We start from the raw sequence: 67,108 nt of genomic DNA, 5'->3' as shown, positions 1-67,108 counted from the left end.
TCCACCCACTGGCCACGGGCTGGAGCCTGGGAACCCATCAGGAGGGTGATTTAAAAACCCCCTTAAGCGTCAGAGAGATGCCTCCAATGGTTCTGCTGCTGCCCCAGTGATTGCTCTTCCTCAGTCACAAATCTGTGACTATTTTTGCTGCAGTTTATTTTTAATCGTGCTGGGACTCAGCAGCTGTTACACCGTCGCGGAGCTGCACTAACCAGGCCTTCAGAGCTTCACCACGGCAGTAACAAAAATACCCACTTCAGCTGCCTTTTAAAAGGGCTTTGGGGACATCCGGGGAGCTTTGTCCTGTGCAAATCCCTCCCAGATCCCAGAGCAAAACCACAACATAGTGTCAGTGCATTTTACAAGTGGGCTTTTTGGAGACTGGACTGCAAATGATCAATTCTGTCCCTTGGAGCAATTTCATGCCACCATCTACAGTTTTTGAGGGCTTGCAGTGAGAGCACTGGACAGTGTGGCATGCAGACACTTCAGCTCTGAAATGTTCTTTTTTTTTCAGCTGGTTCTAAGAGGAAGAGAACAAATACACCATATGGTGTTTGCTTGTGAATTGTTGCCTTTGACATTTTGAAAGGCAGAGTTTGATTCTGTACAATATTCGGGTGAATGGAGTCCTCTCAAAGAGCATCTTCACTTTCTGAAGCTGTGCTCATCCCACTATTTTAAACTGCCATCCAGGCACTGGGGAAGCTGGTTTATAACAATCATATTGCTAAATTCAGAGTAGGTTTTTATTTGTTGAAATAAAAAAGATTCTGTCTTAAAAAACACAACCCTTTCACCCATGGTCTTGCCCTGCCTGGTCTTAGGTTGTGGTGGAATAAAGTGTAACAAAAGGATCTCTGAATGGTTGCTTTCATTAACGTTGCAGTGAAAATTAGGTGCTTTAGGATGTTTATATGAATTTTCATGAAGCTTTGGAGAGAATATACCCCAGGCCATCTTTGATAGCCATCTTTGAGAATATACCCAAGGCCATCTGCGCTATTAAAGATGGCCTTGGGTATATTCTCTTCAAAGCTTCATAAAGATTCCTGTTGACATACACAGGAATAACTCTGAAAATCATAATTAATTTTATTAATTAAATTGATATTATTAATTAAAATAATTCCTGTTGACATACACAGGAATTAACTCTGAAAAACAGAGTTAATCCCTGCGTATGTCAATGCTGCATGTAGCGTTTGTGTCCACCAGAGATTTCAAACTCCTGGGACGTTCCTGCTAGTCCATCAGGCATTTCAGGAGGGAAGAGGGGCCAGTGGAACAGCCTGAACGTGGCCAGGCTGTGGCGAGGGGACCCGGGGACCAGCAGCGATGTGGCCGTGAGCAGGGCTGGCGTGGAGCCCGCGGTGCCCTCGCCTGTCCGTGAGCGCAGCCCGCTGCTCCCGGAGTGTTCCTGCCCCGCGGGTGGGGTGAAACGGGGCACAGGACGGCAATTTAGTGCTGAAATACTCCCCTCAAAACTGTGTGTGTGCTGTCTGTCCCCAAACCCTGCCGGAGCCAGCAGGAGCGTCCAGTGAGGAGCGTGCCATCACACCCGTTCCGTGCCTCAGCTCCCGGCGGCTCCCCCGAGAGCATCCAGAGGCAGCCACGTTCCCCAGGGAGCAGTAACATGCAGGGAGGGAGCAAAACGCTTCCAGCCCGGTGTCCTTCCTGTGTTCTGCAAATCCCTGTGCCCAGGAGCAGCTGGACGCTGGGAAGCCACCAGTCATCCAGGCAAGTCCTTCCCTAAAGCACTCGGCGGTTTCGGAGGGGAAAGGGGAGAGGAGACTCGCCGCGTGCACGGCCTGGACCCAGCCAGGCACAGCAGGGCTCACCTCTGTGTGTGTGTGCACATAAACACTCTTGTTTTGTGTGCGCATAAACACACGTGCTTCGTGCGCTGAGCACCTGGCCCACCTGGCCAGCCAGCCCTGGATCAGCACTCCAGACCAGGAAGGTTTGTTTCCAACCTCACAGTTCCATCTTGCCTTCTCGTGACAAAGGCTGGCCACATCTTCTCACCTTCCTTTGCCCGCTGAGGGAATTCCTCCCTTAGGGGAACTTCTCTGTGCTGTTATAGGGGTAAAACTGACAGAGGTCAAGCCTTTCCAGCTTGCTGGAGGTGGTTGGTAGTGGAGTTACTCCATCCCTGAGCAAGTAGCCCACGTTTTTATAGGAGCTGGACGTACGGGATGCGTGTGGATGTGCAGCACAGTGTCCTACCAAGGAACACTCCTCAGTGCCCAGAGCAGTCCCTGCAAGGGCACAGAACAGCCTCACCTGAGGGCGCCTCCTCAGGCTCCAGAGTCAATCCTTGGGCACAGCTGGCTGTGAGGAAGGCAGGGCAAGGCAGGAAGGACGCTTGTACTGCTGCTGTCTGTCCACTGTAGGCACACAGTCCCCAGGGAGGTCCATAAACCAGAGAGAATCCTCCTGGGAACAGTTAAACACGAATTGGAGAGGCCTCCAGATTTTCCTTGTGTGTCCCATGGAAGTGTCCTCTGTGAAAGGAAGGAAGAAGAAAATCCTCTCTCTCCAGAGAAGATGGTGTGCGATGCTTGTTCGTTACAGGCTCAAAAGTCTGTCACTGCAGCAAAACAAGGCCACATATTGGGGTGCTCCTGCCACTAACTCAGCCTGCTCTGTGTCCTCACTGCCTTCCTACAAAAGGATGCAGAGGAATCAGCTTTTCTGCCCAAAATTAGCAGCAGATCAGGGGCTCACACTGCCTCTGCATGGCCCATGCCATTTCTGAGCCACGTCCATCTCATCCCAGAGCTGTGTCCCAGCACCCCCCGAGTGTCCCTAGGGCCTGGGGGAGCTGCCCCACAGCCCTGGCAGCGGGACAGGCCTGCTGGGGACAGGGATGTGGCAGTGGTGTCTGGGTGGCAGTCGCTGTGTCACCCCTTCATCCTCAGACAGGCTGCGCCGTCCCTCAGCCTCTGATGGATAAACTAACGGGGAACCAAAGGCCACGGTGGCAGAAATGCCAGCCTGTGAGCTGCTGAGCAACACGCTGGAATATTTAACCAGGGAGGCACTGGCAGAGGAGCTGAACAGCAGGAGCCCTGGTGTCTTCCTTTGGCTGTGACTCCTGTGTGTCCAGAGGCACTGAGTGACATTTCACACCGACTGAGCCAGACGTGGGCAGACCTGTTTGTCACCTCTGCACCGGGCAAGGGACTGTTCCCGCAGCAGGTCACTCCAAACTGCATCCCTGGAACACAGGAGCTGTCAGTAAAGGCTAAGCTGCTCCCTCCTCTTGCCTGCCACTTTGAGCCACTCCTCCAGGAGCAACAGGGTCTCTCTGTGCTGCTGGACTTTCACAGGAGCATCACTGTGCTCACGCCCAGCTTCTGTCAGCCAGCCCTGGTGCTCCAAACCTGTGATTTGGAGCCAGGCAGAGCTGCCCTGGGGCTTGCTCTGCAGCCTGCTCCTCCCTGAGGTCTGCTGAGCTCTGTCTGCATGTCCTCGATCTCACTTGCAAAATAGGAGGGAGGGGGTGAAAAAAATGCTTTGAGGCTGACTGATGAAAAGAGCGAGGCGTAATCCGGTTTTCTTTCTCAACAGTGAAGCTTTCATAGAACCATGGAGCAGTTCGGGTGGGAAGGTACCTTTAGAGGCCGCCCGGCCCAGGGCAGCGGGTTAGAACAAGCGGCAGCCTGCAGGGAACCCACCTCGCACAGCAGCTGGTCCAGGGGAGGGCAGGCACTGAGCCCACACGTCCCGGCTGCTCCGGCTCACCGCGGGCCGAGGTTCCTCTGGACGCACCGAGCTCCCTGCTCAGCACCGCCGTAGAACAGCCAGGATCTGCTCTCCGAGGACAGAAAAAGAACGAGGGAAGGGAGAAATCCTGAGAGGGGAAGGCATGGCAGAGCAGAGTGGTGGACTCAAGGAGTGCCAGCAGGAGCCTATCTCCAGCTGAGGTGTTGGGGCGCAGAACTGCAGCCAGACAAAGGTCTCCTTTTGGGCGATGCCTCGACCCAGGGCTGGCACTCTGCAAGGCAGCTCTTCCGCTGGCAGGTGGGAATAGCTGTGTTTCCTGCCTAGAACTGTTTGCTTTTTGTTTGATTTTAATTTCAGAGTCGCGCAGCTCTTGGGGCCGCGAGCCGTCTTAGGCAAGGACAGGCCGCCCTCTGCAGGGATATTCATCAAACTTGGGTTCCGGCTTTCCCCACCCACAGCCTGCGTTATCTCCCACAGATCGACCCCATACCGGGGCCACCCCAGGGCCAGAGCCCTGCTCTCACCTCACATCCTCCAGCAGATCTCCGTTTCCAGTGCCTGTGACGCACAGGTTTCCAGGGAGGTGCGCCGGCAGTCCACGGCTTCACACCAAGCTTTTCCCCCTGCTGGGAAAAATAATGGGATCACAGCTGCTGGGATACGTGTGAGCTGCGAGGAGCAGGTGTAGGTCTGGGTTCGCAGGGCTCCCCGCTCCTGTGAAGAAAGCCAGGAGGTGTTGAGTCCTGCTGATTTGTGTCTGGCAGGTTTTCTCCAGCCAAGCGTTGCAGCACAGCATCCCCAGGAAGGCCAGCAAAGTCATTTGAGCCGGCTTTGTTGCCTGCATGCGAGTGGCTGCGCACTGTGCTTGCTGGGGTTGGCATTTTGGCAGCAGATGTTAGAACAGAAAAGGAAATTTTGCTGTTTCTGGAGACCTGAGCCCACACTGGCCAGGCCTCCTGCGTTGTGCCAGCCTGGCTGAAACACAAGAGTTCCCATCCTCAGCTTAGACAGCACGTTCAGTGTCCCCTCTGACAAGGGTGGCAGAGGGATGTGTCACTGTCATATTTTCTGAAAAATCCCTTTGCCAGGATTTTTGTCCCAGGAAGCTGAGAAGCCTCAGAAAAGAATTAAAACAATAATTATCTGATTGCTTTGGAATGTGGTCTGGAGATCATTTAGCAACAGATGCCTCTTTGATTGGTTCCATGTGAATTGTTTTAACTTAATGGCCAATCTCCATCAGCTATTATGGACTCTGAGGAGTCAATCACAAGCTTTCATTACCGTTCTTGTTAAACCTTCTGATGTATCCGTTCTCTTTCTTTAATATAGTTTTAGTATAGCATTCTTTAATATAATATATATCATAAAATAATAAATCAGCCTTCTGAGAACATGGAGTCAGATTCTTATCTCTTCCCTTGTCCTGGGGACCCTCACAAACACCACAGGGATGAACCACCTTCCTCTCCCCAGGCAGCACTGAGCTGATAGGTGTGCCTGCTAAACCATCCTTTAAAACCACTCATCATTTGTAACAATATTCAAAAATTTATGTTGCAAGCTGCTTTCGGTCCCACAGAGAGCAGCATAAGATCTCTCGGAGGAGCTCAAAATGAGAAGTCAGAATCTTTCTGAGCAGTAACGTGGTGCTGTAGCTCTCGGCGCTCTGCATCTCCCCAGATATTTGGGGCAGGGACGACGGGCAGGTCTCATCCACGCGAGTTTGCCAGAAGCTGAAAAAGCACAGTGCCTGCTTGTTTGGCCTCTGTAAGCCCTGTGTGAACGGAATATCCCAAAGGCAGCTGCTGCTCCTGTGGGTGTGCTCTGAGGGCTGCACTGGGGCTGAGGAACAGCAATGGTCTGACCCTCCTGAGCCCAGTCACACTGGAAACACACCCTGACTGCAGTCCTGCTCCAGCCCTGCGAGAATTCACCTGGGGGAACTTTGGAGGGAATTCAAGATGGGACCTCTGAGTTGTTTTTGATGATGTGGTTTATTTTTCTTGTCTTCTACAGGGGCAGGAGGGGTGAGTTCAGCTCACATCTTCACTGCATGGTTCAGAAGGCCACAAGATCCTTAGCTAAAGACCTTTAAAGGATTTATTGACCAATAAAACACTGCCAACAAGGATATTTATGCTTTTGACCTAATCTTTCAATATTTTGTCTTATGGACCCATGTTACAGTATAAGCTTTCTTAGCCAACCATGTTATGACACACAAACCTACAGCACTGCATTCTAAACTCCTTGTTCGCCTCTGTAACCACTTTTATTTCCTCTATATGTTACCTACAACACTGCATTCTAAACTCCTTGTTCGCCTCTGTAACTACTTTTATTTTTTCTATATCTTAAACTCTAAAACTCGAAACTTTCCTCCCCTTAGCTCAACGTGTCTCTGCTTTAAACTATAAATCCACATTCTCGCTTCTAGCACCTCAGTTTGGGAGCCTTTTCCAAGGTCTCAGATCAAAGTGAGGTGTTAGAACATGGGTTGGACTCGATGATCTTGAAGGTCTCTTCCAACCTAGAAATTGGGTGATTCTGTGAAATCCCGTCTTTGATTCTAGGCTTTGGCTTACAGGCCCGAAGTTCTGAGAGTTCCTGCATTTTGGATTCCAGCAGGGCCTGGCCACGCAGGGGGCTCAGGGATGGCCATGGTGGGGGTTGTGGCGGCCCCCACCAGGCTCTGCTGGCAGTGTCCCATAGGGAGCCCAGCCCTGTTTCATCACAGCAGAGATGCCGGGCGCCCCCAGAACCGCCCAGGGACAGCAGGGGTGATCAGCTGAGGGCCTGCAAAGGAGAGGGGGCAGCAAATCTTGCTGGGAGACCCTTTGGGGAACATGAGGGGGTCAGGAGCAGGCTCGGGAGGGTAAGTTGTTCCTAATATTCACTGTTTGGTGGCTTGCTTCCTGCCTTAGACCTCAGAGCAGAGCGGGGACGTGGCTCCTGCAGCTCTTCAATCCTCACGTACCTTTAGGTGTTGATTCCCCTCAGCCTCAGCCCACCTGATCCTTGCAGTGGGGAAAACAAGCTTCAGCCAGGAGGGAAAAGAGAAACAAAACATGTTAGCTAAGTAGGGCTGGATTTCTAAGAGGCTCAAGTTCCCTTGCTCTCAGAAAAGAGAAAAATCCTGTTTGTGAAGCTGTTGAGAATTGGAGACTTCCTTTCACAACATCGTTGATGAACTCTTGGTTGAGTTAGGTTCTCTGTAATTTAAACTACAGAAGGGCTTCTGAGTAAGTGCCAAAGCTCACCTTACAGCAGAGCTTTTTTAACTCTCATATCTCCCTACCCAGCTGCCTCATAACTGAGACATCTGACCCTGTCCCAAACCCAGATTTGTCCCAAACCTGTGCTTTCTGTGAAGTGACAAAATGCACAATTAATGTAAGGGATTTCTGTCCTTTACTCTTAGAGTGAGATGCAAAAACTCACCATGATATACCCTCGATCAGGTATTTTCCTAAAGCCTAAATGTTTCAGTGTTTTAATATCAGCCCTTTCCCATGGGAGAAGCTGGATTTCAAGGTTCAGCTAGCAGCATATGTCCCGTGAGAGCGCGTGTGGGATGAAATGCAGAGGAGCTCAAGCAGGACGCAGAGGGAACACCGTGGGCCAGCAGCTGTACCCCTGCTTCAGCAGAGTCCCACAGGTGGCCAGCAGCCCAGCAGGGGAATGATGACTCAAAGAGAAAAGACATTTCTCCTTACTGCCAGGATGGCACTCTGCCTATCAGCCCTCTCCTCACTTTGTGGGAAATTAAGTCGTTTTGCAGTGGTTGGGATGCCATCCTTCGCTAGACAGAAAAGTCAGGGCTGACTCTATGACACCGTGCTAACAAGTACAGAAAATGCATTTTATAGCGTCCCCAGCCAGTGCAACTTGAGACCCCTGAAGGTTAATGGATCTTTTCTGGCAGGTTTCTCTGTTATTTTCGTCGGTTGCTGCCACATGGAGACAAAAGCAGAGTGTTCTCAGCAGAGGCTGAGCGCCTGGGAGCCCAGGCTCGGTGAGGTGTCCATCAGGTAAGGGCAGAAACAGCTCCTCGAGTTTGCATAGGCTGACGGGACCGATTCTTTCATTCCCAAGCTCATTCTGGCTCTGATCAGTCCCTGGAAGCTCCATCCTCATCCTGCAGCAAGATCCACAGCCTGTGAGGTGAGAGAGACCAAAAAGCTCTGATTCCAAGATCTTAAACCCGAGTGCAGTGTCGCCAGGCCCTGTCGATGGGGTCAGACTCTCCCGAGGTGTCTAAGCTCTTTCCAGCTTAACTGAGGTCAGCGAGCCTTGGGGACTTGCAAACCCGCCGTGAAATTCGCGGTTTCGGTGCTTTTTGAGCGCGCTGCGGTCGGACAAAGGCTGCCAGCCGCGGCTCGGCGTCTCCGGAGCGATCAGAAGAGGGCAGTGCTGGCCCTGTGCTCCGCTCCATGCCCGGGCCGCGAGCGGGCGCCGCCGAGCCGCGTTGCGCGGGTCGGGACGGGAAGGACGCCGCTCCCGTGCCCCCATCAGCCGAGACGGAGCGCACGGAGCCCGGGGAGAGGCGTCAGAGGGGCTGCTGTGGGGTGACTCGCGGAGGAAGGGGCTCGCCGCCATTCCCAGCAGAAAAGCAGCCTTGCTAGGGATGAAAGCACCAAAGCGCTCGCTGTGGTGCCTCCAGGGCCCCGTCACAGCTGGCCCTGAGTGCTCCCAGGGACGGGACATCTGTCTCCTCTCTGGGCAACCCGGGCCAACCTCACCACCTTCATTACAATTTATATCGATAAATTGACCATCTTCACTATAAAGAGCATTGTGCTTCTATCTAGCCCGAAATTCACCTGGTCAGCCCCTCTCAGGATTTCTCACCGTGCCCCTTGCTGTCCAGCAGTTGAGCAGATTAGATCCGACCTGAGATCAGACTGGCCTAAAAAGAGGCTGCAGATCACAAGAAGAGAAAGTAAAACATAAACTTAAAAGCAGCAAAAGACAAACATGTTAACCTACAGTGAGAGTCACTGATAAAGGAACTTGTCACTCAGCACCACTGTGGGCTGTTCCTATGTGAGCTGGCCTCGGGACCCCACACTCTTCTGCACACACTGGAGCCAAAAAAGGCTAAATGAGAAATTTTACACAGAAATGCTTTAAAACACAATGAAATTACCAGTCCGAAACTGAATGCAAAGAATGGAAACAGTGTAAACATACTCAGTTCTGTTGTTACTGTAAAGAAGTAAAAGGGGCAAGGCTGGCGGAGAGCAGTAAATATCTTTCAGTGGAATCGGTGTAATAAAAGACATTATTTTTCTTCACAAACCTTGCCTCGGGGCAGCCATCATCTCTACTGCCTCATGTAAATGTGAAGAGTCAGCAGGGTCATCCATCTGTATCAGGCGTGTCAGAATGAACAATCAACATTGCTTTTTAACAGAAATAAAGGGCAGAAGGCCAAGAGGCCAGCTTTCATCAAACCACAGGAACCTTCTGAGGGATGGCTTGTTCTGCTAGTCCATGCTGCAAAACCTTCTGAGACTGGAGTGAGATAAAAGCCAGTATCACTGCTTAAATAATTATTTGTTCTGTATCAGCTGTTCACACACAGAGCTGCATTATCAGTGAGTTTGTGGGAGTGACAGTGAGGCACCACGGAAGGAATGAAAGGACAGATCTAGGCAACTAGAACAGGGATTATTTTTGTTTAGTTATTTGCATCAAGGATCAGTGACAGGGAAAACAAGAACACAGGGTCCAGTGCTGGTGATGATACTTTAAATGAGATACTTGAAAAACTGAAAATGTTATGGAGGGGAGAGTCAAAACTATGTCAAAGATGGGGAACAAAAGTCTTCTGTGTACTTTATCAGTGACTAAGTGGTTAAAACCACTGTGGTTTGTCACGAAAAAAATGGAGAAAAAAAGGAAATTCTCTTCAGCAAAGAGACAAAAAACAAGCAGAAGGTGACCAGAAGCCTAGGAAGACCACAAAGAGAAATAGAATACAGTTTTAGGATGGTGGAAGTGACTTGAGAAACCACCTTGGTGTGATTTAAGAGAACTACTTTCAAACAGTGATGATTTTTGGGAGTTTTAATTTAGCACAAACCACTTGCTCCCTCTGGAAGGGAACCCCAGTAAAATGCAACGGCCTGTGTGCACACATGAAAGGCGGAGTGATCATGAAACAGCCGTCTGCTGCATTAGGAATTTGTGAATGAATTCCCACCCCTCGTGGAGGCTGCTCCGGCCCAGCCAGGCGGGGTGGCAGCTCCGAGCTGGCTGGATCTACAGAGCCCAGCAGCTCCACGGCTCTTCTCTGGGCGGCGGCAGAGCGGCAGAGCTCCGTGTGCCAGGGGAAACTCCCGAGAGAGCACCAAATACGGTGATAAAAGCCCTGCGGAGGAGGGAGGAGCAGCTGCTCCTCTGGCTCTGAGACTCACGGAGAGAGACACGGAGGGGCTGGGACAGCTGGGAAGGGGCTGGAGCCCCAGGAGAGGCTGAGGGAGCTGGGAAGGGGCTGAGCCTGGAGCGAAGGAGGCTCAGGGGGGCCCTTGTGGCTCTGCACAGCTCCTGACAGGAGGGGACAGCCGGGGGGGCCGGGCTGTGCTCCAGGGAACAGGGACAGGAGCAGAGGGAACGGCCTCAGGCTGGGCCAGGGGAGGGTCAGGGTGGACACCAACAGGAATTTCCCCATGGAAAGGGCTGTCCAGCCCTGGCACAGCTGGTGAGACCCCATCCCTTGGGCCGTGTGGATGTGGCACTTGGGGACAGCTGGTGGCCCTGGCAGTGCTGGGGGAGCAGTGGTTGGACTGAGGGTGTGAGGGCTTCTCCAACCCAAATGGTTCTGTGATTCCACGTCCTGCTGTCCCCGAGGCAGCTGGGGCCGTGCTGGGGCACAGAGCGTGGGCCAGGCCTCCTCTGCACAGTGACCTGTGCCTTGGGAAAGGCTCGGAGCCTGGATTTGGGAGCGAACCAAAGCAGTGCCATGGGGCTGGAAGTGACGGCTCTCCTGCCTCCAGCCCCGCTGCTGGGAGCTCTGGGCAGCCCCTGGGGTGCAGGTTTTCCTCTGCTGTGACTAATCACAGCCCAGCTCTCCAGGCAGCCATCCTCTCACAACAAAGTGCTGCACAGCCTGTTTCAGCAAGGCCCCAGCTGCTCATTAGGTGATCCTGGGGAATATCCTCCACAGGCCTGGAGTGGCACAGGTTTACAGCAGGAGTGATTTATGCAATTTGGGTAGGATGCCAGGCATTTTTAAATGCCTCCAATTTGGGCTATTTTTAGCCTGGGACAAAGGCGTGACCTTGCAGGTTATTTTCGCAATCTCTTTTGTTGATAGGTGCAGAGCAGCATTATTCAGAAACGTTTCAAACCAGCCACAGTCATGCTGATGGGGAGGGGAGAGGGAAAGCAGCTGAATGTGCTCCTCATGACAGGCCTCAAAATCATAATTAGGAGAGGGGGTTTTGATTAAGTAGGTTTACATATCTGATACTGTTACTATAGTGACTCTGCTTCTTTTAACTGCACCGTGCTCCTTTGTACATCAAACTATTTAAATCATGTTCAGTGCCGGTGGCAGAGAATTAAAATTCTTACTTAATAAAAGTTCTTGTTAAAAGAAAAAATTCTCTTTTTAACTGGAAGTGGTGAGCATGAGATGGGGTATTGGGAAGGAGTTGCTGGCTGGGAGGGTGGGCAGGCCCTGGCCCAGGGTGCCCAGAGCAGCTGTGGCTGCCCCTGGATCCCTGGCAGTGTCCCAGGCCAGGCTGGATGGGGCTTGGAGCAGCCTGGGACAGTGGAAGGTGTCCCTGCCCATGGATGAGATTGAAGCTCTTGTCCAACCCAAACCATTCCAGGAGATTCTGTGATTAACAATCTCAAAATCTGCAGCACTGGAAAACATCTGAGTTTGGGCTGGAGAGGAGGCAGACGAAGGCTGGGAAGGGCTGAGCTGCCGTGTTTCACACCCCTGTGCTTTCTCTCTCTAAACTCTGTGGAGGCTGAGCTGGGGATGGGTATCACTTCCACTGACCATTGTGAGGACAAACAGCCCAGTGTTATTGTGAAAAGTAGTGGTTTTGCTCTTTTCTTCTGCAATTTCAGTGCTGACCTGCAGTATTATCTGCCTCGATGACTTCTGCCAAGCCCTCTGTTTGAGTCCAAGGGTATGCCAGCCCTCCAGGCCCCGTGAGGCAGCAGACCAGGCAGGGCTTACCTCAGCGCTGTGGCCCTGCATGTTTTGAGGAGCCCTGTTCCATGCAGGGCATCCAGCACGGTGGCCCTGGCCACTGGGAGCAGCTTCCATGTTGCCACAAGGAACTCTGTGTGGAGTGACCACATTCCCTGCCCCTGCTCTCTGCTCCTTCCTCCTGCTTTGCCTTTCCCCCTCAGCCTCCTCCACAGCAGGATGCCCCTGTGGAGCCACGGTCCCCACTGTCCTGGCTGCCACACGGCACTCATGGGTCTGCTCATGGACCCAGGCTCCTTATGGACCCCAGTTCCTCACAGCCCTGTCCCCTCACGGATCCAGGCTCCTCAGAGCCCTGTCCCCTTACGGACCCCATTCCTCACCTGTCCCGTTATGGACCCCATTCCTCACAGGCCTGTCCCCTTATGGACCCCAGTTCCTCACAGCCCTGTCCCCTTGTGGACCCCAGTTCCTCAGAGCCCTGTCCCGTTATGGACCCCAGTTCCTCACAGGCCTGTCCCCTTACGGACCCCAGTTCCTTACAGGCCTGTCCCGTTATGGACCCCATTCCTCACAGGCCTGTCCCCTTATGGACCCCATTCCTCAGAGCCCTGTCCCCTTGTGGACCCCAGTTCCTCACAGGCCTGTCCCCTTATGGACCCCAGTTCCTCACAATGCTGTCCCCTTATGGACCCCAGTTCCTCACAGGACTGTCCCGTTATGGACCCCATTCCTCACAGGCCTGTCCCCTTATGGACCCCATTCCTCAGAGCCCTGTCCCCTTATGGACCCCATTCCTCACAGGCCTGTCCCCTTATGGACCCCATTCCTCACAGCCCTGTCCCCTTATGGACCCCATTCCTCAGAGCCCTGTCCCCTTATGGACCCCATTCCTCACAGGCCTGTTCCCTTATGGACCCCATTCCTCAGAGCCCTGTCCCCTTATGGACCCCATTCCTCAGAGCCCTGTCCCCTTGTGGACCCCAGTTCCTCACAGGCCTGTCCCGTTATGGACCCCATTCCTCACAGGCCTGTCCCCTTATGGACCCCAGTTCCTCACAGGCCTGTCCCCTTATGGACCCCAGCTCCTCACAGCTCCCAGCCCTTCACAGCCCCATCCCCTCACAGATCTCCATCTTATTATGGCTTCCAACCCCTCATGGATCCTGTCCCTTCATGTTCCCCATTCCCATTTCCCATGCCCTCACGTTCCTCAAGTTCCCCATTCCCCATTGCCATTGCCATTCCTGTCCCCTCATGTTCCTCATTCCCCATTGCCATTGCCATCCCCTCACATTCCCAGTTCCGCATTGCCATTCCCGTCCCCTCACATTCCCCATTGCCAATCCTGTCCCCTCACGTTCCCCATTCCCATTGCCATTCCCGTCCTCTCACGTTCCCCATTCCCCATTGCCAATCCTGTCCTCTCACGTTCCCTGTTCCCCATTCCCATTGCCATTCCCGTCCCCTCACGTTCCCCGTTCCCCATTTCCAATCCTGTCCCCTCACGTTCCCCATTCCCATTGCCATTCCCGTCCCCTCACGTTCCCCGTTCCCCATTGCCATTCCCGTCCCCTCGCGTTCTCCGTTCCCCATTCCCATTCCTGTCCCCTCACGTTCCCCTCACGTTCCCAGTTCCGTCACACTCCCATCCCCAGTCCCGCCCCTCGGCCCGCCCCTCCTCGCTGATTGGCTGTCTGGCCAGTCCAATTAACCTGTGACAGATCCCACCCCGCCGTGCCTGTCCCCCTTTCCCCTCTGCGGAGGCGGGATAAAACGTTCATTGGCCAAACGCCACGGCCGCCGGCCAGCTTCCTTCCCTTCTATTGGTTGCATGAATTGTCAGTCACGGCCAACACCCGCCTCCCGGGGTGTCCCTCCCCGGCGCCTCGGTGTAGGCTCCATTCAGTGGCGGGTTCTGCGGTCGACGCAGCTCCGGCGGGCGGGCGCTGTTCTCGCTCAGTAGGAACAGGTCCTCGGCCGGCATCGCTCAGCGGGCAGCAGCCGCAGGAGGAGGTAGATCCCGTTCTGGTAACAATTATACAACTGCGGCGGCGCACCACAGGCCTCTCTCTCTCTTTATAAACCCGTGTCTACGGGGCGTTCTGAGGGGCTGGAGGCCGCCCGGGCGCGGGGAGGGGATGTAGCCCGCCCGGGATGCTCCGTGTCCCCGGCCCGGCCCCGCGGGGGGTAGTGCCGAAGCAGCAGCACGGCGGTGCGAGGCCCCGCGGCTCGGCCTGCGGCGGAGGCAGCGCCGGGCCCTGCGGCAGGTGCGGAGGTGCCCGCGAGGAGCCGGGGGGAAGCAGCCCCGGCTGCGCCCGTGCGTGTTTACCCCTGTCAGGACGGTGACAAATGGAGCTGCCAGCCCGCCCGCCGGGAGCTGCCCGAGGCCGCGGGGAGCGCCCACCCAGCGGGCCCAGCCGCTCCTGCCGCCCCCCCGCGCCGGGCCCGACCTGCCCTCAACTTCCCCGCGGCCCCGGAGAGTGAAAGTTGGGAAGGAGCGGAGCAGCTGACGCGGCCTTGGAGCAGGAAGCGCCGCCCGGCACTCCGGAGTTGCTGTTTGGGTTTGGCCTCCTGGCTGCTCCTTCAGCCGGGCGGCCGTGGCTGACACGCCGCCGTCGCTGGCTCCGCTAAAAAATACTGACTAACGGGTGTTGTCTGAGCAACCCGGGGTGTTGTGTCATGGCAAGAATCTCATAATTAACAGGAGAAAAACCAAACCAAACTTACAGCACATTGATAAAGGGTCGGTGAAAAAGGACAGTCTTGCAGCCAAGCAAGATCAAAACCACCAAATGTCGGTTATTTGGTGTGTTTGTGTTGGTAATTCCAAGAAGTAGTAAACATCAAAGGGAGGTTTTCTATGTACCTGTAATTTACATATGGACAAATGAAAGAGCTGGGCAGAATGTGCAGCTCTGCAGGTGGCCCGTCTGTGTGCAGCCAGCAGTGTCTAATGCCTTATTAGAGGCTATAACATCTGTAGAAATTTAACCCGAGCCTGTATTTTAGAAGAAACTGTGTGTTACAGTCACAGGAGGGAAGTTCTGATAATCCTGTGCGGTGGCTTGTGAGTCAGCAGCTTGAGTGCAGGCAAGATTTGGAGCTTTTTGCCCCGCAAACTAAGGTAGAGGCTGTCAGAGTTGCGTGGTAGCACGCCGTGGTTGAGTGAGCACTAATTGAACGCTCATCTTTACGAGTGGTGCCAGCACCTTCCCTGCAGCTGGAGCAGCACTGGTAGCCCGTGGTGCATGGATAGGTTCTCAGGTTCTTCTGTAGTTTAGGTGGGGTATTTCTTTTTAAAGCCAGCACACGCTGAGGTTTGTAAGAGGTTGGCAGATGTACACTTCACCTGCGCTGAGCCACCAGCAGCTCGGCTTCTCTGTGCTCTGGGCTGAGCTGCTTTCCCACGAAGAGCTCCCATTTGTAAATGCAGCAGTTGTTGGGAACATCCTTGTCCACCCCTCAACCTGTATCCAAAAAAATAAATCAGTGTTTCTGAGTCGAGCAGCTCCAGCAGAGTGGCGTGCCAGCTCTCCAGAACAGAGCATGAGTACCTTTCTGCTGTTCCTGGAGTATTTCTGAGGGCTTTTAGCGTGAGGTCTTTGTCCTTACCATTACCACCAGTAGCCCTCCTAGTTACACAAATTAAAATAAATCAAGAATTTCAATACACCTTGTCAGACCTGGCCAAAAATACTGCTGCTGCAGTTTCCACAGTAAAAGATAATGGACTTTCTGGTGCTTAAGAATCAGAATATTTAGGTCAGTAAATGTATAAAAATACAGCTCTCTGATGTTGTCTGGAAGGAGCTGCTACCCACCAAGACCCCAATACCAAACAATTCAGCCCTGCTTTCTGCTCGTGCTGCAAGAAGTCTGATAGTACTGTAAATTACAGTAATTGACAAATACTCTTTTTAGGAAAGTTCTGAAATCATTTCCATCCAAGTTCACCTGAGTGTGCTTTGTTTAGTGAATGTTTCCAGCCTGGAGCGGTGAGCTTGCTTACTCTGCCTGAGTGCTCTCCACACCTAACTTTTCTTCCTGTTGAACTGGCCGATAAAAGGGAAGAAAAGCAATTCCAATATGCTAAAGATCTGCTTCCAAAATAACCTGCCTGCCTCTGCCAAACACTTAATTAGTAATTTCTGCCCCTGACTGTTCCTTTTAATCTGCAGATCTCAAGGTGCCTTAGAAATGTCCTCTAAAGTGGTGGCCCAGGACTTTGCTGGAGGGAGCCTGGAGCAGCTTTGCCGCCGCCGTTTCCTGCTGGCTTTGCTCAGCAGTAGCATCTGGGCAGCTCAGGGAGGCCGAGCTGCTGTGCAGAACCGCGTGCTCCTCCCTCCTGGGATGCCCCTGTTCTGGAACAAAAGTGTCTCCTTGTCCTGCTGAAGGGTGGTGGGTGCAGGGAGAGCTGCTCTCTTTAGTGCAAGTCTCGTGGGGAGACACGCTTACAGCCCGTGCTCACCTCGTGTAATAATTTTAGACTGCTTTATCATTGCTGAAGTGATGAAGCCGGCTAGAGCGTGCCTGGTTTGTGTCATGCTTGGGTGGGCCAGGCTGGGCTGTTTATTAATGAAAAAAAAAAAAAAAAAGAAAAGAAAATAGAGTGCATGGTGCATCCACTCCAGACCTGTCTCCCATAGGAGACAATGTCTGTTGGCTTAGAAATGGTTGAGCCCTTAAAGATTGGAAATCCTGTGGGGCCTCCGTGGCCTTGAATTAATGATTTCAGCTTGTCAATAGAGAAAAGCTCCTCAACACAGGTCAGTTTCTGTGCACGAAAGACAGGCTGGAAGAAACCACTGGCACAGGATTTCAGGAGCGCTGGAGATGCATTTGTGTTTCCCGAGCCCTCGAACTGAAGGCAGGCTGCAGAGTCACGCAGCAGGAGCTGCTGTGCAGAGACAGGCGCCCCTTGGCACTGAGGGCAGACCCACGGGTCAGGCAGCCCGGGCACTAATTGAAGCTGGCCTCGCTTTAATTGGCTCTCAGCTTCCCGACTCTCTGGCCAGCCTAATTCTGCCTTTTAAGAGCGTGACGAACCTTTCCCTTAAAAGTAAGTTTTGCCATTTAACAAATCCATAATTGGAGCAGGAGAACATTTGCTCCCAGATAAGGGCGCTTGTGCATATTGGTAATTAGTTTGACCTGGGCAGATGCCTCCTGATAAGGCACAGCAGGGAGCTGTCCTCTGTGTGCTGAAGGATTTAATCCCCTTAATTTGTGACACAGCAACTCAAAAATTCCCAGCTGTGCTGGGCTCAGTCTGGAGGTGCTCCACAGTCTTGTGTAGCTCTCACCATTGCCAGGCACTGAAGGGCGAGCAGAGATCCTGGTTATGCTGACACAGGTTTGGGCAGGAATTTATTCCTCATTCAATTCTGCTGTTTTCCTCCTAATTCCTCCTCACAGGACATTACCCAGCCTCAGTCCTCTCCGTGTGTTTTCACAGCGTGGCAGGTGCTGCTCTTTCCCCCAGTTCTCATCCCTCCCCCACGGAGCTGCTGCCAGGGCTGGAGCCCCTCTGCTCTGGAGCCAGCCTGGCACAGCTGGGGCTGTTGAGCTGCACAAGAGAAGCTCCAGGGACACCTCAGAGCCCCTGCCAGGGCCTCCAGGGGCTCCAGCAGAGCTGCACAGGGACTGGGGACAAGGCCTGCAGGGACAGCACCCAGGCAATGGCTCCCACTGCCAGAGGGCAGGCACAGATTTTGGGCTCTTGGCAATTAGGAATTGCTGGCTGGGAGGGTGGGCAGGCCCTGGCCCAGGGTGCCCAGAGCAGCTGTGGCTGCCCCTGGATCCCTGGCAGTGTCCCAGGCCAGGCTGGATGGGGCTTGGAGCAGCCTGGGACAGTGGAAGGTGTCCCTGCCCATGGCACGGGTGAGACTGGATGAGCTTTGAGGTCTCTTCCCACCCAAACCACTCTGGGATTCTCTGTCAGCCTCTACTGCCAAAATGATCTCTCCTTTTTTTATGGTTTTACTACCACCCTCTCAGGCCTGGCCTCTCTCCTACAAACCCATCACCAACCATGTTAAAGCCTCCCCAGACAGCAGCACAGTCCAGCCCTTCCATCTCCTTGAAACCAGGAGGTGGCCTGGGGCCCTTTTGGGGACCTTTCCCCAGACCTGTTCCTGGGGCTCCCCAGCAGATGCGAGCCGCAGAGCGTGAGGCTTCGTGTCCCTTTGTCCTTGCCCACGGGTGCCAGCAGAGCTGGGCTGGGTCACAGAGGGCCACGGCCCTGCGGCAGAGCTGCTGGCAGCCCTGCGGAGCAATATGGAGCGGCATGGGAGAGGATTTCCTGCTTCGTGGGGTCAGGGCAGGGTGTGTTTGGGAGGCAAGCCCTTGCTAAACCACATTCAAAAGTCTGTGACAAAAGGAGTTGAGGGAAACGTGCAGAATGGGAGAGGAAACAAACAGGGAACAATGGGAAGAGCAGGGGCGGGAGAGCTCGGGGCTGAGTGGCCAGTCAGGTTTTGTGGTGGATATAAATTAACTGGGATCATATCGCTTGGATCTAAACAGAGGGCTCAGTGGAAAATGAAACTTGATTCTCCCCTTTTATGAATCTGAGATACCTCCATCAAGAGAATAATTTTAGGTGCTGGTGTAACACCTCGGAGAGGAGCAAGTCTCCTCTCTCACACGTCAGGAGGAAAACAAGATTTGTATCACCTCTGAAAAGCCTTTCCCCCTCTGCCTCGTTGATTAGAGTTAATTGATCAAGTTCAGGTGAATCTGGGCCACAATCTTGTTTGGTTCTTAATGCTCATTAATTGCACCAAAGTAATTTAAATTTAATTAGAGTTTGGTAGGGTGTGGTGCTTGTCCTACTTTTTAACTGCTTGTTTGAGGTGTTTGCTGGTGGCAGGTTGACGCCACGGTGGCCCCAGGCCGATGGGACTCTGGGTTGGGGTTTTTCTGTGACACTGGAGTCACAGACCCTTTCTGGGCTCCCCTGCCAAAAAGGGGAGATGGACCTGCAGCCCTGGGGGGATGGCGAGTGAGCAACCAGAACTAAAAAACTAAAACCAGCTAAAACTGAACCTGGTGATGCTAAAGGCAGCACGGAATTCATGTGTTTTGCAGCACAGGATTAATTTCCCGAGTCTGATCCTGATTTCCCGAGCGCTCGCTCCACCACCAGCAGGTTTGGGGAGGAACGAGCACGTTCGAGGCCGCATTTGTTGGTGCTGCTGGCAAGGCTCCCTCCCCTGCCTCCTGTCCCACTCCACGCAGCAAATTTATGGTCTTTACCCCAAAACAAAATCAGCACAGGGGGTTTGAGTGGAACTTCTGTCATTCACAGGCCTCAACAAACAAGTGAAGGTTGAGGGGAAGGGCTGCGTCCGGATGCAGAGCAGCTTCCCTCTACGCTTTGTAGTTGGCAGAAGAGAAACTCGGGCATAACTGATGATGAAAAATGTTAAATGTTTGCATGTTTTTTTAATGCTTGGAAAGATATTCAAGAAAATCCTCAGATTGTAACTTGTAAGACCAGTCTGCCATCTTAAAAGCTGATTATGTGCAAATTTGATTAGAGCAGGTCTTCTAAAGTATTCAGGCGATATTTAAGATAATGAAGTTTTGTTCCTTAATTCAATTTTGTCTCCCATCTGGAAGAAATTAAAAATGCAAGCCGTGCATCATTTCATTCCTTAAAAATATCTCATGCCCTGCTTCCCTGTCCCTGCCTGTCTGGGCTGTGAGCGTGGAGCTGGGCCGGGGGGTGTCGGGTCCCCTCTCCTGGTCCCCTGCTGGCCTGGCTGGCGTGTCCCCTCCCTGTGTCACCACACAGACCCTGGTCCTGGTGAGGTCCTGCCCTGCTTCCCGTTGTCTCTCTGGCTCAGTGAAACAATCTTTGGGATTCCAGAGATCCCCACTGCGCGTTCCCTGCTGGACCTGCCTTATACGAGAGTGTGGTAAATGGTAATTTCTTCTCCAAAGAGCTTGTGATCAGTAATGGAGTAAAATGAGTCCAGGAGTTGCTAACACCTGTCAGGATTAGAACTTGAGTTATATTAACAATTTTTAATTTTTTTTAGGGGAGCATCCTTTACTTTAAAGGATATAGACTCTGAAAATAAAGTTTTTTTTTAACTATTTTTAAAGTTTGGAAGTGTAAAAGTCTGAGCCTGGAATCCACAGATCAGTGGAGTTTTTGGCCATTTTAATTCCACATTTTGTTGTAGCAGGGTTTCAGTATGCTGACAGACACAGCTTCTCTCCAGGCCAGCGGAGAATCTCCTGTTGTCCAGGCCAGGAGATTTTGTTGTTGGAGAGCTCAGGAGGATCTCAGTGGGGATTTTGTGGCTGCACCTGCCCAGGCTGTGCTGTCCTGGCCGCCAATTGCACCAGTGCCGGTTCCACGGGTCACCAGGGACAGCAGAAGTCCCTGCTGGCGTTTCTGCTCTGCCGGCAGGATCCCTGCGTTCCCTCCACTCTGTGCTCTCGGCACTCCGAGCGAGCCCTTCCTTCCTTTCCCTCCTCCTGGCTGCCGCAGGGCGGATTTGGGCTGTTGCTTCCTGGTGTTAGAAGGGGTCTCACGCTGCAGGTGCTTCTCTGTGGCACCAGGAGCACACAGTGGGTGTTTCAGGGGCTCTGCTGGCTCCGTGGGTTCCTGAGTGCTGCCTGTGCCCACAGTGGGTGTTTCAGGGGCTCTGTGGGTTCCTGAGTGCTGCCTGTGCCCACAGTGGGTGTTTCAGGGGCTCTCTGGGTGCCTGAGTGCTGCCTGTGCCCACAGTGGGTGTTTCAGGGGCTCTGCTGGCTCTGTGGGTTCCTGAGTGCTGCCTGTGCCCACAGTGGGTGTTTCAGGGGCTCCGTGGGTTCCTGAGTGCTGCCTGTGCCCACAGTGGGTGTGTCGGGGGCTCTGCTGGCTCCGTGGGTTCCTGAGTGCTGCCTGTGCCCACAGTGGGTGTTTCAGGGGCTCTGCTGGCTCCGTGGGTTCCTGAGTGCTGCCTTTGCACACAGTGGGTGTTTCAGGGGCTCCGTGGGTTCCTGAGTGCTGCCTTTGCACACAGTGGGTGTTTCAGGGGCTCCGTGGGTTCCTGAGTGCTGCCTGTGCACACAGTGGGTGTTTCAGGGGCTCCGTGGGTTCCTGAGTGCTGCCTGTGCTCACAGTGGGTGTTTCGGGGGCTCTGTGGGTTCCTGAGTGCTGCCTGTGCCCACAGTGGGTGTTTCAGGGGCTCTGCTGGCTCCGTGGGTTCCTGAGTGCTGCCTTTGCACACAGTGGGTGTTTCAGGGGCTCCGTGGGTTCCTGAGTGCTGCCTGTGCACACAGTGGGTGTTTCAGGGGCTCCGTGGGTTCCTGAGTGCTGCCTGTGCTCACAGTGGGTGTTTCAGGGGCTCTGCTGGCTCTGTGGGTTCCTGAGTGCTGCCTGTGCCCACAGTGGGTGTTTCAGGGGCTCTGTGGGTTCCTGAGTGCTGCCTGTGCCCACAGTGGGTGTTTCAGGGGCTCCGTGGGTTCCTGAGTGCTGCCTGTGCTCACAGTGGGTGTTTCAGGGGCTCCGTGGGTTCCTGAGTGCTGCCTGTGCCCACAGTGGGTGTTTCAGGGGCTCCGTGGGTTCCTGAGTGCTGCCTGTGCTCACAGTGGGTGTTTCGGGGGCTCTGTGGGTTCCTGAGTGCTGCCTGTGCCCACAGTGGGTGTTTCAGGGACTCTGTGGGTTCCTGAGTGCTGCCTGTGCCCACAGTGGGTGTTTCAGGGGCTCTCTGGGTTCCTGAGTGCTGCCTGTGCCCACAGTGGGTGTTTCGGGGGCTCTGTGGGTGCCTGAGTGCTGCCTTTGCCCACAGTGGGTGTTTCAGGGGCTCTCTGGGTGCCTGAGTGCTGCCTTTGCCCACAGTGGGTGTTTCAGGGGCTCTGTGGGTTCCTGAGTGCTGCCTTTGCCCACAGTGGGTGTTTCAGGGGCTCTGTGGGTGCCTGAGTGCTGCCTGTGCCCACAGTGGGTGTTTCAGGGGCTCTGTGGGTTCCTGAGTGCTGCCTTTGCCCACAGTGGGTGTTTCAGGGGCTCTGTGGGTTCCTGAGTGCTGCCTGTGCCCACAGTGGGTGTTTCAGGGGCTCTGTGGGTTCCTGAGTGCTGCCTGTGCCCACAGTGGGTGTGTCGGGGGCTCTGCTGGCTCTGTGGGTTCCTGAGTGCTGCCTGTGCCCACAGTGGGTGTTTCAGGGGCTCTGTGGGTTCCTGAGTGCTGCCTGTGCCCACAGTGGGTGTTTCAGGGGCTCTCTGGGTGCCTGAGTGCTGCCTGTGCCCACAGTGGGTGTTTCAGGGGCTCTGTGGGTGCCTGAGTGCTGCCTGTGCCCACAGTGGGTGTGTCGGGGGCTCTGCTGGCTCTGTGGGTTCCTGAGTGCTGCCTGTGCCCACAGTGGCTGTTTCGGGGTCTCTGTGGGTTCCTGAGTGCTGCCTTTGCCCCGCCAGGTGCTCCGGAGGAGGAGGAGGAGGAGGAGGATGCTGTCCCGACTGCGCGCGGCCGCGGCGCCCTGCGCGATGGCGCGGCGCAGCCTGCACACCAAGGAGAAGGGCAAGCCACTCATGCTCAACCCGCGCACCAACAAGGTGGGTCTGTGTCCTGTCTGTCTGTCTGTCCGACCTGTGTCCTGACACAGCCAGGGCGGGGCGGCGGGGCAGGCAGCAGCTCCTGCCCCGCTGCTCCGGCCAGCCCGGCTCTGTCCTCACTGCCAGTGCTGCCCTGGGCACACGAGGGGCTGCCGGCACTGCTGAGCCCAGGCAGAGCTTTAGCAGGGAGAGGGACTGACCTGAAAGTTTGCAAAAGTTAACTCTGAATCCACTAACCACAGGAAGCGTTAGCCTCTCTGTCCTAGCCCTGGCCCTTTCCTGGGACACTGAGAGCTGGGGCTGAGCCACATCACCTGAGAAATATCCCTCTGCAGAGTCTGAAAGAGCATCTAAAAATAAACCTTGGTGGGAGCTGACTGGGAGGTACAGATATCGTGTTAATTCCATGCTTTGGGGCAGACTCCTGAGAAAGTAGCATTTTGTTCCCTTCACAAAACTGTTCCTGTTTGCACAAGCCCATCCTCAACCTCTTTTGTTTTGCTTTTTTTTCCCCACTGGAGTCATAGTGCCCTTCAGGAATCTTGCAGCTATTAATGTGTAAATTAAAACTGGTAAGAAATCAGATGAGAGCTTTTGGTGGCTGGTCTGAGATGTCTGAAGTGGTCAAGAAAGGCGACAAGTCTGCCAGTCTCTGACATTTGCCCTGTCTCTGCTCAGGGCACTTCCTGAGCAGTGGGGCTGGGTTATTCTACCCTTCCCTTTCTGCCTTGGACAGCAGAGTGCAAGATGCCTCAATCCTGCATGAATCCAGGCTGCCTAGAGAGGGAGAGAGAGCTGTGGAAGGTAGAGACTGGCTGTCTGCAAAACTGAAGCTGAGATTGCTGTGTCAGGGAAAGAGAGAAGAGTAGATTGGTGGGACTTGTCAGGATCAGACTGTCTCGAGACTTTCTGAGTTCTAAAGACTTTGACATGGCCATGGAAATTACTTCAACCCCTGTAAGCTTTTCCAAATGCTGATTATGCAATAGTATTCTGAAACAAGAACAATAAGTCATTTCTTACTGTTTTTCTAGTGGTAATATCCTTCCATTTTTTTTTAACCCTGGAATTCTCAGCTAGACTGAGCACAATTTTTTTTCTTGAGGAGTAGAAGGGAGTAGGGAGCTTCTAGTTAATGGCAATTGATTTTGTGAATATTTCAATGCCTCCAAGAAGTTACACTGTGAGAGGGAACCCCGTTGTGCATTAGTTTGTCTCTGCTGTATCAGCCCGTCCTTCCTGCTGATGCCTGTTGGAATGATCAGAAAGCTCACTGAGTGATACTGCTGGATGCAGTATCTGTATGGAAATGCATTTTGGATATTCAGCAAAGACATAAATGATTCATTAAACAACACACCGAGTACTTTACCCCCTGTGCCTCACTTGTGTATAGATAGATAGATATATTATCTACGTACAGAAACAGATAAAGGGTGTTATTTCTTGCTGTCAGCTTGTTGAGGTTATCATGTTTTGCTTGATTAGATTTAATTTTTACATCCTCTATCAACCCTGCAGAACATTTGGTCTCCCCTAAGGCACGTGTCCCTAAAACAAGAGCTGCAGAAGGACAGCATCAGGGGCAGGAACCAGCCCTCACCCTTGTGCAAACTTATCTGTTGCTCTTTGCCACTGGAGCAGGTTTTTATCTTACAGATAAGAATTGTTTTTCTCTCCTTGCCCACCCTGAGCCGCATGTTGGGCTGTGTGTGTTTCTCTCCTTGCCCATCCTGAGCTGAGTGTGTTTCTTTGTTTGCCCACCCTGAGCTGTGTGTGTTTCTTTGTTTGCCCACCCTGAGCCGCGTGTTGGGCTGTGTGTGTTTCTTTGTTTGCCCACCCTGAGCTGTATGTGTTTCTTTGTTTGCCCACCCTGAGCCGTGTGTTGGGCTGTGTGTGTTTCTCTCCTTGCCCACCCTGAGCCGTGTGTTGGGCTGTGTGTGTTTCTCTCCTTGCCCACCCTGAGCCGTGTGTTGGGCTGTGTGTGTTTCTTTGTTTGCCCACCCTGAGCTGTGTGTGTTTCTCTCCTTGCCCACCCTGAGCCGTGTGTTGCAGGTGGACACACAGCTGCGCCGGCTGGTTCGGGTTTTGGTGTTTGAAGGGCAGATTGGAGGTGTTCTTTGTCAGGGTGGCTCAAGGAGGCAGTGAGCTCTCTGGGCCATCTCAGTGCTGCAGCCAGCAGCTGCTGTGGCACGCTCCTGCCTCAGAGCCCTGTGTGCTGTGTGGCTGCTGCTCCCTGACAGGCCTTCCAGTGCAGTTAATTGGCTGCAGCAGCTCCTGTTCTGCCGGGGGTCCCTGCTGTGCCCAGGCAGCATTTTCAGCTTGCTTAGAGCATTCTGAGGACAATCTCCGTGGTTTAGTGCTGGCAATTAAATCATCACTGATAGGGTGCAGGGCCTGAGATGGGGCAGGGTTTGTTCTTCCAGCACAGAGCAAGCGATGCAGGACAAGATCCCTGACTGGGGATGTCTGCTCTGCCACGTGGAGTGCCGTCAGAGTGTTCTTGTCTCCACTGGAAGTACATGACCTGTAATGTTATCTGCGTGTTTGTTTTCTGCAGCTTGCAGAAAATTTGTCACTGCATAGTTGGCGACACTTCCTGTACTTCAGTTGGTTATTTTAGTTGGTTATTTTGGTGAAGAAGGGTGATGGTATTTTGTGCTGTGGGTTCCATTACCCCGTTTTCCGTGACTCTTCCTCGGGACTGTTATCACAGAATCCCTGGGGTTGGAAAAGCCCTCCCAGCCATCGAGTCCAGCCTGTCACCCGATCCCCACTTTGTCACCCAGCCCAGAGTACTCAGTGCCACATCCAGGCCCTCCTTGGACACCTCCAGGGATGGGCACTCCAACATCTCCCTGGGCAGTTCCAGTTCCTGACCTCCCTTTCCTTGGGGAAATTCCTGCTGATGTCCAAAAACTCCTCCTGCACCGACAGTGCCTCTCAAAATTTTGGCTTCAGCAGGTACCTTTAGGATTTATATATGCACATATTTGTGTGCATGTATCTGCCTGGAATGGCAATAGATACGTGCATGGAAATACGTGATAAATGTTAAAGAAACATTCACTGGTGGCAGGTTAATAATCCCAGACTGATCCTGAGGAATTTTACCAGGGTCTTATCTTTCATGCAGATGGCCATCTTCTCATATGTTATATTTTGCTCACAGTTTCATCTGTCTTCATTCACAGCTTTTTCAGCCCAATTTATTTTCACGCATGATTTCCAGAATACTTCCAGAAACCGCAGAAAGTGTGATAAATTTACTTTTGCATAAAGAGGCAATTTTCTTAGCAAGCTTGTACCTGACCACAAATACCCTAACCATACATTTCCCACTCAGAATAAAAAATAAACAGAAAAAACCCAAACAAAGTCAAAGCTATTTTGACAAAATAAAAGGGACAGCACAAGAGAGTGTAAAGAAAGGGTTGTATGAGCTTGAAGATGTAAAAGTAGATGTTCCCTTGCACTGCCCTTTCTCACCATGCTGGCTTGACACATTTCATTTATTTTAATACGTTTTAGATTCAGGCTTAGCCAGCTGTGTTGAGCAGCCAGGGCATGGAATACACAGTGCCCCTGTGCCTTCCTGGGGAAGCCAGGATAAACAGGATGTGGGGAGGGAATGCGGGTGGTGATCATTGCTAAGAAGTACAGTGCTTGAAACGTTGCTATCAGTTTGTGGTCAGCGAGGAGGAAAGACCCCAGAAGGCAGGAAAATGACAGAAACTGAGCACACACCCCCAGCCCAAAAGTCCCAGGGCAGGTCTGTGTCCTGCCCAAGTGGTTTGGACACGGAGGGGCTCTTGGATGGAGCTGGCATGGCCACGCACCTGCAGGTTTTATCAGCTTCCCTGAGATCTGTGTGCTCTCAGAAGGAGTTACACCTGGGCACACGGAGCTGTTTAATCTGTAACCAGGTGCCAAAGGTGGTGGGAGGGTACCCAGCCTCATTTACCTTGGAGCAGGTGTTGTGCTCAGCGCCTCTGGGCTGGGGGTGGCGGGTGGAGGAAGGGCACTGCCTGGGATTGTGCTCCCCGTGGGATTAATGCCCTTGAGGAGAGCAGGAGCAGCCGCATCCCCAGGGATATGCCACTGCAGTCGTGGTGCTCAGGACTCGCAGTGGGCAGCTCTGCCGTGGTGTCCGTGGAAATGCACCCGGGAGAGGCTGGGCCACTTCCTTGGCAGGGAGTGGAGCCCTTCTGCTCCTGGCTTTCCCCTCTTCTGCAGGGGAGAGCTGCCAGCTGCCCCAGGCAGCTGTGGGTCGCCAGCCAGCCCGCAGTGGTGGCGCTCCACCTTGCAGAGGGGGCCAGGAGCTGGGGGCACCTTTGCCTGGCGAGAGAGGGAGTGTGAGAAGGCTCGGAGCTGCCCTGGGGTCCGGGCTGTGTGCATTGCCCTGCTGCGCCAGCCACACCCGCCGCGGTACGGGCTGCTGCTCTGGGAGAGCAACGGGAGAGAACCCAGCTTAAAAATGAAGGAGGAAAGAAATCAGGAGAGATTTTCTGTTCTCGTAAACTTTTATTCTCTGCTAGAGATAGCAAAGACACCTTTGATTCTTATGAATGAACTTTATTAATTTCCAGTGGAGGCATCTTGTGCAATAGTGAACTTTGTGTTTAGCCCAAGGGAGCAAAGTCAAGGGAAGCAGCCCGCAATCCAACATAAAATCTACTTTGTTTTCAAGATGTTTATGATGCTGCTTCAGAGGCTGTGCTCCCTGCTGAATCTGTTCTAACAATTACTAGGAGTTACGAGGAAAGCATTTTTTAAATCTCATGAGTAACTAATTTTCCAAGCAGTGGCATGTTTGGATATGAACTGTATGTACATCTTTGTCAGGGTCCCTGGATGGGGTTTTTGCTGTCTGCGAGAGCATTTATGGCTGGTTAAAAGGTACACTCTCATAGATGTGGCTGCAAGACTGCGGGCGGGGAAGGCTTACCACCACTACTACTTCTCTGCTTGGAAACCTCTGAGAATTACTTACTTAGTGGTGCTATAAAAATCCTGCTTGCAGCATCCAGGCTGCTCCATGCAAGGCACGCAGCTAGAATTTGTGTGTGCTGGTATTTATAGCAGCACGGGCTTTGTGTGATGGAGCCCAGTTGCTGCGAAGTCCCAGTGCCAGAGTTTGTGGATTGAAGTTCATGGTGGTTCAGCGTGAGCTTGTCTTAACTAAAATAGCATCAGCATTTCACTCCAGTAGCATTTTTCATTCCCCCTTCCCAGCAGAAGGTTGGTTTTGTGGCGGTGAATTTGTCCGTGGAGTGTTAATTAATTAATCTGTGGGCTTTGAGGTGTGCTGGGCTCCCTCCTGGATGCGCTCCCTGCTTTGTCTGTGCTGGCCTGGAGATGACCCCTGCTTGTCCTGAGCTGAGAAAAGGATTAAGGAGGCTGATGGCAGTGAAAGTCAGCACAGAGCACCTGGGGAGAGACACCGGCCTGCAAACAGTGATCCCTGCTGCTTACACCCAGACCGTGGGAGTGCTTAAGGTCTTAATCCCAGGGAAAGCTGGGGTGAGCTTGGGCCTTAGGTGTGGGTTCCTGTGTGCCTTTGAGCAATTGGTGCTGGCTGCGTGGGCTGGGTGATCTCATTGATCCCCTGGGTCTGGCTGTGCCCCCTGATCCCCTGGGTCTGGCTGTGCCCCTGATGCCTGGGTCTGGCTGTGCCCCTGATCCCTGGGTCTGGCTGTACCCCTGATCCCCTGGGTCTGGCTGTGCCCCTGATCCCCTGGGTCTGGCTGTGCTCCTGATCTTTTGGGGCTGGCTGTGCCCCTGATCCCTGGGTCTGGCTGTACCCCTGATGCCTGGGTCTGGCTGTACCCCTGATGCCCTGGGTCTGGCTGTGCCCCCTGATCCCCTGGGTCTGGCTGTGCCCCTGATCCCCTGGGGCTGGCTGTGCTCCTGATCCCTGGGTCTGGCTGTGCCCCTGCTGCCCTGGGTCTGGCTGTGCCCCTGATCCCTGGGTCTGGCTGTGCCCCCTGATCCCTGGGTCTGACTGTGCCCCTGATCTTTTGGGGCTGGCTGTGCCCCTGATCCCTGGGTCTGACTCTGCCCCCTGATCCCTGGGTCTGGCTGTGCCCCCTGATCCCCTGGGTCTGGCTGTGTCCCTGATCCCTGGGTCTGGCTGTGCCCCCTGATCCCCTGGGTCTGGCTGTGCCCCCTGATCCCTGGGTCTGGCTGTGCCCCTGATCCCTGGGTCTGGCTGTGCCCCTGATCTTTTGGGTCTGGCTGTGCCCCCTGATCCCCTGGGTCTGGCTGTGTCCCTGATCCCTGGGTCTGGCTGTGTCCCTGATCCCTGGGTCTGGCTGTGCCCCTGATCCCTGGGTCTGACTCTGTCTCCTGATCCCCTGGGTCTGGCTGTGCCCCTGATCCCTGGGTCTGGCTGTGCCCCTGATCCCTGGGTCTGACTCTGTCTCCTGATCCCCTGGGTCTGGCTGTGCCCCTGATCCCTGGGTCTGGCTGTGCCCCCTGATCCCTGGGTCTGGCTGTGCCCCTGATCCCTGGGTCTGGCTGTGCCCCCTGATCCCTGGGTCTGGCTGTGCCCCTGATCCCTGGGTCTGACTCTGTCTCCTGATCCCCTGGGGCTGGCTGTGCCCCTGATCCCTGGGTCTGGCTGTGCCCCTGATCCCTGGGTCTGACTGTGCCCCTGATCCCTGGGTCTGGCTGTGTCCCCTGATCCCTGGGTCTGGCTGTGCCCCTGATCCCCTGGGTCTGGCTGTGCCCCTGATCCCCTGGGTCTGGCTGTGCCCCTGATCCCTGGGTCTGGCTGTGCCCCTGATCTTTTGGGTCTGGCTGTGCCCCTGATCCCTGGGTCTGGCTGTGCCCCTGATCCCTGGGTCTGGCTGTGCCCCTGATCTTTTGGGTCTGGCTGTGCCCCTGATCCCTGGGTCTGACTGTGCCCCCTGATCTTTTGGGTCTGACTCTGCCCCTGATCCCTGGGTCTGGCTGTGCCCCTGATCCCTGGGTCTGGCTGTGCCCCTGATCCCTGGGTCTGGCTGTGCCCCTGATGCCCTGGGTCTGACTGTGCCCCTGATCCCCTGGGTCTGGCTGTGCCCCTGATCCCTGGGTCTGACTGTGCCCCTGATGCCTGGGTCTGGCTGTGCCCCCTGATCCCTGGGTCTGGCTGTGCCCCCTGATCCCTGGGTCTGGCTGTGCCCCTGATCCCTGGGTCTGACTCTGCCCCTGATCCCTGGGTCTGGCTGTGCCCCCTGATCCCTGGGTCTGGCTGTGCCCCTGATCTTTTGGGGCTGGCTGTGCCCCTGATCTTTTGGGTCTGGCTGTGCCCCTGATCCCTGGGTCTGACTGTGCCCCTGATCTTTTGGGGCTGGCTTGAAGGGTGCTGGGCGTGTGATACTGCAGCTCCATTCTGGGAGATACTGCAGGGCAATCGCAAATCCACATCCAAATCCACATCCAAAACAAGCTCATGGTCATGGACAAAGATACTGCAAGTGTTAGAAGGACTCAGGGGTTTTATCTCACTGCTCTGGACTAAACTTGTTCTGTTCCAGTTGGAGCAAGGACTGAATTTCTGTGTGAAGGCTGATGTCATTCTGATTCCTGATTTAGGCCTAGGCAGAAATTAAAGCCTCTTTGAATACGGTAAGATGCAATTGTCATGTAAATCAACAGCTGAAAGTACTTAGTGTCACTTACAAATCCATCCTGTAACTCCAGAGACACTGAACAGCTAGATTCCCTACAGACAGGAAAGAGTGTGAATAAACTGAATAAAGAAGGGTCTCTGTTCTGCTTGGAGCTAAGCTCGGGGCTCCTGGGCGTTATTGGGGGCCCAGGTGTTTTAAGGACACCGGTTTCACTCTACAGGGAAGTGGGAAAAGCCACGTTCTGGTGTCACGGTAATAGCAGAGATTATGAATTTGGTAGTTGCGGTTTTCACAGGACTTGAGGCTCTCTGGAGGGGAGGATGTAGGTTTTGGTCGTGAGGCGTTTCCCTGGGGTTACAGTGAGATGTCAGTGTAGCCAGTGTGACTCCACTGAGGGGACCCTGGCCTTCCCCAGGCTGCAAACTCCAGTGGCCTCGCTGACCAGAGACTAAACTTCTTCTTCCCTTCCTCTTCTTCTTCCTCCAAACACTGTACGAATTTTGGCACCGTTTGTGTTTCTGTGGTGTCTAGAGTGAAAGTCAGCATGCTACAAATGCTTGCCAGCTGTGCTGGGCCTTGGGGCCTGAGCCACCGGCAGTGCCAGCAGTTTGTGTGGGAAAGGGCTGCTTTTGGGGGGATTGAACTGCTTTTAGAGGTATTAAACTGCTGATGGCAGCAAGCCAGGGGTGTCGAGGGAAAGGGAAGAGGGCTGAGAGGAGTTTATGTGGAGCTTGCATTTCTGCTCGCAGAGAATTCATATTTCTTGTGAAGTATGCAGAAGTGGAACTAATCCTTTGCAACACAGGGAAAACCTCAGAGCACCCAGAGCATGATTCTGTGGGTTCTTCTCTTGTGTCAGTTTCTCTCTGTTTACATGGTTGTGTTCTTCGTGGAACTGTTGGGTTATTCAGATCAGTGTTTGGAAAAAAAATACCACTAAAGTGGCTAAAGTGGGACTGTTACACCCCACCAAAAAAACCCCCAAAACAATTAGAAATCAAAAAACCAGCAGCAATGTTAAAAACTTGAAGAATGAACTGTCATCTGAAATGTATTTGTATTTAGTATTGGAAGAATACTGAAAACTAGCAATTAGACTGGGAAAGAAAAAAAGAAAAGAGTGGTTTGCAGATGACTCCTGACTAGTTGTAGAAAAGCTCTACTGTCCTAGTAGTGAAGGGTTAAATTGAAATCAGTATTTAGTGTCAAATCTGTTACATGAAAGGTTGGCAGACATGAAAATAAATACAGAGATAAACAGATTTATTTTAGGGTAAATACTTGAAATTTTCTGCAAGAGGGCAAAACAGTGAAGTTTTTGGGTTTGTGTTGTTGTTTTTTCTTAGTTTCTGGCTCTTCAAGTATTTTATTGCTGTAGACCATAGTGTAGAATCAGTACAGGAAAGCAGGTGGACTGCTTTAGTCAATGCAGTCAAAACAAGCTGATATTAAATATGACCTAAACAGGAAAGAGAAAAGTAATGTAAATATAGTAATTAGGATTTTTTTCCTCTAAGGAGTATTGTTTAGAAACCATTCAGGTATGATGAATTAAACTTCAACTGGACTTTTTTTAGAAATTTTTGTTAATGGATATGGGTTCTACAGATACCTGTGAAGAGTCTGTTCTCACATAAGCAGAGGTGAAAATATTTGTATTCTAGTATGAATTGATGCCTTTACTGTCAGTGGAAAAGTACTGATTTTTATTTCTAGTCAGTTGAGGAGTTCAACACGGATGATCTTTGTGGGTCCCCTCCACAAGGATCATCTGATTCTCTGACCTTTCTGAGGGCAGGAGGAATTTGGAGTGTAATTACAAGGCATAAGGCAAACCTTAGAAAGCTTTTTCTCTTTTTTTTTTTTTTTTTTTTTTTTTTAGCTTGGCATTTAGAATCTGAAGGTTGAGAAACGTTTCAAATTAGTATTTAAATAACGATAAATTTAAACCCTGTCCACTCTCCATCTCCCAAATGGAGAAGAGGGGGAAATTTTTGCAGTTGAGCTCTTCTAATTTGCTACCAGTGAGGCTTTTTGGTAGCAGACAAACGGGTTAGATCCATCCCTAAGTGAAAATGAAGTATTTGGGTTGGACTGTGATCTTAATAGAAGCATTAGGGCAATTCAGTAACTCGGGCATCAGGCTGTATTACTGAAAAAAGCAGCAAATGGGGCAATCGAGATAAAAATCTGAGGTGCAGCTACTGCCTGTGACTGTGGGGACCAGCCCGGGTGACAGCTGAACAATTGCAAGCTGTTATTTCGCTCTGAACCCCTTTGCAGCAGCACCTCTGTGCTGCCCTCCAGCTCCAGGGAGGACAGGCCAATCTGGCAAGGTCTGGGCGATGTGGGTGGAGAGGAATGCCCCCAGAAGGTGCGGAGGACCCCGGGAGGGGCAGACACCCCCCGCCCTGTGGAGCGCAGGGCGCAGAGTTGCTGGGGCAGGGACTGACGATTGCTGCTCACCTCTCCTTTCCAGGGCATGGCCTTCACCCTCCACGAGCGGCAGATGCTGGGGCTGCAGGGGCTCCTGCCGCCCAAAATAGAGACACAGGACATCCAAGCCTTACGCTTCCACAAGAATTTGGCAAAAATGACCGACCCCTTGGAGAAGTAAGCGCCGCTCCGGCCTTGTCCCCGTGGTGCGAGTGAGCGGGAATATGGGGGCTGGAAATAAATTGGAAATGGGAAAATACTGTGTGGGGGTAACCAAAGTTTCCAGTGCCTCCGCTGGGTTTTTCACTTCTTGGATGTTGCTTTCACTTTGGCACAGAAAACTGCTTTCCTCCATCCCGTAGTCAAATGAGGTTGGGAAGCTTTTTTATCTTTTTCTTTTCCTTTTTCTTATTTTTTTTTTTTTTAATATTCCATGTTCATAAAACAGCAAAAGAGAGCTTGTGAAAATCAGTAACAAAGCTGCAAACCTGCCTGCAACCCGTCACGTGTGTTTCTGTGATGTGTAAGATGGAGTGGCAGGTCGTTAGAGCACAGCAGGTGGCATCCAGCCCAGTCTGTAAAAATGTGTGAAAATGAAGGTAAACTGAGCGTTTGAGATTCCAAAACCAGTGTTTAACAAAGACAGTAGTTCCTGCTAAAAGGGAACTAGAGAGTAGAGAAAGAGGGAGACAGTAGTTCCTGCTAAAAGGGAAAGAGAGTAGAATTTTTAAGTCTCATAATGTGTATTTTTTCATATCTTTTATTACTTAACACACTGGTTTGGTGAGCTGCAAAGGATTTCGCAGTGTTTTATTTTTTGGATGCCATGTTTTTAGCATCCCATTACTGTTTTCACATAATCTTTGTGTATCTCTGCCTGTGAAAATACGCAGTCTCCCACAGGCAGGAGGAGAGCTGGAATGGCTTTTGGGCCACATCAAAGCTCTTTTGTTCTCATCAGAGCTGAAGGATGGCTCTTAAATCCACAGCCTGTCACTTGCTGGTCCAAAGCAGTCCTGTCATCTGTATTGGCCGAGTGCCCAGCTGCTGTAGCCTGAGGCAGATTGCTAATTCATTATCTTTATGCCGTCGGGTCAGCAGGACAGGGTCTGGGTTGATACACAGCAGATTGGTGGGTAACTTTGCAGAAATTCAGATTTAATTTATGCCCCCACGCACATCCTTCAGAATGAGCCTTCTGGTAGGGCTCAGTTTGCTGCGCGCGTGTGTTGGTGCTGGGATTCACAGGACACATCTTCTGGATGGGAAATTATTTCACTGTAATTTTGCTTACAAGGGTTCTGAGACTCCCTGCGGTAAATCCCTGGGCTGTCTTTAGTCACATTTGTCATTATTCCCTTGCCAGCACGCACGGTGTGTCCATCCAGCATTTCCATCTCACTGCTGCTCCCTCCCCAGCTTCCCTTTGGTGCTCCCAGCCTGACTGGGAGGGAGAGGGCGCTTTCCCGAGGGAGCAGCAGGAGTGGGACACAGCCAGGGGTGTTTGTCCTTGTGCTGCTCAATTACAGGTACATCTACATCATGGGCATCCAGGAGAGAAATGAGAAGCTGTTCTACAGGGTGCTGCAGGACGACATTGAGCGGCTGATGCCCATTGTGTACACCCCCACCGTGGGCCTGGCCTGCTCCCAGTACGGACACATCTTCAGGAGACCAAAGTAAGGGCACACGCTCTGCTCTTGTCCTTTCCTCTGCCTCCTCACCCGAGATTTGCAAATGGTTTGTGTCGTTTTCATCCGGGTGCGGCTTGTGCCATGTCAGGGCAGTAGAAGTCTCTTAAGATATATCTCAGGACACAGGGTATATTGAGGAACAAAACGTTTGGAAGCAGAGATGGAAATGGGTCTCGCAGATACCCCAAGCGCAGGGCTTCAGCCCCATTTCCAGCTCTTCCTGGATGCCACACGGATCTGTAATTCCGGGGGGGGGGGGATTTCCTCAGCAATCAGGGTCCCTTCCGTGGCTCTGAGGATCTGTGTCAGGACAGGGCCTCTGGAAGGGAGTGTAGATTGAAAGGGGTTTATGGACATCACCCTCAGCCCTGCTGCTGAGGGCTTCTGCAGGGGTTCCTCAGGCCCATCACTGTGTCACCCTGCAAAAAAGGGGTGTTCAGGGGTTCCTCAGGCCCATCACTGTGTCACCCTGCACAAAAAGGGTGGTTCAGGGGTTCCTCAGGCCCATCACTGTGTCACCCTGCACAAAAGGGGTGTTCAGGGGTTCCTCAGGCCCATCACTGTGTCACCCTGCACAGGAGGGTGGCTCAGGGGTTCCTCAGGCCCATCACTGTGTCACCCTGCACAGGAGGGTGGCTCAGGCGTTCCTCAGGCCCATCACTGTGTCACCCTGCACACGAGGGTGGTTCAGGGGTTCCTCAGGCCCATCACTGTGTCACCCTGCACACGAGGGTGGTTCAGGGGTTCCTCAGGCCCATCACTGTGTCACCCTGCACAAAAGGGGTGTTCAGGGGTTCCTCAGGCCCATCACTGTGTCACCCTGCACAGGAGGGTGGCTCAGGGGTTCCTCAGGCCCATCACTGTGTCACCCTGCACAGGAGGGTGGCTCAGGGGTTCCTCAGGCCCATCACTGTGTCACCCTGCACACGAGGGTGGTTCAGGGGTTCCTCAGGCCCATCACTGTGTCACCCTGCACACGAGGGTGGTTCAGGGGTTCCTCAGGCCCATCACTGTGTCACCCTGCACAAAAGGGGTGTTCAGGGGTTCCTCAGGCCCATCACTGTGTCACCCTGCACACGGGGGCTGGTTCAGGGGTTCCTCAGGCCCATCACTGTGTCACCCTGCACACGAGGGGTGTTCAGGGGTTCCTCAGGCCCATCACTGTGTCACCCTGCACAAAAGGGGTGTTCAGGGGTTCCTCAGGCCCATCACTGTGTCACCCTGCACAGGAGTGTTCAGGGGTTCCTCAGGCCCATCACTGTGTCACCCTGCACACGAGGGTGGTTCAGGGGTTCCTCAGGCCCATCACTGTGTCACCCTGCGCAAAAGGGGTGTTCAGGGTTCCTCAGGCCCATCACTGTGTCACCCTGCACAAAAAGGGTGCTTCAGGGGTTCCTCAGGCCCATCACTGTGTCACCCTGCACAAAAAGGGTGGTTCAGGGGTTCCTCAGGCCCATCACTGTGTCACCCTGCACACGAGGGTGGTTCAGGGTTCCTCAGGCCCATCACTGTGTCACCCTGCACAAAAGGGTGGTTCAGGGGTTCCTCAGGCCCATCACTGTGTCACCCTGCACAAAAGGGGTGTTCAGGGGTTCCTCAGGCCCATCACTGTGTCACCCTGCACACGAGGGCTGCTTCAGGTGGTTCCTCAGGTCTGGGACAGGAACAGATATTGTCCTTTGAGCAATTTATGTCAGCAGCTGTAAGACTTTGAATTTTAAATTGTCCTGTTTGGCATTTAGTTTTATAAAAGCAAGGTCATATTTCTAATTGTCACCCACAAAATTTTTCTGGTTTTTGGTTTGGTTTTTTTTTTCTTTCAGGGGATTATTTATTTCCATCTCAGACAGAGGCCACATTAGGTCCATTGTGAACAACTGGCCAGAGAATGACGTTAAGGTATGGTCATGGTGTGATTTAATTTCTAGTCGTTGTTCCATCCCAGCTGAGTCTTTTGAGATTTACTAGTATTTGATGGAAACATAAATATTAAGTAATGCATTCTTGGCTCATTAGTGATGCTGGCAGAATGCAGCTCATTAAGGTAATGCACATCTTGAAGATCAGTGTTTCACCCTAAATGTGAGGTTTATGGGTTGAGGAAAATATTCCTCGTGATCTGTTCTTTGTTTGACTGTACAAACATACCTCAATTTTCACCTGGGGAAAAAAACACAGCTGCTATTGAGCTAATCGTTATAAATTTCAGTGATCATGTATGATTTGACCTGTTGTTTTTTTGGTGGTTTTTTTTTTTTTTTTCCCATCAGGCTGTTGTCGTCACTGATGGAGAAAGAATATTGGGTCTTGGAGACCTGGGGGTGTATGGGATGGGAATTCCAGTGGGAAAGCTGTGTTTGTACACAGCCTGTGCAGGGATACACCCAGATAAATGCCTGCCTGTGTGCATCGACGTTGGGACTGATAACACAGTGAGTTACCACTATAAAAATGTTTTTGTTTTTTTTTTTTTTTGAAAAACATTCCATACTATAACTGGGGAATGTGGGCAAGCTGTGGTCAAAAGGAATACCCCCAAAAAGTGAGGAGAACCCCATGAGAGGCAAACACAGCCCAACCCTGCCTGGAGAAAAGGGTGCAGTGGAAGAGTTCCTAGAAAAGGGAGTTATAGGATTCTAGGGTTTTTCTCTTTTTTTTTTTTTTTTTGAGCACTGTTATTTAAGATAAAGCCGAATATTTTATGCAAAAGGTAAAAGGTTTGGAGTTCACTGTACAGTGATTTAAAAGTTCCCATTGATTTGCCCATGAAAGGGTGCATCTGGAAGTAATTGGAATGCTGGAACACTGCAAAATAGGCAGTCAGTTTTGACCTGACTTTTAAGAAGCTGGGAATGGGAATTAGATTTATTAAAGCATTTATTGTTCGCAGTATTGATTTGTTCAGTTTTAAAAGCAGCCATCGCCAGCGCCGAGTGCCAGCTGAAATTGCAGAGCGCTGATGCAGGCTGGGGCTGTGTGCCTGCAGCACCTGGGGTGTGAGCTGCGCTGGCTGTGCCCTGGGGAAGGGGCTCACCCTGCTCTCTCCCTGGCTGGTTCCCTGCAGACCCTGCTGAAGGATCCCTTCTACATGGGGCTGTACCAGAAGAGGGATCGCTCGCAGGTCTACGATGACCTGATCGACGAGTTCATGGAAGCCATCACAGACAGGTAGGGCACAGAGCAGCCCTCACAGCTGTCCCTGATCAGACACCCAGGGCATGAGGAGAGCGCCAGGGGCTGGGGCAGGCTGTGTGTCTGTCCCCCCTGTCTGTCCCTCCTCGGTGGCCCGGAGCACGCTGCCTGTGGTTATCTATCTGTGCGAGGCGCAGAACGCTGCTGAGCTCTGCCTGAGGGCAGCCTGCTGCACAGATAAGGGGTGGATGGGCTACAGGCTCTGCTGCTCTCCCCTGCCTCTGTGCAGTGCTGGGGTGTTTGCCATCCCCTCTAGGTATGGCCAGAACACGCTCATCCAGTTTGAGGACTTTGGAAACCACAATGCTTTCCGGTTCCTGAGGAAGTACAGAGAGAAGTACTGCACCTTCAATGACGACATCCAAGGTACACCCTTTGTTTGTGTTCCTGAATATCCCTGCAGGAACTCTTCCCAAAGCCACAGCCTGCCATGTAGACGTGTTCAGCTGCCCTCAGATTTGCTCTGCTCTCACAGGGACAGCCTCAGTGGCCTTGGCAGGACTGCTGGCAGCCCAGAAAGCCACTGGGAAACCACTCACAGACCAGAAAGTGCTGTTCCTTGGAGCAGGAGAGGTGAGTCCTCTTAAAAGCCCAGAGCAGCAAGAGATACTTAAAATGTGTATTTTCTCATTGTGGAGATTTGCCTTCTCTGAACCCCATTGCAGAGCTTTTCATATAAGGCCAGCTGAAATGCATTAGCAGGAAGGACTCTGCCTAAACAGGACTGTGTGAAAGGTGTTTAACATTTGCAGGGATTCACATTCTTCATTTCCCTGCACAGCCTTGAAGAAAGCACCAGGCACTTGTGTGTGTTTGAAGGGAAACTCACCATGAAATCATGGTGTAGTGAGACCATCTTGTTGGATTTTTATAGCACCGGAGGGAAGTGCAGGGAGTTCTTCTCAGCAAGGTGATTGATTCAGTTTGCAGCAGGCACCAGTCACTGGTGCTGCAGTGCCAGGAGCAGCCCTGTGCTCCTTGGTGCATCAGCACAATTGCTCCTGTGGTGCTGACAAAATGACTTCATTATCGGAGAAGCTCTCCATCTGGGGAAAGGCCTGGTGGCAGTAATTGGCCTGCTCTGCCTCATTTCTCCTGCAGGGAGGGGACAGGGCCCAGCACAGCCTGCTGCTGCCCTCTGCCAGCCCTGCCTGGGGCCGGGGCCGGGCTGGAGCACGGGGCACGCAGCCCGGGTCGGTTTGGTGGCAGCAGGGCTGGGCTGGCACAGCTCACAGCCCCGGGGAGAGCTGCCCCTGCTGTGCCAGGGGGCTGCCCCTCACAGGGGGACACTTGCTGTGTGTCAGAGCAGGCTCCCTGAGCGCTTCTGTGGGGTCTGATGGCAGACCTCTGCTGTGCCCTGTCGCAAACCCGAGTGCTTTCACCCGCCAGGCTGCCCTGGGAATCGCCAACCTCATTGTCATGGCCATGATGGAAAGCGGTGTTTCCCACGAGGAGGCCTCCAGGAGAGTGTGGATGTTTGACAAGCACGGCCTGCTGGTCCAGGTAGGGCTGCAGCACGCCTGGGAGTCCCCCAGCACAGGTGAGCCCTGCCCTGCCCTCCCCTTCCTCACAGGAGGAACCACTGCTTTGCCTGCAGGGCCGGGAGCAGAAGGTGGATCCCCACCAGGAGCCCTTTGCCCACAAGGCTCCAGAGGACATACCAAAGACATTTGTAGAGGCAGTGAATGTACTTCGGCCTTCAGCTATCATCGGTGAGTGAGCTTATTTTTCTGTAATTTGGCTTTTTACTGCCCCTCATTTGTTATCAGGGTTCTGGGCACCTCGGTGACAGCCATCTGCATTTCTGCTGATGTGAAAAAAAACATGGAAATGTGAGGTCAATTTTCTACTTGAAGATACACTGGGCTGTGGTGCTCCTTCAGAGCCTTGTGTCCTTAGTGACAGAGAGCAGCCACAACCATCGTGTTTCCTACAGGAGTTCCCTAACTGGAGCTGTGTGGGTGTTTTCTGACCCTCTGCAGTCCCCCCCTGTGGTCAGACTCTGCCAGCAGCACAGCTGGAAGCAGCAGTTCCATGCTGCAGATCACCAGCACGTCTGGGGTCACTGACATCTGTAGGTACTTATCACAGCTGTGGCTATCTGCAGAGAGCAGATAGGATTACAGGTATTTCCTGCTGTGACTGCAGTTTCCTTGGCACGTGATTTATTTGGAAAGGGAGAGGGTTTTTTGGCTGAGTACCCTGGAGCTTGTAGGCAGGGCACAAATACATCATAGCTGTGTGTTTGTACCTCTGGGTTTGGGTGTGGTCAGGAGCACCGGTGTCAGGTGTGCATTGCACAGCTAACACCCAGCAGGGATGAATCATCCACAAAGCACCTGGAATTCCCTCTTGCTTATCCAGGACCATGTTCCCTGTACTCATCAATACCAAAAAACTGTGTGAAATAGGCTTCTGGAGCACACTCAGGAGATGTTGCTGGGGAAATTGTGAGTGCCAGCCAGCCAGGAGCAGTGCCTGGCTCCATCTCCAGCTGCCAGAGGAGCCGTGCCCTGGGAGAGGCTGGAGGGCTGCCCTGAGCTCAGGGTGGGCTGCCTGTCCCTGCCTGGGGCAGCCAGCCTTGACTGTGGCTTTGTGTGTTCCCCTCTCCCCCAGGAGTGGCTGGGGCAGGCCGTCTCTTCACCCAGGACGTGCTCAAAGCCATGGCTTCCATCAACGAGCAGCCCATCATATTTGCCCTGAGCAACCCCACGGCCAAGGCCGAGTGCACAGCAGAGGAGGCCTACACGCTGACAGAGGTGGGTGAGCCGGGCTGGGGACTGCCCTGCTGGGGCTGCTGGAGCTGCTGGGGCTGCCCTGCTGGGGCTGCTGGAGCTGCTGGGGCTGCTGGAGCTGCTGGAGCTGCCCTGCTGGGGCTGCTCTGCTGGGGCTGCTGGGGCTGCTCTGCTCTGCTGGAGCTGCCCTGCTGGGGCTGCCCTGCCCTGCTGGGGCTGCCCTGCTGGGGCTGCTCTGCCCTGCTGGGGCTGCCTGAGCACCAGGGCTCAGATTGTTCTCTCACTGCTTGGGCTCAGGGCTGTGAGAACGCAGCTCTTTTCTCGCCTTCTGGCAAAAGCAGATGGGGCTGGTTGGAAAAGAGGCCTGGATTTGTAGGTGACAATGTTTTGCAAAGTTAAAGTAGCCTGAGTCTTGTTACTGCTTTTTTAAGAGAATGACCAGCACTACTGTTACATGGCTGTGATCAATTAACTCTTGTTTCTCACTGCTCTTTTTAATTATTTTGTGTTTTAATGAAGCCTGTTGGCCTCACAGCAGAGACTCAGTGCAAGCTTTGCAATGTAATGGCTGACAGAGTCCTTGGAGCAGGGCAGGAGCTGTGCTTGCACCAGTCCTGCAGGTGCCACCAGCAGTGACCCGTGGGGTCCCCAGGCAGGGGTGGCCCCTGTCCCCTCGTGTCCCCGGGCAGGGGTGGCCCTGTCCCCTCGTGTCCCCGGGCAGGGGTGGCCCCTGTCCCCTTGTGTCCCCGGGCAGGGTGGCCCCTGTCCCCTCGTGTCCCCGGGCAGGGGTGGCCCCTGTCCCCTTGTGTCCCCAGGCAGGGGTGGCCCCTGTCCCCTTGTGTCCCCGGGCAGGGTGGCCCCTGTCCCCTTGTGTCCCCGGGCAGGGGTGGCCCTGTCCCCTCATGTCCCCGGGCAGGGTGGCCCCTGTCCCCTTGTGTCCCCGGGCAGGGGTGGCCCTGTCCCCTCATGTCCCCGGGCAGGGTGGCCCCTGTTCCCTTGTGTCCCCAGGCAGGGGTGGCCCCTGTCCCTTCGTGTCCTCGGGCAGGGGTGGCCCCTGTCCCCTTGTGTCCCAGGCAGGGGTGGCCCCTGTTCCCTCGTGTCCTCGGGCAGGGTGGCCCCTGTCCCTTCATGTCCCCGGGCAGGGGTGGCCCTGTCCCCTTGTGTCCCCGGGCAGGGGTGGCCCTGTCCCCTTGTGTCCTCGGGCAGGGTAGCCCCTGTCCCCTTGTGTCCCCAGGCAGGGGTGGCCCCTGTCCCCTTGTGTCCCCAGGCAGGGGTAGCCCTGTCCCCTCGTGTCCCCGGGCAGGGGTGGCCCTGTCCCCTTGTGTCCCCGGGCAGGGGTGGCCCCTGTCCCCTTGTGTCCCCAGGCAGGGGTAGCCCCTGTCCCCTTGTGTCCCCACCACAGGGGCTGTGTCTGGCACCCTGGCACCACCAGGTGTTGGAATGAGTCAGCCGGGAGCAAACACAGCTGGTTCTGCACCCTCCCCTGGGGCCACTGCACCCTGCGGGGCTGGCACTGTGGTTTGGGCTGGTTTTTCCTTAATAGCTCTAGCATTATCCCAATAGCACATCCCATCCCTTACCGAGCCAGTCTTTTGTCACCCTGTGCAGGTTTTTGTGCCAGGCTGGGGGCCTCTGCAGGGAGCCCACGGGGAGGGAGGTGGGGCAGACACAGCAGGGCCCTGGGGCTCTGAGCAGCTGCTGGGATCCCTGTGCTGGTGCTGGTGTCTCTGTGCTGGTGCTGGTGCTGTCCTGCAGCTGCTGGGATCCCTGTGCTGGTGCTGGGATCCCTGTGCTGGTGCTGGTGTCTCTGTGCTGGTGCTCGTGTCTCCCCTGCAGCTGCTGGGATGCCTGTGCTGGTGCTGGGATCCCTGTGCTGGTGCTGGTGTCTCCCCTGCAGCTGCTGGGATCCCTGTGCTGGTGCTGGTGTCTCCCCTGCAGCTGCTGGGATCCCTGTGCTGGTGCTGGGATCCCTGTGCTGGTGCTGGTGTCTCTGTGCTGGTGCTGGTGCTCTCCTGCAGCTGCTGGGATCCCTGTGCTGGTGCTGGTGTCTCTGTGCTGGTGCTGGTGCTGTCCTGCAGCTGCTGGGATCCCTGTGCTGGTGCTGGTGCTCTCCTGCAGCTGCTGGGATCCCTGTACTGGTGCTGGTGTCTCTGTGCTGGTGCTGGTGTCTCCCCTGCAGCTGCTGGGATCCCTGTGCTGGTGCTGGGATCCCTGTGCTGGTGCTGGTGCTGTCCTGCAGCTGCTGGGATCCCTGTGCTGGTGCTGGTGTCTCCCCTGCAGCTGCTGGGATCCCTGTGCTGGCCCCAGCCCCTGCCTGCAGGCTCCAAGGCTGCAGCTCTTGAGGGCACTCATTCTTTTCTCTTTTCTCTTATTTTAATACAGTCCCGAACCAAGCGAGTGGTGTGTGAAAATGGGTGGGTGGGGAGCTTTCCTTGTCTGCTGCTGCAGACTGAGCTCCTCCCTGGCACTGCCCACGGGGCTCAGCATCACAGCCGCAGCAGTGGCAGTGTCACCCTGCCAGCGTGGCCCTCTGCTGTCCCCATCTGTCCCACGCTCCTGGGGCTGTCAGCCCAGGGAACTGCTGCTCCAGAGATCTGCAGCCCAGATGGAGCCCTGCAGTAGCAGCCTCCGGACAAAGTCTGGATCTTATCTCTTATCTGTAGGATCATCTGGGTTGGAAAAGCCCTCCAAGGCCATCGAGTCCAACCATTCCCCAGCTCGGCCAAGGCCACCCCTGTCCCATGTCCCCAAGTGCCACATGCACGTGGCTTTGAAATCCCTACAGGGATGGGCACTCCACCACTGCCCTGGGCAGCTGTGACAGGGATTGACAGAGCTTTATGTAAAGAAATTTTCTGTGCTGTCCAGCCTGAGGCCGTTCCCTCTGCTCCTGTCCCTGTTCCCTGGAGCACAGCCCGACCCCCCCGGCTGTCCCCTCCTGTCAGGAGCTGTGCAGAGCCACAAGGGCCCCCCTGATCCTCCTTTGCTCCAGGCTCAGCCCCTGCCCAGCTCCCTCAGCCTCTCCTGGGGCTCCAGCCCCTTCCCAGCTCCGTTCCCTGCCCTGGACACGCTTGTAAATTAAGGTGGTTTAATATCTCTCGGACATCTAGCATTAACCAGAGCAGTGAGCTGGGCAGTGTTTCAGTTTATAAAAATTCCAGTAGATAGGAGGCAAACAGGAGTTAGTTGTGCAGGCAAGACTTCAGCTGGCATAAGTAAATGTAAAAACTGCTGCCATCTCTCGCTGAAGGAGGCCAGGAGCACAGTTAGAGGAACCAGCCTAGTTTTTGCTTGCACTTGTTATGGAATACCAGCAGATGAAGAGATGCTCTAGGGCAGGAGGCTGAGTTTGCCGTGCTGAGTGCTGAGCCCAAGGAGCTGGCCCTCAGCGTGGCTGTCCCTGTCAGGGGCACAGGCTCCCTGGGTCAGCAGCTGGAAGAGCACCAAGCTGTTTGCAAAGTTTGAGCCCAGTGGAGAGGAGATCTTTGGGTTTTTTCCTGTTTTGGATCCCTGTGTTCTTTTATTAACGATTCTCCATGTTCCCAGTTACTTGTACGTGTGGGTTATTTGGACAATTGAGCAGTGCTGGTCAGCAAATGAACTGGTGTAGTTTTGTTCCGGTCCTTACTCATAAATTCTGCAATGTTTGTGTCTCTAAACTTTCCTGCAGCCCAGCTGTTCTGTTTTCACGGCGCTCTTTGGTTCCCTGAGATGTCCTCAGCCGGACATTAGCTTGCCTTTCAGAATGTATTTTCCCTTCGAGATGCAGTAATTACCCGGGAAATGGCTTCCAGAGCCCTGACTGTTGTGTGGCTCCCTGGAAATCTCCAGCTCCGCGGGCTGTGTCGCGTAGCTCATGCAGTCCGTCAGGCTGTCGGGGATCAGAGCTGTCACCCCGTGTGTCCCCGGGCCTCGGGACAGCCTGGTCCTGCACCAGAGGCAACAAACAAACAAAGACACCATCCTGACCTTTCCTTCCTCGTTTTTTTCCCACTAGACGGCCCCTGTAAAAGGCTGTCGATGCCCCTGTGTGTTCTGAGGGCTTCTGCTGCCTTTTAATGTGCTTTGTCTTTTGGTCCTGCACCCTCCTGCACCCATCTGCTTTGCTCCCTGCACAAAAAGGCTTTTGTCCTGGGTATGCCCTGACACCCAAACACAGTTCCAGAGCCTCCAGCCTCTTTGGTAATTTGTTTTCAAACACAGTAGTCCTGGGAGCCTTAAAGGTTTTAAACTCATGTTCTTAAACCTGTTACTCAAAGTCAAGATTTTTTTGCTTTCAGTGGCTTTACTGCTTGAGAAGAGGCTCATTTATCTAGAGGGCGTGGTTCACACTCAGATACGTTTTGATATTTTGTGCAAATTGAAATCCTTTCCAAAGGAAGGATGAGCAAACCTCATTATTCTCTGCTCTGGTTGCTCTCAGCAGCAGCAGCAGCAGCAGCAGCAGCAGTCTGACACAGCAGTTCCTCCCTCTAGCCCCACACCCTCGAGCAGGAAAGTGACCTTTTATTGTGCTCCAGCCTGCTCTGGCAGTGGCCATTGCTCATGAGTCTGCAGGGTCCCTGTGGCTGTGGTGCCAGAAAGGGTTAACACAGCAGCACTGCATCCTGCACAGGGTGCTGGAAAGGGTTAACAGAGCGGCACTGCATCCTGCACAGGGTGCTGGAAAGGGTTAACACAGGAGGGCTTCGTGTGTCAGTCCCTCCAAGCAGGTGGGATGTGCCCCGTGTCCTGCCCAGAGCAGGCTGATCAGTGCCCCGTGTCCTGCTCACAGCAGGGTGATCAGTGCCCCATGTCCCCTGCCCAGAGCAGGGTGATCAGTGCCCCATGTCCCCTGCCCAGAGCAGGGTGATCAGTGCCCCATGTCCCCTGCTCACAGCAGGGTGATCAGTGCCCCATGTCCCCTGCCCAGAGCAGGGTGATCAGTGCCCCATGTCCTGCCCAGAGCAGGGTGATCAGTGCCCCATGTCCCCAGCCCAGAGCAGGGTGATCAGTGCCCCATGTCCTGCTCACAGCAGGGTGATCAGTGCCCCGTGTCCTGCCCAGAGCAGGGTGATCAGTGCCCCATGTCCCCTGCCCAGAGCAGGGTGATCAGTGCCCCATGTCCTGCCCAGAGCAGGGTGATCAGTGCCCCATGTCCCCTGCCCAGAGCAGGGTGATCAGTGCCCCATGTCCTGCTCACAGCAGGGTGATCAGTGCCCCATGTCCCCAGCCCAGAGCAGGCTGATCAGTGCCCCATGTCCCCTGCTCACAGCAGGGTGATCAGTGCCCCATGTCCTGCCCAGAGCAGGGTGATCAGTGCCCCATGTCCTGCTCACAGCAGGGTGATCAGTGCCCCATGTCCCCTGCTCACAGCAGGGTGATCAGTGCCCCATGTCCCCTGCTCACAGCAGGGTGATCAGTGCCCCATGTCCCCAGCCCAGAGCAGGGTGATCAGTGCCCCATGTCCCCTGCCCAGAGTAGGGTGATCAGTGCCCCATGTCCTGCCCAGAGCAGGGTGATCAGTGCCCCATGTCCCCTGCCCAGAGCAGGGTGATCAGTGCCCCATGTCCTGCCCAGAGCAGGGTGATCAGTGCCCCATGTCCCCTGCCCAGAGCAGGGTGATCAGTGCCCCATGTCCCCTGCTCACAGCAGGGTGATCAGTGCCCCATGTCCCCAGCCCAGAGCAGGGTGATCAGTGCCCCATGTCCCCTGCCCAGAGTAGGGTGATCAGTGCCCCATGTCCCCAGCCCAGAGCAGGGTGATCAGTGCCCCATGTCCTGCCCAGAGCAGGGTGATCAGTGCCCCATGTCCCCAGCCCAGAGCAGGCTGATCAGTGCCCCATGTCCTGCCCAGAGCAGGGTGATCAGTGCCCCATGTCCCCTGCTCACAGCAGGCTGATCAGTGCCCCATGTCCCCTGCTGGCCCCTGGCTCTCCGTGCCCCATGTCCCCTGCTGGCCCCTGGCTCCCGGTGACTCCAGGCTCTGTCCCTGCCCAGCTGCTGCTGGCTCCAGGCTCTGTCCCTGCCCAGCTGCCACCCTGACCCTTCTCCCTCCCTTCCTCCCGGCAGGGCCGGTGCCTGTTTGCCAGCGGCAGCCCCTTTGAGCTGGTCACTCTGAAGGATGGGAGGACCTTCAAACCAGGCCAAGGAAACAACGCTTACATCTTCCCAGGTAATGAATGGAACTGTCACCCTTTAATCTCTGAGGCTGGCCTGCCTGCACCTTTCCTTGGGTGCAGAGGCACAGTCAGCGCAGCAGCGTGCAGAGGCGTTGCCAGCATTCGAGAGCTTGGAGAAATGAGTGGCTGGATGACAGACAGTCCAGGCTGGATGTGGGGCACATGCATCCACAGTGAGCAATCCCAGCTGGATTCCACTGAGAAAACAGAAGGGTGCTGTTAAAGGCTCTGGGAGCTGCTGCTTGTTTGGAGAGGAAAGGAGAAAAGATGTTAATATGCACTTGGAGTTATGTTAATAACTCTCAGAGTTAACAGTTCTTGAAGTTGTATCTGCGCAAGGGGGGCAGAAAAGTAGTACTGGGGATGCTCCTGTGCCTTGCCCTTCCCTCCCTGAGCTGCAAAGCTCCAGCCCTTCCAGCAGCCACCTGCTGTGGCCGTGGCTGCACCCATGGGTGCTAGCAGTGCTGTGAGTGTGGAGGGTGTCCCTGCCGAGGCGGGGGGCGGGACAAGGTGATCTTCAACCCGAGCCACGCCGTGGCTCTGTCGGTGTGTGCAGAAAGCTGCAGGAGGGTTTTCAGGGATTGCACTGGAGGATGGCTGGCAGCAGCTCCTTGCAGCAGGCTGCAGTTTACAGTGCACCTTTAAAGTGAAGTGTCCCTAACTGGCAGTGATTTCTCGTAGGCGTGGCTCTGGCCGTGATCCTCAGCAGCGTCAGGCACATCAGTGATAAGGTTTTCCTGGAGGCTGCCAAGGTAAGTCTGGCAGCAGAGCAGGCTGTGCTGCTGACATGGCAGGGATGGCTTGACGGGCGCCCCTCTCGAATTCTGGTGAAGCACAGTGGTTTCCTCTTTGGTTTCTGTTGGCTTGTCCCTCCGCAGTGGGAAAAAAAAAATGTCGTTTTGACCAAACAAAGTTGTTTTTTGCCAAGAATCAGGTTCCGTTGCAGTTGTGATGAGGTAGCAAGCGTGTCCCTGTGTGAGTTACTGTGGCAGCAGGGCTGTCCCCTGCCCTGCCCTGCCCTGGGTTCTGCAGCTGGCTCTGTGGCCAGGGCTTCCTGTAGCCGTGGGGGATTCATCCCCCAGAATACCAGAGTTCATTTTGCTAAATGTTTGCAGTCAGTGCGCTGGTTCTCAGTTCCTCAGATCCTCAGTGCCTCACTCCAGTGCTTTGGGAGCACTCTGGTGCCAACAGCACTGCAGCTTGATGCTCTCAGGTCTTCTGTTATTAATCACATTTGGTAAATAAAGTCACATTAGTAAATAAAAAGTGTTTGTTTCTCTGACTCAGGCATTGGCAGAACAGTTGACAGATGAAGAGCTTGCACAAGGAAGACTTTATCCTCCACTGTCCAATATCAGGGAAGTTTCTATTTATATTGCTGTCAAGGTGAGTATGAAATATAAAATTGCACAGCAGTAAAAGTGGTTTATGTGTACATTAACCTGCTGAGTTGCACAGAATATGACCCTTGAATATGAGGTGCTTGGGCAACACCCGGTTCTTTGTGCCTGCAATGAGAGAAATGTATCAAAATGTTCCCTTTGTTGGATGCTTCAGCTTGGCAGCCATGATGGGCCAAAATCGCTCCCCTCTGACTCCTGAAATTCAATTTAGAGATCCCAGCTAAGGCGTGTGGGGACGTAAAGACACTGAGGTGCTGAGGAGAGAAGACAAAGGACTCTGCATGATTCACTGTGAATTGAGCAAAAGCCATTTATTGTGCTTCTAAACATTGTTTATATTTACTTCTCATCTTGGCTTACACAGCCACGCATTGTTTGATTGGTAGCTCTGCTTTGTCCATGCCTCTCTTGTTTGATTGATTGATTGGTTGCTTGGTAGCTCTGTCTGTCCATGCATGGTTTGGTTGGCAGCTCTGTCTGTCCATGCATGGTTTCATTATTAGCTCTGTCTGTCCATGCATGGTTTCATTATTAGCTCTGTCTGTCCATGCATGGTTTGGTTGGTAGCTCTGTCTGTCCATGCATGGTTTGGTTGGCAGCTCTGTCTGTCCATGCATGGTTTTGTTGGTAGCTCTGTCTGTCCATGCATGGTTTCGTTGGTAGCTCTGTCTGTCCATGCATGGTTTCATTGGTAGCTCTGTCTGTCCATGCATGGTTTCATTATTAGCTCTGTCTGTCCATGCATGGTTTCATTGGTAGCTCTGTCTGTCCATGCATGGTTTGTTGGTAGCTCTGTCTGTCCATGCATGGTTTCATTATTGGCTCTGTCTGTCCATGCATGGTTTGGTTGGCAGCTCTGTCTGTCCATGCATGGTTTGGTTGGCAGCTCTGTCTGTCCATGCATGGTTTCATTGGTAGCTCTGTCTGTCCATGCATGGTTTGGTTGGCAGCTCTGTCTGTCCATGCATGGTTTCATTGGTAGCTCTGTCTGTCCATGCATGGTTTGGTTGGCAGCTCTGTCTGTCCATGCATGGTTTCATTGGTAGCTCTGTCTGTCCATGCATGGTTTGGTTGGCAGCTCTGTCTGTCCATGCATGGTTTCATTATTAGCTCTGTCTGTCCATGCATGGTTTCATTATTAGCTCTGTTTGTCCATGCATGGTTTCATTATTAGCTCTGTTTGTCCATGCATGGTTTAGTTGGCAGCTCTGTTTGTCCATGCGTTGTTTGGTTGGCAGCTCTGCTTTGCCCATGCATTGTTTCATTGGTAGCTCTGTTTGTCCATGCATAGTTTCATTATTAGCTCTGTCTGTCCATGCGTTGTTTGGTTGGCAGCTCTGTCTGTCCATGCATGGTTTGGTTGGCAGCTCTGTCTGTCCATGCATGGTTTGGTTGGCAGCTCTGTCTGTCCATGCATTGTTTCATTGGTAGCTCTGTTTGTCCCTGCATAGTTTCATTATTAGCTCTGTCTGTCCATGCGTTGTTTGGTTGGCAGCTCTGCTTTGCCCACGAGACAAGCAGGCATCTTTTTATTAATCTAACTGCTAGAAGCTGTGAGCACCATTTACTCGGGCTGACACCCCTTGCCTGTGAGCAGCTTTTCTGCCTCTCCTCTGTGCTTGCCCATGCCCTTGTCGTGCGCAGGATGCCCCCTGTCTGGCAGAGGAGCTGTTCCTTCGCAGCGCGCGTTTCCCGGCCGTGCCTGGCGGCGCGTGCGCTGCCGCAGGCTCCGAGCCGCGCTGTCCCCCCTCCCCAGGTGATGGAGTTCCTGTACGCCAACAACATGGCCTTCCACTACCCCGAGCCGGCCGACAAGAACCGCTACATCCGCTCCAAGGTGTGGAGCTACGAGTACGAGTCCTTCATGCCGGACGTGTACGACTGGCCCGAGTCCAAGGTGCACTGACCAGCCCCGCGCCCGCTCGCAGGCAGCGCCGCCACTCTGCAGGGATCCCCTCCCTCCCTCCCTCCCTCCTCAGACCAACTCTAATCATGATCTTTGACTCCTCTAATTTATTTGCGCTCATTTCGTTGCCTTTTTTTTGTTGTTGTTGTTGTTGTTTTTTCCCCCCTTACGCCCTGTTTTTCACCTGATTTCTCCCAAGTACCTGATAAACTGTACGGATAATGGCATCTGCCACAGGGATGAGAGAGCCCTCCAAAATTAATTTAAACAATAGCATTGCATTTATGGCTTAGAGCCAGCACCACACCGAAGAATTCCATTAATGATATTTCAGCTACATGCATTTGATGATAAACTGTAGCTCTCTCATCACTGCTGATATCCAGAATTACTTATTTCTGCCTTTAATAATCAGTCTTCTAATTGTCCTAGTGTTGTCACACTGCATTAGCTGTGACATCAAGGGAGACCACTTGTCCTAGAAAAAGCAAAAGGGCACTTAAAGACAACTTAGAGAGTCTGATGGGCCTTCTGTTTTGTTTAATGTTTAAAGACTCCCATGTCCAGACATCCTTGTGGCATTGTCTGCTGTTTCCTTGAGGAGCAGCGAGATGTTCATGTGTGGGGTCTGCAGCAAGTTTGCAGCTTTGTTTTCATCACTCTGTGAAATCCGTTCTCAGGAAAAATGTAAGCTAGTTCAAATTGTCCTTGGGAAGCCTGAAAATAATACTGATCACTTAATTGCTTTTAAAAACAAAGCCGTGCTGTCGAAGAATAAATTTTATTGTGTAGAGGTAGGATCTGAGGTAATTTATGGAACTCTTTTTAGAGATTTTACTAGGAGATTTTAAGCAATGGACTGCAAAATTATTTACCAAAGGAACTTTACTTAATTTTTTAAAATTTTTTCAAGTTTCTGTTTTATTTAAGCCAGGTTGTTTTCTCCCTTGTTCTCAGAACAAGACTCGCGTGTGATGTTTTGTGACGCTGCTGACTCGAGGGCTCCAAAGTGGCCTCAGCTGGAGGCAGCAGCCCGTAGGCAGGGCTGGTTCCAGGTGCCGGCAGGGCTGGAGCAGGAGTGCTGGCAGGCAGCTGCTCACACCAGCGAGTCTGCTGCACGCTCCCTGAGGCCCCGGTCCCACCCGCCCTGTCAGTGTGAGCACCAAAAGGTGCAGTGCTGCAAGCCCTGCCCTGATCGCTCCAGCTTCCTGCCCTTACAGGCCCGGTTTGTCAGAGTCCCTGCGTGACAGCAGAAGTTCCCAGCTCAGCTTTTCCTTGCCAGGGCAGTGCTGCACCTTTGCTGCAGGTGCCGCAGTGTACGCTCCCCCAGTTGCCTTGGGGCGAGGCCCAAGGGCCCTGGTCACGGCACAGGGACAGGCACAGGCCCCGCGTGTGCTCCCTGCCCTGAGAGCAGCCGCCTGCCAGGAGCAGAAACAAAGACACCAGGCTGCTCCAGTTTGCTGCAGCAAGGCAGGAGAAGGGCAGGGGTAAATAAACAGGTGGATGTGCCAGCAGTGCTGCACTGGCAGACATCATCCAAAGAGATAAAGCAGAGCTTGCTCAGGATATTTACCCATGGCAAGCACTGCTCTCGTATCCTCAGTTACAAAGGAAAATGCAGTCTCCGCAGAACAGGCCAGAACAGAGCAGGGAAAATGGCCCCAGTACCCCCTCGGGCACCTACAGCCTGATCTCTGGCTCTAAAACTGTATTCACACAAAGAACAGTAAACTTTGGGAAGGTGCTGCCTGTGTGGGCAAAGAAGACTGATTATATAAACGCAGAAAAGAGTGATGTGGGGAAAAAACTGTGGTGTTCAAGCTGTGGTAAAGTGTTGTGTGGTGGGGCTCGAAGTGCTTCACTGCTGAGCGCTGAGATGCACAGGAGCTTGCACTTGCAGGTGAATGTACAAAAGACACCAACACACACACAGACATAGGATGTTTTTACAAAGAGTGCTTTTTTCATCTATTTTTGCTATTGCCTTGTTTGTATCGTATTTAAATTAGTGATCTTACTGAAAAAGAAATTATTTATTCAATGTATGAATTATTTTTTGCCTTCTGAAAGTCCAGCTCTATCTGAATCCTGTTGCACTGTGCCAGTGGAGTTCTGCATCACTGGATTCCGGAGTGCTGGGAACACACAGCTTCCTCCCTCCTGCCAGCAGCCAGTTAGGCAGATGAGTGACAAAAACCCCCAAAACGCACCCATCCCGTGTCCCTTCAGGCTGACTGTTTGTTCCCAAGGATTGCAGCTGCTGTCCATAGCCAGTGGCCCTTCTCGATGGCGCTCAGGAAAAGCTGCGGCTTGGGGAGGCAGCAGGGCCCTGCTTTGGGCAGGAGCGGTCCCGGTCCCAGAGGGAGCAGCCCCTGCCCGTGCTGGCACCGCCTGCCTCCCCGCTGTCCCGCCCGGCACCGCTCAGACCCGGCCGGCAGCGGGATTCCCCAAGCACAAACGCTTCCGCGCAGGGATCCTGCCGGGAATGCCGCTGCGGAGGTGAGGGAGCAGCAGTCCCTAGCAGAGCTGCGGGCCCGTCAGGAGCAGGAGCAGCCCCGGGCTGTGCTGGCGGCGCGGCTGGCTCTGTCCCCTGTCCCGGCTGGGAGGTGCCGGCCAGCCCTGAGCCAGCACGGCCTCCTGGGCTCCGTGTGCCAGGCTCTGGGCATCCCCTGCAGCTTGCAGCACGGACACGGTGGGGTTTGCCCTTCCACGTGCAGCCATTGTTTCCTGTTGGCAACAGGTAACCGGTCGGCTCACAGAGTTTTAAGTCCATTTCACTCTCATCTTCTCCTGAAGTAATTTTTTTTCACACATAGGATTTTGAGATACATAGATTCATGTTCAGTTTTCCTTCAGGTACAATTAATCCTTGAACTAATTGCAACTGCTAATCTTGCTGGCTAGTAAGGAACCAGTTTCCTTTTTCATATTCTACTTAACACGATTTTTTCTGTTTGCTGGTTTATTCAGAATATTTACTGGTCTTTATCTGTACAGAAAATTCTCTTAGACAGTATGCAAAGGGAAACAGGTGTCACCAGGATGCATTTTGTCATGTTACATAGTGTAAGTTAAAAAAATACGTCACCTAAAGGACCACCAGTGTTGTAGCTTGTCACACAGCCCCTGTGACTTGCCCTCCAAATGATTTTGTAAAAGACTGTCTTCCATGTCTCCTTGGGGTATGCAGAACCCTTCTGAGAGGATCAGGAGCTTGGGTGAGGTCAGTCTTCCAGGATTTGTCCAATCCTTGCTTCCTTAAAATCAGCAGGAGCAGGACTGAGCCTCTTGGCAGCAAGCTGTAGGAGCTTTTGGGGAGAGTAAAGCTGTCTGATGAAGCACAGCCTTTCTTCATAAAATAGCTGTGGTTTTCTTCAAAGGTGTTGCAGAGGTTTGTGTGTTCCTGAAGCCTCTGCCCAGCTGCCAACGTGACATGTAGAAGGACATTAAAATGTTGTCTGATACATTTTAAACCCCCCCCAGAGGGATGCGTGGCACAAGTTCTCGGTTACATTTGTGGGCAGTGATGCATCCTGATCCGTTGTGTTCGTTTTCCAAGCTTCAAACCAAGTGACACTTTACCTGCAGAGTGGTGTGTAACAGGTTTCCTGTGGTCGGTGCGTGTCTTCCTCTTGTACTGTTGTTTCCAGCACGCTGTTTTACGGGGATAAAGTAACTCTGTCACACTCCTCTGGTAGTACCTGCCAAGATGAACGATACACCTTTTAGTTTCTCGTTAGCAGCCCTCCCCTCCGTGGTGACTGTTCCTGTGGGAGAGTGGGGATCACTATTGTACAGCTCCCACCCAGGTTTCAGTTCAGCTGACTCCAGCCCCGGCAGTCCCGGCTGGTTTTGCTTGGCTGCAGAGGGGCGCAGCCGCAGAGCTGTCTGCAGCTCTCAGGTCAGTGCGAGAGCAGCCAGGGCTGCAGTCTCGCTGCAGTGCTTCCAGCTGGATGAGCCACTGTCCTTTCTGTTCTCGGGACGATCCAAGCGCTGCCCCGTTCCGTAGCAGCCACGGGCGGCGGGCAGGGACTGGTGTTGCACAGGAGGAGGAAACCCAGAGCAAAGCTCTGCTGCACTGGCCTGGCAGCTGAATTTGGGCAAAGCCGCTCAGCTGCTGCTGCTGCTGTAGGCACATCTGGCTCGCTGTGCGTGGGCCTGCCTGCCCTGCCTGCTCCCGTGGGACGACCCAGCAGAGCTCCGAGCGCTTCCCCCGTGCCTCCCGCTCTCCCTGGGGATGGCAAGACTCACCCGGGCCCCAGGGGCCGCGGCTGCAGCTGGAGGAGCAGGTTCTGTCACCGTGTCCTGCTGGTGCTGCAGCAGCCCCGAGCTGGCTGGTGGCGCTCCCCAGACTCGTGGGGCTGGCGCCAGGCTGAGCTCAGCTCTCCACCTACCATCGGCTTCGGCTCATCCGCTCTTCGGCCAGATCCTTCCTGACGGGAATGAAAATACTCTTAGGACTAAAGATGGCTGCCTCGTCAACAAAACAGCAAAATAACCTGCATTTATTTCTATCTTAAACATATCTACCTTATGCAAATCAATGTCAGCCTGCTGGGGCGCTTGTGAGAACAGTTTCCAGCCTGATCTGTGCGGGGTTGGCTGTGCCTGGGAGGGTCATTGCTCAGCTGAAACTAAAACTGTATGTAAAATGTGAAGTGGTTGGGGTTTCTTCCTACTTTATAACGTTGTAACTCTATTGAAATGTGTGTTCTAGTCTTCTATTTTCTTAGTAAAATGCATTCCCTTTGCCTAAGTCGTACCTGATGTTTTTTATTCTGAGGAAAAAAAAAAACACCAAAAATGCTGGATCTGTTCAGGACTGGGAAAAGTCCCTTTGCCAAAGGGCTCTGTAAATTTTTGCTTGTGATGATCTTTAAGGTCTTTTCCTAGAATCATGCACTCAAAAGATGGTTTGAGTTGGAAGGGAACCTAAACAACCATCCCGTTCCACCCCTGCCATGGGCAGGGACACCTTCCACTGTGCCAGGCTGCTCCAAGCCCCATCCAGCCTGGCCTGGACACTGCCAGGGATCCAGGGGCAGCCACAGCTGCTCTGGGCACCCTGGGCCAGGGCCTGCCCACCCTCCCAGCCAGCAATTCCTAATTGCCAAGAGCCCAAAATCTGTGCCTGCCCTCTGGCAGTGGGAGCCATTGCCTGGGTGCTGTCCCTGCAGGCCTTGTCCCCAGTCCCTGGGCAGCTCTGCTGGAGCCCCTGGAGGCCCTGGCAGGGGCTCTGAGGTGTCCCTGGAGCTTCTCTTGTGCAGCTCAACAGCCCCAGCTGTGCCAGGCTGGCTCCAGAGCAGAGGGGCTCCAGCCCTGGCAGCAGCTCCGTGGCCTCCTCTGCACTGGCTGCAGCAGCTCCAGCTCCTTGTGCTGCTGGAGCCAGGGCTGGGGCAGCTCTGCAGGTGGGCTCTCACCTGAGCCCCGGGGCACAGGGGCAGGATCCCCCCTGCCCTGCTGCCCACGCTGGGGCTCAGCCCGGGCAGGGCTGTGCTCCTGCAGCCCTGGGAGCCCGGCGGCCCCAGCAGTGCCAGCCCCGCACTCAGCGCTGCCTCCCCTCCACGTCTCCTCACCAGCACAAGCAAACTCCCCAAAAAGGGGACTTGGAAAAGGAAAAGGTGTTTCAGAACTAGAACGTTGCACCTTCCTGCCTTCCTGGTGTTGAGCTGCCCTTTGAATACAGAACAGAATGGAAAAAGATGTGCAAAGTACCTCGTCCCCTGGAAAATACAATCTATTTTTGCTGAATACCGGGGATTTTGGCAAGGTGCTGTCACAGCCACTCCAATAAGAACCAAGAAAAATGGGAATTTTAAAAAATTGTTATATTGCCTGGGCTGATCGCTCCGCGAGGGCAACAGGGCAGGGGGTTCAGGCTGGGGCAGGTCCAGCTCTCACCCACAGCACCCCCAGCTCCTTCTCCCAGGGCTGCTCCCTCTGCTCAGCCCCAGCCCGGGTTCATCCCGGCGTTGCCCGGAGCCGGTGCAGCTCCAGCACTCGTTCGGGCCGACACAGTCGGTGCGAGGGCGCGATCCGCCCCGCGCTCCCTCGGCCGCAGGGCGGGCTCTCCTCACGGCCCGCCCGCCCCGCCTGGCGCCGCCCGCCCGAGAGGTAAGGCCGGAACCGGGCCCGGGCTGGAACCGGGACCCGGCCGGGGGCCGGGGCTGGGTCGGGAGCGGGGCCGGGCCCCCTCAGCCCATCCCGGTGTCCCCGCCGGCCCCACCGCGTGTCCTGAGCACCGAGCCCGGGCCGGGAGCGCGGGCGGAGCCGGGGGCGGCTGAGGGGAGCTCGGCCCGGGGTGCCGAAAGGGAGAGCTCGGAGCCCGGCAGGGCCTCCAGGGGCTCCGGGAGAGCTGCCCAGGGACTGGGGACAAGGCCTGCAGGGACAGCACCCAGGCAATGGCTCCCACTGCCAGAGGGCAGGCACAGATTTTGGGCTCTTGGCAATTAGGAATTGCTGGCTGGGAGGGTGGGCAGGCCCTGGCCCAGGGTGCCCAGAGCAGCTGTGGCTGCCCCTGGATCCCTGGCAGTGTCCCAGGCCAGGCTGGATGGGGCTTGGAGCAGCCTGGGACAGTGGAAGGTGTCCCTGCCCATGGCAGGGGGTTGGAATAAAAGTATTTTCAATACAAATATTTTCAAGTATTTCCTTCCAGCCCAAACCATTCAATTCTTGTATGATCCAATGATTTTACACAGAGGAAAAGGAAAATGCAAATAGTTGCATTTGCAAAGTGTTTATTTCTGCATTTGGTCTGAGATAGACATGAATCATGGCTCTCCCCGAGCCCCCCTGGTCAGGTTCCACCTTGGTGTGCTTGGGACGACCCTGCAAGCCCACCTGGGAAGAGAGCACTTTTTTCTGGAATTCCAGAATCCTGGAATGGTTTGGGATAGAGGGTCCTCAGAGCCCACCCAGCGCCACCCCTGCCATGGCAGGGACACCTTCCACTGTCCCAGGCTGCTCCAAGCCCCATCCAGCCTGGCCTGGGACACTGCCAGGGATCCAGGGGCAGCCACAGCTGCTCTGGGCACCCTGGGCCAGGGCCTGCCCACCCTCCCAGGGAACAAAAACTGGGAGGCTGTGGAAACTCATCTAAAAACAACTGATCTTGAGAAATTATTTTGAAAGCTATCTGAAGATATTAAGGCGCCCGGAGTTTTAAATCCTTCTGAAAAGAAGGCAGGAGCAAATTCTGGGAGGACTGGGGCTGGAGGAATCCCACTCCATGAGGTGGGAGAGCAGTGGGCTGTCCATGTGGGCCCTGCCAGGCTCCTCCTGCAGGCACCCTCACGGACGCATCCACAGCTGGGCACAGGTATTTGGGGTGAAACAGGTGCTCCCTGCCTGTGCCCGCGGGTCACCCCTGCCTCTCTGAAGTTGCTCTGGGGGAAGTGATCCTTCCCCCTCTGCATCTCCGGGCTGCCCGCTCCCGAAATCCGGGAATGGCGTTTAAACGTCAGCAGGGACTGCTGGGTGAAACTCATCCTGAAACGCTCCTAGAGGGAACACTTGCACAGGAAAACTCAACATTTAAGCGGAGCTCAGAGGAAATAAATTATTTATTCATTTATTGGGTGGGGTTAGAGCTTAGAGTTGTTCCAACTGGATAGGGCTGTTTTCTCTGGGAATCCACACAGGTCTTGTGCTTGGGCTGTGTGTTTGCAATCTTCCAGGACATAAGAAGGAAATCTCTGCTTTTAAATAATGTGTTGTCTGAAAGTGATATCCTGCTCTAGGCAGGTTTTACTTTTATGTTTTAAGGGAAAGGGAATTTTATCCTCACACTGAACTGTGGAGGATGCCTTCACTTCAAACAAAAATGTTTGTTGGTTTCCCTGCACAAATGCATCAAATCACAGAATATCCCAAGTCGTAAGGGACTCCCAAGGATCCCCCAGTCCAGCTCCTGCCCTGCACAGACCCCCAGCAATCCCACCCTGAGCATCCCTGGCAGTGCTGTCCAAAGGCTTCTGGAGCTCTGGCAGCCTCGGGGCTGTGCCCATTCCCTGGGGAGCCTGGGCAGTGCCAGCACCCTCTGGGGAAGAGCCTTTCCCTGATACCCAACCTAAACCCTCCTGGCACAGCTCCAGCCGTGCCCTGGGAGCTGTTCCTGTCCCAGAGCCTGGCACACGTGTTCTGTGTTCCAGCAGGCACCTGCTCTGTGTTCTGTGTCCCAACAGGCACCTGGTGTGTGCTCCGTGTCCCAACAGGCACCTGCTCTGTGTTCCGTGTTCAAACAGGCACCTGGTGTGTGTTCTGTGTCCCAGCAGGCACCTGGTGTGTGTTCTGTGTTCAAACAGGCACCTGGTGTGTGTTCTGTGTCCCAGCAGGCAGCCGCTCCGTGCTCAGTGGCTCCGTGCTCCGTGTCCCAGCAGGCAGCCGCTCCGTGCTCCGTGTCCCAGCAGGCACCTGCTCTGTGTTCCGTGTTCAAACAGGCACCTGGTGTGTGCTCCGTGTCCCAGCAGGCACCTGGTGTGTGTTCTGTGTTCAAACAGGCACCTGCTCTGTGTTCTGTGTCCCAGCAGGCAGCCGCTCTGTGCTCAGTGGCTCCGTGCTCCGTGTCCCAGCAGGCAGCCGCTCCGTGCTCCCGGTGCCGCCCTCCCGGGATGTCTCTGGATGTCACCTTCCTGGGCACGGGCGCGGCCTTCCCGAGCCCGTCCCGCGGGGCCTCGGCGCTGGTGCTGCGCAGGGCAGGGCAGTGCTGGCTCTTCGACTGCGGCGAGGGGACGCAGACACAGCTCATGAAGAGCCACCTGCGAGCAGGTCTGTGCCCTGAGGGCAGGGGCAGCTTCGGGAGGTGCCACCGCGCAGCCCGGGGTGCGGCAGCCGGGGCAGGGCAGGGCTGGGCTGGGCAGGGCTGGGCTGGGCTGGGCTGGGCTGGGCAGAGCAGAACTGGGCTGGGCAGGGCTGGGCAGGACTGGTCTGGGTAGGGCAGGGCTGGGCAGGGCAGGGCAGGCAGGGCTGGGCTGGGCTGGACAGGGCAGGGCTGGGCTGGGCTGGGCTGGACAGGACAGGGCTGGGCAGGGCTGGGCTGGGCTGGGCTGGACAGGGCAGGGCTGGGCTGGGCTGGACAGGGCAGGGCTGGGCAGGGCAGGGCTGGGCTGGGCAGGGCTGGGCTGGGCTGGGCTGGGCAGGGCTGGGCTGGGTTGGGCAGAGCAGGGCAGGGCTGGGCAGGGCTGGGCTGGGCAGGGCTGGGCTGGGCTGGGCTGGGCTGGGCTGGACAGGACTGGGCAGGGCTGGGCTGGGTTGGGCAGAGCAGGGCAGGGCTGGGCTGGGCTGGGCTGGGCAGGGCAGGGCTGGGCAGGACTGGGCTGGACTGGGCTGAGCTGGGCTGGGCAGGGCTGGGCAGGACTGGGCTGGGCTGGGCAGGGCAGGGCTGGGCAGGGCAGGGCAGGGCAGGGCTGGGCAGGGCTGGGCAGGGCAGGGCTGGGCTGGGCTGGGCTGGGCTGGGCTGGGCTGGGCTGGGCTGGGCTGGGCAGGGCAGGGCAGGGCTGGGCAGGGCTGGGCAGGGCAGGGCTGGGCTGGGCTGGGCTGGGCTGGGCTGGGCTGGGCTGGGCTGGGCTGGGCAGGGCAGGGCAGGGCTGGGCAGGGCTGGGCAGGGCAGGGCTGGGCTGGGCTGGGCTGGGCAGGGCAGGGCTGGGCTGGGCTGGGCTGGGCTGGGCTGGGCTGGGCTGGGCTGGGCTGGGCTGGGCAGGGCAGGGCAGGGCTGGGCAGGGCTGGGCAGGGCAGGGCTGGGCTGGGCTGGGCTGGGCAGGGCAGGGCTGGGCTGGGCTGGGCTGGGCTGGGCTGGGCTGGGCTGGGCTGGGCAGGGCAGGGCTGGGCAGGGCAGGGCAGGGCTGGGCTGGGCTGGGCTGGGCTGGGAGCGCCGGCGGGGCTGCCTTGGGTGGGGCTGCCAGACCTGCTCCGCAGCCATCTCTGGCCGCCCCCGGGCCCGACCTGCCCCGCAGCCGTCTCTGCCCCCCTCGGCACAGAGCTGCCTCCCGCAGACAATCGGAATTAATTAATTCATCGCCCTCGGCAATGTCGAGCGGGTTGAAACAGGAACGGTTTGGTTGTTGTTTGTCTGGAGGCAGCTCTAGACAAACCTGCGGTGAGCCTTCCTGTGGGTAAATGTCCCTCTTCAAGCGAGGCTGTGTGTGTTGGGGGTAACTTTCACCTTTTGGCAAACGAATCAGGAATAAAGCTCACCTCACTGCCACAGCCGCTGTGCTTCCACAGTCCTCAGTGGCCAGAGCTGACTTCTCTCCCCCAAAGAATGAAGATGAATTGTCAGTTACAAACAGAAATACAAGCTTCTGCTCCTCCAAAACCCATCAGGGAATTTAATGTCAGGTAGATGGAGTAACTTCTATGAAATTCTTTACTGAAATCACCTTAAAACAAAAGAAGGGGACTCTGTCATTCCTGTGGCTCAGTCCCAGCAGGTGCTGGAGGGATTGCCTGGCTGTGTGGAGATGGGAGTTCAGCCTGGTTAAAGACCCTCATGTGTCTGCCACGAGAGAGTTCTGGGCGCTTCTGACCCAGCGAGGGCAGGACCCAGCTGGGGCCAGGCAGCCCAGGCACCAGAGAAAGCCCAGATATGTACAGAGCAATTTTTTCTCTTGTGTCAAACAAACCAGTCAGCAACGGCGTGGTTACTGCCACTTAAAAAACTCTGAAATCAAAACTGCATGCTGGTTTGGTTTTGGTTATTTTTGATTTTGTTCGTTTCATGGGCTAGGAGGAGCAGCACAAATTCCTCATTGTGTTCCTCGTTAGTCGGCAGATTTTCTGTAAGATTTAAGCTCAAATGTTTCCCAGCACTTCCTTGCATTTCACATGGCAGATGTCACCAGCCAGGCCCATTCCACGCTTGTGGAATGCTTGGCTTAGAAGGAGCTAAACCTTGCGTCTCTGCAGCCTCTCCTTGGCCTGTCAGGCCAAAATCTTCCTTGTGTGGAAGGGATGGGGAAAGAAACCCCTTTTGGGTTAGGATTTGTCCGTTAAGCGCTGGTTTTAATTTCCCTCCTCGCTTGTTTCAAACATCTCGCCAAACGGCGATCCTTTCTGAGTGCTTACATTGTTTTATTTTCCTGTCTTTTCCTGGCTTTGTCTTTCCCTCTTCTGTCCAACAGCCAAAATTACCAAGATTTTCATCACTCACCTTCATGGCGACCACATTTTTGGACTTCCTGGGCTGCTGTGCACGCTCAGCCTCCAGAGGAGCCCCGACGCCAGCGTGGCACCCATTGATATTTACGGGCCCCTGGGACTGCGGAGCTTCCTCTGGAGGAGCCTGGAGCTGTCCCACTCCGAGCCCCTGCTGCCCTACAGCGTGCACGAGCTGGTCCCCACGCAGGACCAGTGTCCCGACGGTGAATTCCGGGACTTTTCTGGCCTGGACCGAGGCGAGGCGCTTGCCCGGGCGCCTCCGGGGACAGTTGTGCACCTGGATCCAGAAACAGACTCGTACTTGCTGCTGGAGGATGAGGAGCTGTCTGTGAGAGCGTTCCGCCTCTTCCACCGCGTGCCCTCCTTCGGCTTCGTGATGGAAGAGAAGCCCCGGCCCGGGAAGCTCAAAGTGCACATACTGCAGGAGCTTGGTAGCTACTTTGACTTATTTTTCCTCTTTTTTACTTCTTTTATGGCCACCCTCCTGTGTGTCCTAGCAAACCCGAGCAGCTGTCTCTCTCCGTAGCCTGTTTTAACTCAATTTTCTGTTTTCTGTCTGGCACCTGGCCTCCACGTTGCGCTCTGAACTGGTGTGTGACGCTGGTGCCAGGGAATGCCACAGACCGCTCTCATGCTGGCAACAGCTGACAGGCTCAGGTGCCAAAGCTTAAACAGCTCAGCGTGGCTTTCAGGAAAACATATGGCCAGTGTATTTGCATGATTTCCGTGACTTTATTACGAGCAATATAACTGGGGTTTTCTGATAGAGTTTCCCTGAGCAGTTTCCCTGTGGCTGCCCCATCCCTGGAAGTGTCCATCCCTGGGACAGTGGAGGGTGTCCCTGCCCATAGCAGGATGAACTCAGAGGTGCCCTACAACCCAAGCTATTCTAGGATTCCATTATTTTCTTCAAACACGCTTCCTCCTAAGGCTACAAGCTCTTGATTTGTACGAAAAATCCGAAATATAGATAGACCTTTATACCGAGGCTGTGTTTTTTTCCCGGCGAGCCAGCTCTCCGCCCAGCACACCTCGAGGGGTGTATTTTAAAGCTGACGCTGCAGCAACAGCACTGCGGGTGCAGCACTGAGGGGCTGTTTTGCCTTTCCCTGCCAGGAGTCCCGCCCGGGCCGCTGTACGGGGAGCTGAAGCGCGGCCGCGCCGTGGAGCTGAGCAGCGGCGCCAGGGTGCTGCCGCGGGACGTGCTGTCGCCGCCCGTGCCCGGCAGGAAGGTCTGCGTCCTGGGCGACTGCTCGGGGCCCGTGGGGCCGGGCGCGCTGCGGCTCTGCGGGCAGGCTGACCTGCTGGTGCACGAGGCCACGCTGGCCGACGGCCTGCAGGACGCGGCGCGCCAGCGCGGGCACAGCACCCCCGGCCAGGCCGCGCGCTTCGCCGCCGAGTGCCGCGCCAGGAGGCTGGTGCTGACCCACTTCAGCCAGCGCTACCCGCCCGGCGGCCACCACTGCCTGCAGAGCCAGGCCGAGACCGCCACGGCGGGACACCAGGTGACGCTGGCCGAGGACCTCATGACCATCGAGATCCCAGTGAAAAACAAAGACGAGGACTTTGCGACCACGGAGCTCCCAGTGAAACAGTGAAAAACAAGCACTTCATCATGAGATCCCAGTGAAACAGTGAAAAACAAGGACTTCATCATGAGATCCCAGTGAAACAGTGAAAAACAAGGACTTCATCATGAGATCCCAGTGAAACAGTGGAAAACAAGGACTTCATCATGAGATCCCAGTGAAACAGTGGAAACCGAGGACTTCATCATGAGATCCCAGTGAAACAGTGAAAAACAAGCACTTCATCATGAGATCCCAGTGAAACAGTGGAAAACAAGGACTTCATCATGAGATCCCAGTGAAACAGTGAAAAACAAGCACTTCATCATGAGATCCCAGTGAAACAGTGAAAAACAAGGACTTCATCATGAGATCCCAGTGAAACAGTGGAAACCGAGGACTTCATCATGAGATCCCAGTGAAACAGTGAAAAACAAGGACTTCATCATGAGATCCCAGTGAAACAGTGAAAAACAAGGACTTCATCATGAGATCCCAGTGAAACAGTGAAAAACAAGCATGTCATCACGAGATCCCAGTGAAACAGTGAAAAACAAGCACTTCATCATGAGATCCCAGTGAAACAGTGAAAAACAAGAACTTCATCATGAGATCCCAGTGAAACAGTGAAAACCGAGGACTTCATCATGAGATCCCAGTGAAACAGTGAAAAACAAGGACTTCATCATGAGATCCCAGTGAAACAGTGAAAAACAAGGACTTCATCATGAGATCCCAGTGAAACAGTGAAAAACAAGGACTTCATCATGAGATCCCAGTGAAACAGTGAAAAACAAGCATGTCATCACGAGATCCCAGTGAAACAGTGAAAAACGAGGACTTCATCATGAGATCCCAGTGAAACAGTGAAAAACGAGGACTTCATCATGAGATCCCAGTGAAACAGTGAAAAACAAGGACTTCATCATGAGATCCCAGTGAAACAGTGAAAAACAAGGACTTCATCATGAGATCCCAGTGAAAAACTGAAAAACAAGGACTTCATCATGAGATCCCAGTGAAACAGTGAAAAACAAGGACTTCATCATGAGATCCCAGTGAAACAGTGAAAAACAAGGACTTCATCATGAGATCCCAGTGAAAAACAGTGAAAAACAAGCACTTCATCATGAGATCCCAGTGAAACAGTGAAAAACAAGCACTTCATCATGAGATCCCAGTGAAACAGTGAAAAACAAGCATGTCATCACGAGATCCCAGTGAAACAGTGAAAAACAAGGACTTCATCATGAGATCCCAGTGAAACAGTGAAAAACAAGGACTTCATCATGAGATCCCAGTGAAACAGTGAAAAACAAGGACTTCATCATGAGATCCCAGTGAAACAGTGAAAAACAAGGACTTCATCATGAGATCCCAGTGAAAAACTGAAAAATGACGTCATAATGAGATCCCAATGAAAAACTGAAAAACGAGGACTTTGTGACCATAGAGATCCCAATGAAACAGTGAAAAATAAGAACTTAGTGACCTCAGAGATCCCAATGAAACAGTGAAAAACAAGGACTTTGTGACCACAGAGATCTCAATGAAAAAGTAAAAACTCGAGACTTCATGACAATATCCCCATGAAAAACTCAAGACGAAAGACTTTGCGACAATAGAGATCCCGATTAAAAAGTGAAAACTCGGGATTTGTGACCATAGAGATCCCAATGAAACAGTGCAAACCGAGGACTTCACAGCAAGATGCCAGTGAAACAGTGACAGACGAGGCCTTTGTGGCCACAGGGTGGGAGTGACTGGGGGCGTTGCCGGGCTCAGGGGCAGGAGCTCTCCTCGTTCCACGCCTGCAGGTGAAGTTTTCTCACAAACGAATAGAGTTTAGGCCTCCTGTCGGAAGGGAGTTTACAGCCCAATCCATCCGGAGCTGCGGGGCATCAGCGCCGCGTTTTCACGGCCAGTAGCGTTTGCGAAGCGCGCTCTGGCAGTCCCCAGGCGGGCGGCAGGCGCTCCTCATTAAAGCGTCCCTCCCATGCACTTGAAGGATAAATTGTCCCGACGGAGGCACGTTTGTGTCTGCAGAAAGGCCCCTCTGGGGAATGTCCCCTGCGCCTGCTCTGCCTGCCCCTGCCGTGGCTTTACTCCCTCCCTGAAGGGACGCACAGAGCCTGCTTCCCTCCCCTGTCCTCCCCACCTCAAACCGCAAGCTGGGCCTTCCCAAATTTTAGCTGAATTTGCTGATCTGAAGCTGTGAGGAATTTTGAATTGAGACAGGAATTGTTTTTGATGATGTGGTTTATTTTTTTACCTCTTACGTAAGTAAGAAAGGTGAGTTCAGCTCACATCTTCATAGCACGGCTCACAAGGTCACAAGACTTCTAGTTACAAAACCTGTTAAAGATTTATTAGCTAATTAAACACTGTCATCAAGAACTTAATCTTAAATATTTTGTCTTATAGATTCATGCTACAGTGTAAGTTTTTTTAGTTAACTATATTATAACACACAAACAGCACTGTGTTTTAACATTCTTAATTACTTTTATAACTACCTTTTTTTCTATATCTTAAATTTTAAAACTAAAGTTTCCTTTACTTAGCCTAATGAGTGTCTGCTTTAAACTATAAATCCACATTCTCCCCTCTAAGTTAAGTGAGTTTCTAAAGTTAAGTTCTAAACACTTAAGTTTAGAAACCTTTTCCAAAACCTCAACTCAAATCCCGTGTTTAATTCTAAACTTTAACTTACCCAACAATTCTAAAACTTTTCTAAACTTTATTCTAAAAATTCCAAACTTTTAACAAACCCAAAATCCTAAAGATTTCCTACATTTCAAACTCCAACACAAAGCAGTGACGTTCCCTGGTGGGTCTGAGTGCAGAGCCTGTGCTGATTCTTGGGCTGAAATGGAGCAAAGCCAGGGACAGGAGCAGGGGTGACGTTCCCTGGTGGGTGTGAGTGCAGAGCCTGTGCTGATTCCTGGGGCTGAAACGCAGCAAAGCCAGGGACAGGAGCAGGGGTGACGTTCCCTGGTGGGTCTGAGTGCAGAGCCTGTGCTGATTCTTGGGCTGAAATGCAGCAAAGCCAGGGACAGGAGCAGGGGTGACGTTCCCTGGTGGGTCTGAGTGCAGAGCCTGTGCTGATTCCTGGGGCTGAAATGCAGCAAAGCCAGGGACAGGAGCAGGGGTGACGTTCCCTGCTCTCTGGCCACACGGAGCAAGGTGAGATCCAGGGGCTGTCCCCGCCCTGCACAGCCTCTGTCTTGCCTGTGCTGACAGTAAATCAGAACTGAATCACACCAATCATCCACGTTTGGGATTCAAACGTGCTGCACATGTGGAGGGATTTGTTGCTGGCTGGGGGCAAATTACAAATGAGTACAAATTATGGACAAATTGGGGACAAATTACAAATGACTGTACAAATTACGGACGAGACTGAATTGCTAGAAACGCCTCTTGAGCTGTTTTGTTTTCTAATATCGGTCTCATTACATAGTTGTGACAACGAAAAGATGCTATTAGCTCACATTTTAGGTAGCAAACTGAAAATGTTACAACTCACTTTAAAAGTTTCGTGACCAATCCCACAAAGCAAAAGCACATGGACAGTAGTTCCATCCAATCACCATAAGCACAGGTACCTTTGGTTAAACACTGCCTGCTTATTTCAAACACAATACCTGCTTGTGAGCCTTAAAACACAATGCCCAAAGCTCGATTATTAAGCTTAGAACTTCCTAATATCTCACTAAATACACTTTTCTGCAACTTGAAGAGTTATTCTAGAGAAGCGTTAGCACACAGACCATTGTTCTATTTGTCCTTTCTTTTTTACTTCTTACATCATTTTTCTGCTGACCAATCTCATGGCTGCTGCTTAGCTCTGATCACAGTTCTGCTGTCTCTGGGGCCTGCCTTTTGCAGCTTTCCCAAAACCCTCTGATTTTATAGATTCCCGCAGGATTCTTTGATTTCTTGGAGCAGTGATGCCGGGAGGAGTGGCGGGCGTGGGGAACGTGAAACTCGCCGATCTCTCTGGTGTTGCCCCAGAAATGCTGCGTGCAGCAGGCAGGGTCTGCGGGTCGTGCCGACCCGTTCCGTCTGCCCTCGAGCTGCGCTTCCTTTTCTCTGACAGGAACAGTGTCCCGTGCGCAGGCCGTGGTGCCACAGCCGGTTTTGGGCGCTCAGGAGCCGAGCGCGCTCCAGCTGCGCTGGGTTCCACACAGGGGCAGAGCAGCGTTGTTGTCCTGACCCACTCTGCTCGCTGGAATACCCAAACCCCCCGCTTTTACACCTGTTTATCCACAGCTGTGACTGGCAGCTCAGGGCCCGGCTTCAGGGCTTTGATGTAGGATGCGAATCCGGGCTCAGAAGGGGTGATTTTGGGTGAAGGGCAGCGGGGGCAGAGCGCATCACACGGCAGCATCAGGCCAGGGTAATTAATGGGCAATGGGTCTGGGGATTGGCTGCACAGCTGAGACACTGGCGCCATTCTAGAGCCATTTATTCCACAGGGAGGGAAGGCTCCTTTCCCCGGCCTGGGAGGAAGAGCTGAAGGCTGCTTGGTCTGCGCCCAGGGCCAGGTCGTTGCTGTGGATTTAACCCCTGACTGCTTTTGGGCACGTCAGTGAATCGGAGCGCGCTCAGTGCCGGGGCTGTGCAGAGCTGCTGCACTTTCCATTCAGTGCATTCCAGCGCTTGAGAATGAGCCACAGCTGCCTCTTTTCCAGCAGGCCCCTGTGCCCTTGCTCAGCCTGCTCCTCTCCCCTCAGAGTCTGGGTACAAACTCCCTCCTGATCCTGACTGCGAGTGAGACCTGA

The 67,108-nt window shown here is 53.9% G+C and overlaps 2 protein-coding genes across 2 annotated transcripts; both read left to right on the top strand.

The window, feature by feature from the left end:
- The first annotated feature begins 13,841 nt into the window (after positions 1-13,841).
- On the top strand, positions 13,842-54,355 carry ME2 (malic enzyme 2). The gene is made up of 16 exons (XM_036403316.2): positions 13,842-13,924; positions 22,320-22,457; positions 32,553-32,686; positions 34,039-34,188; positions 36,027-36,102; positions 36,474-36,635; positions 37,268-37,371; positions 37,652-37,761; positions 37,871-37,968; positions 38,785-38,898; positions 38,993-39,107; positions 40,012-40,154; positions 46,181-46,283; positions 46,972-47,042; positions 47,578-47,676; positions 49,450-54,355. Exons 2-16 carry the CDS (start codon positions 22,350-22,352, stop codon positions 49,597-49,599), a joined length of 1,737 nt encoding a protein of 578 aa, XP_036259209.1. The 5' UTR covers positions 13,842-13,924; positions 22,320-22,349; the 3' UTR covers positions 49,600-54,355.
- Positions 54,356-55,705: 1,350 nt separating this feature from the next.
- ELAC1 (elaC ribonuclease Z 1) lies at positions 55,706-64,890 on the top strand. The gene is made up of 4 exons (XM_036403855.2): positions 55,706-55,713; positions 58,128-58,365; positions 60,717-61,184; positions 61,870-64,890. The coding sequence occupies exons 2-4, from the start codon at positions 58,209-58,211 to the stop codon at positions 62,349-62,351; spliced, it is 1,107 nt and encodes a 368-aa protein (XP_036259748.1). The 5' UTR covers positions 55,706-55,713; positions 58,128-58,208; the 3' UTR covers positions 62,352-64,890.
- The last annotated feature ends 2,218 nt before the right edge of the window (positions 64,891-67,108 follow it).

This window comes from Molothrus ater, chromosome Z, assembly GCF_012460135.2.
Source record: "Molothrus ater isolate BHLD 08-10-18 breed brown headed cowbird chromosome Z, BPBGC_Mater_1.1, whole genome shotgun sequence".
NCBI lineage: Eukaryota > Metazoa > Chordata > Aves > Passeriformes > Icteridae > Molothrus > Molothrus ater.
Note: the sequence above shows the minus strand (reverse complement) of the source record. Positions and strands in the feature narration are given on the sequence as shown.

Bases quoted from the DNA above. Each gene is read 5' to 3' on its own strand.
- ME2 (XM_036403316.2), top strand. From the start codon at position 22,350: ATGCTGTCCCGACTGCGCGCGGCCGCGGCGCCCTGCGCGATGGCGCGG. The intron at 37,969-38,784 runs GTGAGTCCTCTT...TTCACCCGCCAG, and splicing joins TGTTCCTTGGAGCAGGAGAG to GCTGCCCTGGGAATCGCCAA. The intron at 40,155-46,180 runs GTGGGTGAGCCG...TCCTCCCGGCAG, and splicing joins AGGCCTACACGCTGACAGAG to GGCCGGTGCCTGTTTGCCAG.
- ELAC1 (XM_036403855.2), top strand. From the start codon at position 58,209: ATGTCTCTGGATGTCACCTTCCTGGGCACGGGCGCGGCCTTCCCGAGC. The intron at 58,366-60,716 runs GTCTGTGCCCTG...TCTGTCCAACAG, and splicing joins GAAGAGCCACCTGCGAGCAG to CCAAAATTACCAAGATTTTC. The intron at 61,185-61,869 runs GTAGCTACTTTG...TTTCCCTGCCAG, and splicing joins GCACATACTGCAGGAGCTTG to GAGTCCCGCCCGGGCCGCTG.